Source organism: Marmota marmota, unplaced genomic scaffold (assembly GCF_001458135.2).
Source record: "Marmota marmota marmota unplaced genomic scaffold, marMar, whole genome shotgun sequence".
NCBI lineage: Eukaryota > Metazoa > Chordata > Mammalia > Rodentia > Sciuridae > Marmota > Marmota marmota.
Genome location: NW_025999880.1, coordinates 16,962,818 through 17,032,306, shown reverse-complemented (window position 1 = coordinate 17,032,306; position 69,489 = coordinate 16,962,818). Strand labels below are relative to the sequence as shown.

Genomic DNA, 69,489 nt, shown 5'->3' with positions numbered 1-69,489 from the left:
GATAAGAACACAAGGAAAAGAAGCAAGAAGGAAACCTCAGGAGTCGGACTATCACAGAAAGCCCATCTTCAGATGGGCTAACCTGGAGAAGGCAAAGCTGAGAAGTAGCCAAAGCAAGCCGAGTTGGTGGAGAGAGGCGCAGCCCACCCTGCTGAACGTCCTGTGGAATAGAAATGGAGAGGAATCATGGATGATCTCCAGCTTCCGAGGTCTCTGAAAGAAGCACCATTGTTCTGAGGTGTCCAGAGCAGAGCATCATCCCCATGATCCAGACAGATTTGTTTGCGGCAGACAACGTGTCCACACTGTCTGTGCCCAGGCAATGCAAGGTCAAAAAGGAGCAACACCATGTATTCCTGAATGAGCCAGGAGTATGGAGAGGAGAAAGAAGAAAGGACTGAAATAGTCAGACCCACACTGGCTCTGGGTCATGGCCAACCGGCAGCCACACCAAAGCTGCAGGGAGAAACAGGTGACCCCAGTTGCCTGCCCCTCTGACTTGGAGATGCTTCCTTTCCCTGTTGGCTGCCCTGCAGAAGGTGAAATGGCACAAGAATTCTGGATGGAAGCCGCAGACAGACCAGCTGGTGAGTAAACACAAGGCTGCTGTCTGTCTCTTGTCAATCTCACATCTTTCTTGCAGAATTTGCAAAATATAGAAAGGCTTGAGTGAATTTGCTTCTTGAATTAGTAGGGGAAATGGGACTCGCCTGGGTTGTAAGGTCTCCAAAAATTCACACAGCTTAAGAGTGGACTTTATGTACTTTCTTGATTTCCAAATTGGAATATTTGCAAATTTTACTCATCCCAAGAAAAACTGAGCTGTCAATGGATAGTCAAACCCACATTTCTTTATCTAGCTCAGTTTAATTCAAAATACATTTATTAGATATCTTCTGTATGCTGGACACAGAACTAAACCAAAACAGAAGAATCCTATTTCTGGTAAAGGATTATCTGTTTATGAACAATTCGGGCGAATGTGAGTTCCAAAAATAAATGAGAAATGGGAAGAAGGTAAGAGGATGAGTTATTTGAAAGATGTGAAATGGACATTTGGAAATATGTTTTATCTAACATAATTAGAAAATGGCACATATGATATTAAGGGCAGCATTGTGTTTGATACAATCCCAGGGACAGGAAATGGTATGAGTGGGGTACGCCTCCCAGGAGCTCTGACCTGTTGAGCAGGTGGATATACATAATAGGGCCCTTTACCCCCTAAAGTTTCTTTCCTCTATTCTCTGCACCCTACTTCTCACCCCTGCTCCTGCCCCAAGCTCCAGTCAGGCCACTTCAATCCTGTCCATGATTATCTTCCATAGGGTGAAGAGAGGAAGCCACTTCACATTATTTACCAGTTTCTCAAAAGAGATTTATTTGTGCTTCACTGACTAGGTGATTCATAGGTAGGGCTCAAAGAACTGCTTTCATTAGAATCCTAATCCCTTGAAGAATCTTGTCTTCACTCAGTCCTAGGAATTGGTTATTTTGATGTTTGGTTCTTGTTGCCTTGGAGACCACAGGCTGGGCAGGGGTGATGGCCTCACATCAGCCCTGTGGCTGTCCCATAGGTAATCTTTTAAGAAGGGACCGAAGCTTTTGGCAGGGACAAGTGAGAAACCATTCCAGGGGGGTGGTGCGGGGCAGAGAAAGCAGTGACCATCTAAGTCAAGCACATGCGAAACAGGAAGTGGAAAAGGGAATAAGACAGGTGGAGGCAAACGGAAGCAGCACCCGGATCTGCTGGTGTGACTGGCAGGAGGCTGCAGAGGTGTCCAAGATCCAGGAGGAAGGGAGGGAAAGGGAGGCAGGGGTGATCTGGGTGCAATAACCAGCATAAAGGGGAAGTCTCAGCTGAGGGAAGGCCAGAAGTGGCCAAAGGCCAGAAGCTGAGCCTGCAATGTGGAGTTTGGGTGGAGAGGGCATTGGAGGATGAGAGAAGCCCTGGGAGATTATCCTCAGGGAGATCCCAGACCCTGGAATGCCTCGCCCTGTGCAGTCTATCCCAGTGTGTGAGAGTGGATGGATGTGGCATTTGATCCAGATGTCCCTTTGCCAAAGACCTTAACAGCTGGGTACAGGGAATGAGCAATGGACCAGGATGAGACATACCTGATGCTGTCCCTTCACTGGCTGTGAGGCCTTGGAGAGGTCATTTCACCTCCCTAAGCCTGAACTTCTCCCACTGCACAGTGGGTATTGTGATGTCTGGACTGCCTCTGGTAAGATTTTCCGGCGCTTATTGGATAACACACGTGCTTTGTAAATGTGGAAACAATGAACATCTATCTGTAAGGGATTCAGACTATTTCTCTTCTCTTCCTCATAAGTGAAGTGGTTTGGGGAAGGGTAGAGAGTAGGTTAAGCTTCTTTGCTGATTCTAGGCCATTAAATTTGTCAGGGATCTCAAGTTTCAAGTTAGAGATACTACAGAACTTCCCCTCCTTGGGTCACCCTTCATAGTACAAGTTCTCAGAAATAGTTCCTGTAACAGAAGCATTCTTATTTCCTTCAAGGAAATGAGCCAAAACAATGGCATAATTATGGCTCTGTCACCCTGCTGACAGAATCTGAGACTTGGCATCTGTAAAGCACCATAGCCAAGGGCAGGCTTCCTGGATCTGAATGAAGTCTCCACCACCTAGTAGCTATGTGACCTTAGTGTGTTACTTAACCTCTCTGAGACTTGACCCCTCATCTGAAAACTGGGGAAAGAATGGCACTGACTTCATGGGATTGCTATGAGTTTTTAGACCCATTTATAATTTAGATCAGTAGATGGTTCATGGTAAGAGCTCAAAAGATGCATGCTTTGGTGATGGTGAGGATGATGATGACAACAAGGATGATGCTAATGGTCCTAGTGTTGGTTGGTGATGGTAATAAAGGGCAGGCAGTGTGATCTCCAGGGAAGCTCTTCACAGACACACGCCCCAAGCATAATAATCCCCTTTGCCCTGCATTTTTTCCCAAGAGCCCAAACCACTTCACACACACACACACACACACACACACACACACAAAATCTCATCTCACCTAATCTTCCCATTATAAGTGTCAGCTAGAGCATTAGGCATGAACTGAAGCAGCCCAGGTCAACCACCCTGGGGCCTCACTGACTCACTTCATACCACCAGAAGACTCCCTCAACCACTGCATGACTCACCTTCTCCCTCTCTCCCTTAAATGGGAAGAACGATGCTTGCCTACTCTGTCACGGTGCAAAAATAAGTAGGTTTATTTTGTTGGACAGCTTTGAACTTGTTGGATAAAAGGAACTATTTAAGTACAAAGGAGGAGGAGGGGATGGTGGTTGGGCAAGGTGCTAAATTAAGACTAAACATGATTGATTGCTCGTTCTTATTGAGACCCACTCTTAGGTAAGGGCCTCAGGGGTGTGTCACCTGGACCCAAACACTCCACCACTCAGGACAAAGAGCAGAGTCACAGCTGAGAGGAGGAGTGGGTGCGACAGCCTCTGACCCTACCCAAGATTCCTAGGACAGAGGTCCTGATGCCTCCCAAGCAAATCAGTCCTGGCTCTATGGACAGTGGCCCACAGGTGGGGTTCTGGGGATGAGAGACATTGGAGGCAGAGTGACTAGATTCTCACTTAAGCTTCCTCCACCCCCCGGGGCTTGAGACTGTGATCACTCTTGCACCAGAGCTCAGCACCGGGATGGGCTGAGCTAAGCAGTCATCCACTACACATGTGGATTTCTCAGCAAGCCACTGTGATTCAGAGAGTTCCCAGAGCAGAGGGAAGACACGAACCCGCTCCTACAGTGGGTTTGGTGGCTCCACTTGAACACTCGAGGTTTCACTGATAAATAATAAGGCCTAGAATGTGGGGAGTCACAGACCGTGGCGGCTGGAAGGCCTCGGCTCCCATCACATCCCACCCCATCCAATGCCTGAGTGGCCTCCTCGACATCCCCACCAGCTAGTTACAAAGCCTCTACTTGAACGTCTCCCATGATAGGGAACTGGCTGCTTCTCATCTTTGGTCAGCTGTGATTTTGAATTCTGGAGATGTGCTGGGTCTCAGCCATAACTGCCTAAATAGAGTTTCTGGTGTGTATCTATTGCCTGCAAATTCCAAGCCAGGTGGTTGCCAGAAAGACTCCCCAGTGGACTTTGGTGAGGAGCTTGGTGGATCAGCCTATCTGAGCCTTTCTCTACGGATAGCCTGGCAAGCTCAGCAATTATTATCACTGAATGTTCTCAAAGTTTCCAAATGTGCAGAAGAGAGGCACAGTCTTGACACAGGAGGGACTCCTGACCCATGGGACACCTCACAAGAGCAAGACCAGTCCTTTCTGGCCACACAGGAACTTACTCCCCAGATATACCCCCTCACCCATTGGTACATCAGGACCATCTGGAAGACTTGATAGAACAGACGGCCAACTCAGGAAGCCTGGATGGGGCTCAAGGATGAACCAACGGCTCCTGGCATCATGTGCTGCTAGCTGGAGATCCACACTTTTGGAACTGGCGCCCTAAGTATTCTCCTCTGTCCTTTTTCCGCTTCAAAGCTTCTAAGGAATGGGCTTTGGACCTACTTCAAAGAGTCTAGGGTTGAAGTCCTGACTGAGCCACCAGCTGAGAAAAACAAAAGCCACTCCCTCTGTAGAGGGTTGTGTCACATTGTCTAGAGACTCCACACAGGGCCTTGTCACTGCAAGTAGGGCGTCCTGGGGCCCAGGGAAGCCCTCTGTCCTAAGCTTTTTTTTTTTTTTTTGCACGAGGACAAAGTGGCTTCCATCCATGTAAAAAAGGGTACTTTACTTAACATCTATAATTTGAAAGCTGTTTCTATGACTCTGACTCCAAATAGGCTTAGCCAGGTCCTCAGGGGCTGAGGACCTCTCATCAAGGCCCTTTTGCTGCAGTCCTATTTTTAACTCCCAGTCTCTGGTGTTAGCATCTCCCAGAACCACCCTCGTGAGCGAGCTTCATCCCCACTTCTATAGGAGCAGGGGCTGCAGAGGCCCAGGAAGACCATCAGCATGGGATTAAAAAAAAAAAAGACTGAGACCAATAGAGTCCAACTCATTATGCTGCAGAAGTGACGTTTATTTGCAAAATTAAAATGAGATTGTCTGCCACATCTCTGAGCAGTCAGGAGGCAATAAAAGAGAGGAAAATGGAGCACTCTAGATACCCTAGAGAGAGGAGCCCAGATCTAGGTACAGCACCTGAGCCGCTAGGCTCAAAAGCCTGTCCACAGGCTCTGGCCTCCCTTCAGCCTCCTGCCCAGCTGGTGGGGGAAGGGAGGCGTCTTTAGCAGGACTGTTCAGCAGAGCCAGAGAAGCTGAGGTGGCTCCCATTTCCAGCCTGGCCGGCTGAGGAGGCACGGAAAGTGGGAGAAGTGGAAGAGCAGAGGTGGGCAGGCAGGGGCTGGACCGCGGGCTGGAGGCTGGAGGCTGGAGTCACCCACTGGTTGCAGGGAAGTCTATGGAGAGGAAAAACATATGTATTTGAAACATTGGCATGAGACGTGAACAAAAGACAAAGGTAGGTAGACACTTTAGAATTTGAGAGCAAAAGAGAATTTTAGACCTGAGAGATGGCTCAAAACCTGGAAGGGGCATTGGCTTGCCTGGAGTCCCCAGGGGACCAGAAGCCAGAGCTCAGAGAATCTGAGAGCAGGGCCAGGGTTGCCTCTCAGGCAGAGAGAAGGCAAGAAGCAGGCCAGATGTCAGCCACTCTCTTAACTTAAATAAGCTCCTAATTGTACTCCTTGTTGTTTACAGAGTGAGTTATCCATTACCCTTCCCGCGGGGCCATTGAAGAATTAAAACAGAAAAACAGGTGCACAGCCCTTAGAAACAGTTTAAAATCCCTGTTACTTTAGTATTTCTTCCAGAGAGAATGTATCTAAACCTAAGTGCCCTGAGCTCTGCCCTCTGTGGGAGTGACCAGCAGTGGGAGCCTGACGCGGTCAGCTTGACAGCTCTGGCACACCTTCCTGAAGGGCCAGGCTGCTGGGAGCACGTCGGTTCCCAAAGATGGGATCAACAGTGCCACCCCAGCTGGCTTCCAGGGATGCCTTTAGGTGATTCCCAAGAAGAGGACTCTGTTACCACATCTGGTGTTGACACAGGCATCAGGGAGTGTACTTATAGTCCCCATCTCCAGAAGGTACCAATACTTGTTGATCTTGCCCTGAACCTGGGCCTGACGTCCAGCAGCACCTGGTACTCCTAGTTCTGCACTCCAGGCCAGCCCAGGGCTCAGCCGCTGCTCCTTCATAATGCTGGAGAGGCTTTGCTCAGGGGCCAGCTCAGGGCCACAGGGGCCTCAGCTTCACACAGGAATTTGACACATAGTCCTTCTGTGATACCAAAAAAAAAAAAAGGAAGGGAAGCAGGTTTAAAGCCATGAATCCTGCCTTCAATTTCTGCAATAAGAGCATATCCCCCCAAGACATTGACAGGACCAGAGAATAATCCAAGCCCTTCAGTTGTCTTTGGCTGTGAGAACTAACACAATGCCGTTGGTCTTCATCATAGAACTTTAAGGCAAGTTGGCAGAGCCTCCCTCGTCTGACTTAATATTTACTCATCTACTATCTACATCAATTAGAAAGTTCTCCCAAAGAGGATGAAGTCAAGGTACAAGCTGTGTCCCTGCTTGGGATTTCAGTGAGGCTTGTACTGAGTCCAGGGAACTGCTCAAGGGAAGTGGGAGCCGAGCCAAGTCTTTCCACACCACAAGGAACTCACCAGAATGTGCTGGGCCCCAAACTCCACCCCAGGGTGCTCAGCATGCGTCTCAGCTCCAAGACCAACAACTGCAGGACCGCAGGCTCTACCTTCAGACTGAAGCACAGTGGGTCAAACAACCAGTCGGCTCAGTGGCCCAGAGTAGAAGCCAGGGTCCCGCCCTGCTCTGCAGCGTGGTCCTCACCAAGGCTTAGAACCACAGCTTCGCCTCCTTGCAGCTGGTCTCCACCATGGCTTCCTACTGGCACCACATCTGCCCAGCAGGTGGTACCTTGTCAGGTCCACAGTGGGCTCAGTGTGCCATTCAACCTGGAGCTTGTCCTCCAACTGACACCTCACCTGTGGATGCAGGAGGTTGACCCACTCAGGGGCCCCACTGCCCTCTGCCCAAAGCCTCAGCTCCCACTCCCCGTCCACCCCAGCAATTGCTCTGTGCTCTCTGAGGAGGGGGCACTAACCACCCCAGTCCAGCAGCCTCCAGAATGCACCTTCATAGCTTCCATGGCTTACCCAGGAGGCCAGGCCCACTGAGCTCATATCCCAAGCAAAGGGAACCCTCATTGCTGCCCCCAACTCCTGTGGATTTCTCAACACATCACACAACAGTCTCACACCTGCCCCTGGTTCCTCTTGAGGCAAAGCAGCTCTTCCTCCAGGGACTCCAGTTGCTCCTCCAGGTCACACCGGCCAAGGGTGAGGTTGTCTAACTCCTTGCACAGCCCCAGATGGCAGCCTCCACTGGCTGGCACAGCGACTGCTCCATCTCATACTGTAAAAAGGCAGCTGCAGGGGTTAGAGTCAGAGAGTAGAAAGAGGCACCAGAATGCGGTACACAGCCATGATCCCTCCAGCCTTCCTTTTGCAATGTAATTGTGAGTTGGCTTTGCCCATGGAGTGTGCTCATAGCACAGAGAGCAACGGAATGTTCCTCACTCAACACTGAACACCTAAGTTGAACCAGGCAGAGTGGCCAGTACTGAGGATGGCATGATGGACACACAGCCAGCACCTACCCTCCAGCTCACAGCCCAAAAGGGAGGCAGCAAAGGAACCAGGCAATTGCAATACTATGTGGCCACCAGAGACCCTCTTCTTCAAAGTCCCCTGATGAAAAGAGATGCCATCCCCGCCCTCCCTGCTTCACATTCTTAGAACAGAATGGAGAAGATGGTGCATTCTAAAGCACACCATAGACTCCAAAATCAGACAATAAGAGGGTGGCTTGGGCCGGGGGGTGCTTAATGCCCTTTGTTCTCTCCTGCTGTTGTTGGGTCTGGGTTGATTTCATCCTGATGCCAACTGCACCCCAAGAGAGAAAAAGCCAAGGTAGGCACCTGGCTCCTCACCATCCCTGGCCTACCCCAACTCACTCAGTCCTGGAGTCATCTGCAGCCAACTTGGTATCATCTGTGGGCATGACCAGCCTTTGTTCTACGATTTGGGACACAGGATCTGGGGAAAGAAAGTAGACTCAGTGAGTAATTCCCTGTTCCTTGAGCCATCTATGGCCAAGGTTCAAACTCCAACATCCCCTTGGACCACACAAACTCATAGCCATGTAAGAGAGAAACATTTGTGGTTCAGGAGGGAGAATATGCAGGAGGGTTCTTGACAAAAGATGAAGAAATAGAGTCAAGGGAACCAGGAGATGGAAGGTAGCAGCAAACTAAGCACAACCAAGACTTGATTTTATTTTGCTAGATGCTTAACCTGATATAAACAAGAACACCTGGAATCTAAGCCCAGAATAATGCACTGGCTTTGGAAGTTTTAGATAAAGTGAATCCATTTTTTAAAATTTTTTATGCTAATTTGTAATATATAATAGCAGAATGCATTGCAATTCATATTACACATATAGAGCACAATTTTTCATATCTCATATACAAACTATATTCACATCATTCGTGTCTTCATACATGTTCTTAGATGGACCCATTTCTAAACAAGTTTCTTTCTTCCATTGCCCAACCTTCCTAAAGTTCTTCTCTGAATCTAGCCAGGTTTCTATGGCCCCTATTTTAGCATTCTTTGTCTTCCTGTCTCCAAAACTAAGATGTTGGCTCTCAGAAAGCACTGACTTGCTAATCAAAGGGAACAGCAGGTGTGCATGAGAGGCCTGTGCTCCTGAATGAATAAGATACCAGCTCAGAAGGACATTAGAAAGTATTCCTGAAGGCAGGTTGCTTTCATAAATTAGCACTGTCTTGTTAACTGTGGCTTAGGAATTGCACACCCTGAAACCAAGGCAAGTGTTTGGGCACCGGGCAGACAAACCCTGCATCCCATCCTTTGCACATTACCATTCGCCTTCACTCAAGAGGTGCTCTCAAGAGAGGCTCTTCCCACAATCCAAACACTTTCCAGCGGCAGCTACTTCTACTGCTGACCCAGGCCCTGAATACCCTGAACATCAAGTGCAAGGGACACAAAGATTTTTCTGTAAAAAATCATTGGATAAATATATTAGGCTTTGACCGAGACCCTTTGACAGTCTCTGTCACAGTGGCCCAACTCTACTGTCATAGCACAAAAGCAGCTATGAATGGTATATGCATGAATGACCATGGGTGTGTACCAATAAAACTCTACTTACAAAATCAGGTGGGAGGCTGGATTTGGCCCAGGTGGTCAGTCAGTCCAGTAGCTTGCTGATGCCGAATCTGCTACACAGCAAACCTCCCCTTCGACTGGAGCTCCTTCCGGTCTGGAGGCAGGAGTAGTCCAGCATTTGCTTGACTCTTGGATCTTGCTCTCCAGCTCCACATCCTCCCCTGTGTGCCTTCTCAGGGAGCTGGCCAGGCAGTCGTTCAGGGACAGCATGGCTTCACCCTTGACCATTCAGGTTGCCTTCACAATAGTCCCACAGATTCCAAGGGTGCCTTGAGTGTTACAGATCCCCTGACAAGGGACAAGCAGGGTGGCAACTGTAGGGGCAGACAGAGGTTAGGAGAGTCCAGAGGACTGGACCCCACATGGATTCAGTTAGTGTGTGCCAGAGTGGCCTGAATGGGAGAGGCAGCCTTGACCTCTGAATCCTGCCCACTGAGGAGGGAGCTGCGGCAGTCAGAAGTCATGGCGGTAAAGCCTGGACTCCTGCTTTGCCCATGATTGGGTTTGCTTGAAGATGAAGCCCTCTGTCTCCCATAGACCTTCAGTGGGTGTTAATGCAAAAATTAGCCTTTTTCCCATTAATATGCATGTCCATTATTATACAATCACTCTATTAGTAATTTCTGTCTCCTGTAGAGTTAATGATCTCACGAAAGAGATCTTAATCCAAACATGATGCTTCCTGTCACTGCAGGGTGCTAGAAAACAGAGGAAACAAGGTCTTCTCCCAGCTGCCTGTTTTCTGTGGTTAGGAATTCTTTCCCCTTCCATCAGCTTATGTCTCTAAAATTATCAAGAAGCAGAGACTCCGAGAATTTGCTAAGTCTCTCTCACGGCTGTGTTCTTTTTTTCTACCTCAGAATGTTCCCCATATGTGGAATCTGAAAAGTCTCCCTCATAGAAGTTGAGAGTAGAATAGTGGTTACCAGAGTCTGGGGGGACATGGGCCAGGGGTGGATGGGGAAAGGTTGATCAATGGGTACCAAGTGACAGAAATAAGAAGCTGGGGTCTGCTGTCGCACGGGGAGGTGACTATAGATCACAAATGATGAACTGTGTATTTTAAAGACCTAGAAGAAAGGACTGTGAATGTTTCACCATAAAGAAAGGAGAAATGTCTGAGGAGATAGATAAGTTTACCCTGACTGAAGCATGACGGAATGTCTACATGTCTCAAAATATCACATAGCACCCCACAGATATGTGTAATTTTTTATGTTTTAATGTATCCACTTAAAATAAATTTAATTTAGATTTTAAAAATATATATTCCCATCATGGCAAAGTCTAAAATATGAGTCGATCAGGAACCTTGAAGAAAAGGGCGAGAATCATAATTAGTTTTTTTCAGTAGATATTTATGGAATGCCCAGTATGAGACAGACACCAAGGCCACCGCTGCTTGGTGGGGAGCAAGAAGTTAGATTTCAATAAGATGGAAAAGAAAGGAAATTATCTTGATCATATAAAGGGAAGAAAAGAGGGTATATTTTTAAATGAGACTGAAGATTTCAATATGAAAGACAGCACATTGAGAGACTAGAAAAAAAAAATTCATGGAGTAGGAAATTTTTTTAATGATGTCTTCCCTGAGGGATCGGAGGAAAGGATATCTCTCACAGAAAACAAAATGAGCAGAACCAAACATGTTTAGGAAATGGAAAGAGTCCAGTGTGTTGGTGTTCGCAGTGAAGACATACATCCATGTGAGCACTGGAAAGTTGTGCTATAGCCCAGGATGTGGGAAGATTTGGCCAGGGCCACCCCATAGATAGTCTTCAGGTAAAGCACAGTCGGAAAAAGGGATCTGGCCCCAGAAGGAAAAAACAAAGCTAGGCAATGTAAAAGAAATAAAATTCCCATTGACTGTGGTGCTTGAAAATTAAAACACTTTCCAATAACTCATGAGTCAAAGATGAAATCTAGTGAGGAAAAAAAATATTTTTGACGGAATTAAAAATGAAAATACCAACTTCAGCCAATGGTAAAACAGAAAAGAATTTTGGAATTAGAGGGGAAAAAACTCGTTAATAAAACTAAAATAATTTGTGATTCCCAAGAAATACAATTCTGGTGCTGTGTATTGGTACCTATAAGCTAATTAAGGTGCCCTCTCTTCCCACTGACCTTGTCACCAGATTGGGGCCCTCCTCGCCTTGTTTACAGAAGACAACCTAGTTTTTGAAATGTTCTTGCCTTTTCTTTGAAGTACACCTTCCTGAATTGCCCATTTCTTCAAAGACTATAGAACTAATTTTTTATTTTCTTAATCTTCAGGTGCATTCAGAACCTCAGAAGCTTTATAGCCTCTATTTCTAAAATAAGCAGCCAATAGTCAGCTGTTCAATAAACCCTGGGAAAGGGCAGCTAGCTGGCTTCCAGTCTACACTAACAAAGATGCCACACTGACCCCATTCCTAGGCTGAATGAATTTATCAGAAGGGCCCTTGAGACATGTGGCCCTAAAACAGAATCTCCAAGCTGAAAAAGATCTCAATGTCCTCTCAAGTCTAGGACCTGTTGGGATTAAATCCCCTCTGATAACTGCCCTCCTGCTAATTGTCCACTCTGTCATTTTCCATGGTGGTCTATGCCCTCATTAGCCAACCCAGCCCCTGCGGTTCAGTTTCCCAGGCTTTGCACAAGACACTAAAATCCAGAGATAAACAACAGCCAGCTCTGCCTTAAGGGGCTCAGAACATAGGGCACTGTTAGAAAGTCCTTCACGCAGACACAAACCTACCTCCTTGTCACCTCTGTCTGCAAAAGTGATACAGTCAGTGAGGCCCATGTGGACACTTCCCGTAACTATTCTGTGTACAGATGCAGATGATATTTGCAAGGTGGGGTTTACCTTGTCCTGGTGATCTACTCCAAATGTCCTGTTTTCAAGAGCTGCTATGGCAAAACCCTTCTCAAGGCACAAGGATGGGAAGAGGGCACAGTGATGAATGAGGGTGAGTCTTGTCTTTCAAAAAGCTGAGATCAGGAGAGCTAGGCCACGTAACTCAGGGGAAGGAGAGTACACTGGTCCTTAGAGATGTAGGGGAGGCATCAAAGACACTAACTCGAAGATAGGGAAGAGTTAAATAGACAGAGACAGGGAGAGAGGTTTTTCTAGGGAAAAAAAATATGAGTACAAGCAAAAATTAAAAAGCAGAAAAGTGAGGTGCAGCCTCAGGAATGCAAGAATACAGCTGACTAGAGAGGACTCCCAAAGAAATGGGTTTGAATGACACAAAAAGGTAGGCTCAAAGAAGCCAAAGCCACATTTTTAACCCCTATAAAATTCAAATTTATGTTCATCTGTGCTAAAGACGTAGTAGTCTGCTTCCATTTTCATTAGTGTCTCCCCTGGCAACTCTCAAAGGGTAGCCTGCACTGAAATCACCTGGACGACTTGCAAAAATGCAGTCTACCAGGCCCTGTGCCGAGTTCCTGATGCAAAAGGGTCAGGCCCAAGAGCCTGCATTTCTAACAATCTCCCAGATCACGCTGATGCTTCAGGATTTGGGGTCACACCTGGAGGACAGAACCCCCGCTCCATAACAACAGATGAGCTCTACGGCAGCTGTCATCCTGTGCAAATGAACTCCAGGTGGCAACACAGATCCAACAAGGTCGAGAGCAGCCTAAAGTTGAATTGCCGCATTTAAGATCAGCGTGCATGGCCCTCGGGATGGCAAGAAATAAGCAAGTCCTGCTTGTTTTCCTAGTTCCCTTTTCATCACTCAGATTTGTTTTATAAGAATATCTAAGAGGGAAGAAGAAAGGAGGGACAAGAAGGAAAACCCACACACTGTGTTTGTCAAGCTTGTGGGGACAGGCCAGTCAGGATCAGGAGCAATGTTTGTTTGTGGAGGACAGATAAAGGCCAAGTGAAGTAATATGTGACATCCATTGTGTGGTGGCTTCAGGTTTGGCACTCAACACACAGTGTTTCATCTAATTTTCTCTCTCTCTCTCTCTCTCTCTCTCTCTCTCTCTCTCTCTCACACACACACACACACGCACACGCACACACACACATGAAACTATGTACTCAAAGTAGATATACACAACCATATCTATCTACCTTCTATTCATCAACTTTTGCACCATGTGGTTTACACACAATTGTGTGTTTTGATTGCTAACAACCTTACTTGCAGGTTTCCACAAAGTGGTTGCAAATGTCCCATTGTGAAATAAGACAAAGCTCAGAGCAGCTAAGCAACCTATCTGAGCTCACAAAGCTGGAAAGAAAGTACAGTCCTTGAAACCTTAGCCCAGATCTGCCTGACTCCCGGGCTTCGGTTCTTTTGGCTCTTCCAAGTGACCCCGAAGGGGACAGAGCATGGAGGTTGCTCTGAAAACCAAGCTAAGCTAGATACTAGCCATCCTGTGATATCCACTCAGTTCATTCAGCAAATCGACACTGAGTTCCTTCTCTGGGCCACATACTCATTAGAAGAGCCAAAATACAGCAGGGAACAACATTCCCTAGAGGTGTTTGGGAAGACAGGGAGGTCATCAAAGGAAAAGTTTAGGAAAATCACTCCAGCACGCACTCTGCACCCTGGGGTGGGAAGGCTGACGCCCCACTCTGCGGGCTCTCCAGCACACAACGGGGTGCCTTGGATTAATGTACTGGTGGGTGCGCAGGATGACCTTGGCACAGAACAGGAGAAAGCACCTTCAAGAATCCCAGAGGATGGGATGGAAACCAAAACCAGCCACCAGCAGTACTGCAAGAAAAAAGGGCAGGGAAGACAGGTGGTCCAAAAGAACTCCATGGGGCGAGGCAATTACTTGCATGGGGTTAGAAGAGAGAGAGAAACTAAAGGTGCCCTGAAGTCCCTTTGGGATCCTGGAACAACCATGTGCTTCAAGGGAGCTGGGAGGTCCAGGGAAAGATCTGCCGGGAGGGGAGATGCTGTGTTTGGAGGGTTGGAGATGAAGACCCGGGGCCAGGAGGGAGCAGCTGGGTTGCCTGGCCTCCAACTCCTGGAAGACAGGTCATGCTGGTTGGTTTGGCCCAAGGGCTCACACCTGAGCAGCAACAGTGATTCTCAATAGGACAGTCCGTGCCCCAGAGGGGAGGTAATGTTTGGCATCTCCAAAACAGGTGGCAGGAAAGATATTTTAGTTAGAGGGAGTGTCACTTGAAAACAAGCATAACCTATATTCTAAATGAGCTGTCTTTTAGTCATGATAGGACTTTGGCCTTTATATTTTTTAAAGTTAAAACAACATTAAGCAAAAGGGTGCAAAAGTCTCAGAAGGAAAATGAATGTCACCTGAAAACAACCTGGATGCAGTTGTGGCCAAAGCAAAAACAGATGGCACACCTAGGGCTTTGCAGATCCAGGTCATAAGGATAGGGTGGTGCTGGGAAGCCAGAGGGAGGAACATAATGTGCAGGTGGGAGAATCAGCCTGTGGGAAGAAAGAGACTTGGGACTGTTACCAGGAGGGACCCTGAGCCCTCATGGCCCCATCACTTGGTGGGATCTGGCCACTCCTTAAGACGTGACTCCTGCGGTTTATTTGTTAGAAGGAAACCCACAGGAGCACCCTGGACATTCCTGTCCTCTGACAACTCAAAGAATGCTTTTTTAGTTTCAGGTAGACCACCTGGAGTGAGAACAGCCCCAATAATAATATCCAATGGGCACCTTCTATATGCTGGGAATACTGTGTGCATTATCCCTCAACTATACTGAGAGAAAATGCAATTATTCTACTTTTAGAAGTGATAGAGGTCTCAAGAGAGTATAGTGACCTGGCCAACTTTACTCAAATGGTGTCACCAAGGCAGGATTTGAACCCAGTTCTGACTGAGTGTAGAGAACATTCTTTTCACCATGTACTTCTACCACAAAGAAGGACTCATTTTGCCTTGGCCTTGACACTGGGTGCATAGGTGAAGTGAGATCTGTGTTTCATTCCTCTGGACACACTCAGTGCTCCTGGACTAGCGCAGAGTAGACGGCAGAACCGGCTCCCAGAAGTTGTTCCTCCATCTGCTCTTCAGTCATATCCTGCTGGGAACCACCTTGGCGTGTTCCAGAGCCACATCCCAGAGGCAGGAAGGTGCTCTCATGGTGACCGTGATTTTCACCACCGTCCCTTGCCAGGCAGCAGTCACCGATAGTGTACACATTGGTGTTAGCATCTCTGTAAGAAAATGACATCCAGAAAGTGAGCTGGGACCAAGACAACTGTCCTCCAGGGCCCAAGCTGGGCCTCCATGCCTATGAGACTGGGCAGGAATTCCATGCTTCTGTGAAAAGAGCCAACCGGAGTGAGAGAAAACTTGGCAAGTTGGCCACGGCAGTTCTCAACATGACCTCCCTTTGACTAGATTGGAACTTTAAGTGGTGTGATTTTGCTCTTGGACAAAATACCAAGAGGCCTAAGATGCCAAAAGCATGGTAGGGACATGTTCGTTCTGAGCTGTTCCGAAAGAATGCAAGCTTGGCAATCAGCAGCACCTCCTTTCACCGGTCTGTAGAGATTCATGGGCAAAGTAAGTACACATCCAATGTCAGGGAAGGGCCAGAGGCTAAGACCCCTGCACCCAGAGAGTTCCTGGCAGTGACGTGTCAGGGCCAGCAAGGAGGACCCAAGAACTTGAGGACCAGGATTCTGTATCTCACCACACATGCGGCCAGCACCAGGATAGCACTTAGTACAGGAAGGTGGCTTGTTGGGCACTTAATACAGGGACCCAGTTACATTTTAGGAGACCTGAAACACTAGAGTAGAACCAAAGTCCCAGAAGAGACACTGGGAAAAGCAATAGCTTTTATATATGTGTATGAAGTTTAAGGCTATAAGGATAAAGCAGGAAGTTGCTACTTGGAAGTATCTGCTATTCTTTGATTTAGCAAAAATGTCTCCAGTAGGTCTGGTCTTTCTGGAAGAAAGACTAAGAAATGAGGGTGAGAGAACTCCTCCTTCACTGGAATTCAGACCTTCAGAATCAGCTCCCAGAGCTGGTTCCCCAGACCTGGGGAGGCCCATGCGTGGTAAGACACAACTTGGACAAAGGGCACAGGAGACAGATATAGAGCAGGGGTGATAGTGGAGTCCACATGGAAGAGATAAAAGGAAGAGTTAAACAAAGGAAATCAAAAGATGCTTCAGAGATGGACAGGGCAAAAGGACAAAGGGCAGGTCTCTCACCAACCAGGCCCAGAGACCAAAGGATTGAATCCCAACAGTTCTACTTTTCTTCTCACCTGTATCTTTCCACATCCAGGAGCCCCGGCTCAGGGACCTGGCTATCATTTATGTAACATTCTGTCAACACAGGAGAGGTGAATGAGTCACCATGTGAGGATGCACAGGGAAGCTTATTCCCCATGCCAAGATCTGCAAGCACTTCAGTTATCTCTGAGGAATCGCCTGATAGCCAAGTCTGTGGCTCAGCCACGAGTTGCCTAGATCACATATGTACAGTCCCCACTCTCGGGAAGGTTCTGGTACATGTGGATCTCACCCTGCATCCAGGTATTGACATCCAGCAGTCCCTGGTACTCCTGGTTCTGCCACTCCAGATCAGCCGTGTTCTCTGCAAACAGCTCCCCCACAGGATGAGGCTCTTCTTCTGGGCCAGCTCAAGGCTGCAGAGAGTTGGCATCACACAGTTCTGCACACTGTCCTTCTGTAACAAGAAATGATGAAGTAAGAGACCCAAGAGCATCAAAATTTAGCAGTGAAAATCATAGCCAAACTCACCAGGCATGGGGACATTGAAAGAGGTCTCCAGAAAGCACTGTCCATACATCTGTAACTTTTCAAAAAAAAAAAAAAAATCTGGGCTGGGGATGTGGCTCAAGTGGTAGCGCGTTCGCCTAGCATGTGTGAGGCACTGGGTTCGAATCTCAGCACCACATAAAAATAAAATAAAGACATTGTGTCCACCTTAAAAAAAAGCATAAAAAAAATCTAACTTAGGAAACCCATATCTGTAATATCTGGCAAAAAAGTGGCAGCTCATAACATCTCATTGAGTGAGTGCCTGAACTTCACACTTTGTTCTAGAGGAAATGGGAAGTTGACTTCCTAAGAACTGTTTCTGTGGGTCACACTGAAATCTCCACCAAGGAGAAAGAGAGCAGATCACTGAATTAATGTTGAAAGAACTCATGAATGAGACTTCTAATAGATGCTACCACCAGGCCTTGGTATGCTGAGGGTATGCCATGTGCTGAGGGTCATGGAGGACTCGTAGCAGACTATGTTGGGCTTGGTGCTCCACCTCCAGAGCATTCCACATGCCTCTCAGCTCCAGGATCTCCGACTGGCAACACCACAGTTCCTCAGAGCAGGACACGGCCCCGCAGGCTGTTGCCCTCAGACTAAAGCCTGGGGGATCAAACAACAGATCAGCTTGTTGCCCCAGAACAGAGCCGGGGGCCCTCCCTGCTCTGCATCACCACCCGATCTTGGAATCACTGCTCCACTTCCTGGCAGTTGGTCTCAACCCTAGCCTCATATTGGCACCACAGTATGCTGCTGTGGTCCACAGTGGTCCTCCAACACCCTGCTCAGGTCCACAGAGAACTTGGTATCTAGTTCTATCTGGAACTTATCCTCCAGGTGACACCTCAGAGTATAAGCTTCCTGTAGGGACAGAAGGGACAAACACCCGAAGTGAGAAAGGGCTTTCGCAGGGCAGAGAGCCCCCAGGTTCCTCTACCAAGCTGAAGGAGGGGGACCCACACACATGCCAATGTCTTGCTCAGGGTCCAATGGAAGCACCCACTGGAGACCTTCTAATCCACAAGGCAAGTTTGCCACATTGCAAAGAGGCCGTCTGGACGCTTGGAGCCACAACAACCCTTCTTTGTTTGTTTGCTTTTCTTGATGCCAACTGAGCCAGGCTCTAGTCTGAGAGCCACAGGACAGGGGATCTCCTTGCCTGCCCAGCTCCCTCCCCAGGCCATGGATGCACATTCACAGAGCGGCACCTGCTTGTGGTTGCTCTTGAGGCAGAACTGCTCCTCCTTCAGAGACTCCTGCTGGGCATCCTGCACATGCCCACCTCCCCCTGCTGGTACGGGGAGCTCTCATTCTCCTGCCTTCTGTCTGTCACAGGAGATACGGGGTCAATGAGAATGCCTATGGGATCCCCTCTCCATTGCCTCTACCTTCACCACCTTGGATCTTCATTTGTCAACTTGATCAACATTCACTCTATTTGACCCTGCCGTTCAAGAGTTCATGGCCAGGACCAATATCATTGTGGCCTTTGACTAGGAGGGAAAGTGAGGCTCAGAAAGAGTAAGTAGTTGTCCCAAATTATATGCCTGGACAATAGTAAATGCACAGACTCAACCTTAGTGTTCTGACTTTAAATGCAGTATTTATTCTGCCAGATGAGAGACATTCAGCCAGGAAAAAAAGTGACTCACAAGTCAGCTTCTGGACCTTCAAGTTGCTGCTTTGCCACTTGGAACATATCCCATTGATTTTTTTCCCCCTTTCTCATTCACTCATTTACACCAAGGAGCTCCTGTGAGTATTCTTCCCACTGATGGATTCGGCCAGAGATCAGTGATTTTGTCAACAACCTGTGTGCTGACAGTTTATTCTTTCTCTTTTTTTTTTATTTTTTATTGATTTTTTAATAAATGATAGCAGAATGCACTGAAATTAATATTACACATACAGAGCACAATTTTTGATGTCTCTGGTTGTATATAAAGTATATTCATACCAATTCATGTCTTCATACATGTACTTTGGATAATGATGTCCATCACATTCCAACATCATTGCTAACCCCCTGCCCCCTCCCTTCCCTTCTCACCCCTCTGCCCTATCTAGAATTCATCTATTCCTCCCATGCTCCCCCTCCCTACCCCACTATGAGTCAGCCTCCTTATATCAGAGAAAAAATTCTGCATTTGTTTTTTTGAGATTAGCTAACTTCACTTAGCATTATATTCTCCAACTCCATCCATTTACCTGCAAATGCCATGATTTTATTCTCTTTTATTGCTAAGTAATATTCTATTGTATATATAGGCCACATTTTTCTTATCCATTCATCTACTGAAGGGCATCTAAGTTGGTTCCACAATTCAGCTATTGTGAATTGTGCTGCTATAAACATTGAAATGGCTGTGTCCCTGTAGTATGCTATTTTTAAGTCCTTTGGGTATAGACCAAGAAGACGGATACCTGGGTCAAATGATGGTTCCATTCCCAGATTTCCAAGGAATCTCCATACTGCTTTCCATATTGACTGCACCAATTTGCAGTCTCACCAGCAATGTATGAGTGTGCTTTTTTCCCCACATCCTCGCCAAAATTTATTGTTGTTTGTCTTCATAATAGCTGCCATTCTGACAGGAGATGAAATCTTAAAGTAGTTTTGATTTGCATTTCTCTAATTGCTAGAGATGATGAACATTTTTTCATATATTTGTTGATTGATTGCATATCCTTTTCTGAGAAGTGTCTGTTCAGGTCCTTGGCTCATTTATTGATTGGGTTATTTGGGGGTTTTGGTGTTTAGCTTTTTGATTTCTTTATATACCCTATAGAGTAGTGCTCTATTTGATGTGTGAGGGGTAAAAATTTGCTCCCAAGATGTAGGCTCTCTGTTCACATCACAGATTGCCAAAACAGACTGGTAGACCAATGGTACAGAATAGAGGACACAGAGACTAACCCACAAAATTACAATTATATTATATTAGACAAAGGTGCCAAAAAAATACATTGAAGAAAAGATAGTCTCTTCAACAAATGGTGCTGGGAAAACTGGAAATCCATATGCAACAAAATTAAATTAAACCTCTATCTCTCACCATGCACAAAACTCAACTCAAAGTGGATCAAGGACCTAGGAATTAAACCAGAGATCTTGTGTCTAATAGAAGAAAAAGTAGGCCCTAATCTTCATCATGTCAGATTAGTTCCCACCTTCCTTAATAAGACGCCTATAGCTCAAGAATTAAAATCAAGAATCAATAAATGGGCAAGAGAGAGAAATGAATTATAGTAGATGGGGTAGAGAGAGAAGATGGAAGGGGAGGGGAGGAGAAGGGGGATAGTAGAGGATAGGAAAGGCAGAATACAACATACACTAGTATGGCAGTATGTAAAAATGTGGATGTGTAACCGATGTGATTCTGCAATCTGTATACGGGGTAAAAATGGGAGTACATAATCTACTTGAATCAAATGTATGAAATATGATATGTCAAGAGCTTTGTAATGTTTTGAACAACTAATAATAAAAAATGCACAAAAAAAGAATCAATAAATGGGATGGATTCTGACAGTTTATTCTTTCACTGATTTGATTTCACTTCTTGTTAGAAAACAAAACTGCTTTATCTTCTAGATACAGGGGAGGAGGGGGTGATACAGGATTTAACCAATCTAGACTACGGCCTCCTCCTTTTGTTTTAATGCTTTCTTCTCTTCCATGCTATATAATGATCATTTCTAGGAACACGCTAAATTAAGTTGGGAAAGTAAGGAAGTTGACACTTAAATATTGACTCATTCATTCATCTAGTCAAAAACTATTTTTGAACACCTAGTGTAGACCAAGTACTATGACAGGCACTTGGAAATAGAGTGGAAGAGAGGAGTCACTTTGGGCTCCCTTCTTACTTGATTCTAAAACCATTGACAGCACGTCATTGTTAGTTTGTATAATCATGCTGACTGACATCCTCTGCTTCACTGCATAGGATCTAAGGGAAACCAAGAAGACAGTTTACATATAACATATGCTCTGGGCTCCAGATCTACCTGCTACCTGCGATGTCTACACTCATATCTCAAAAGAATCCTAAGTTTGTTGGGCTTTAAATGGCTTTTGCCTGCCGTGCCCTTATATCTTCCTCAGACCCAGCACATCCCAGACTATTCCAAATCTCACCTTCAGCTGGATCTCTTCCTGGTCTGGAGGTAGGACTGGTACTCTAGGCACACACTAGACTCATGGCATTTGCTCAACTCTTGGATGTTGGTCCACACTCCGACTTCTTCCTCTCCAGCTGGTACACTTTCTCCAGGAACCTGACTAAATGGTCATTCAGGAACTGCATGGTCTCCTCCTCATGGCCACTCGGGATCTTTCACTGTAGGTCCTATAGATTCTGATACCACTGGGAATGTTGCAGGACTCTGGGAAGGTCCATTAGTGTGGCAGCTGTGTGGCAGATAAGGCTGAGTAGGTCCGTAGGGATCAGCCCCATAGGAACTCTGGTGACATGTGCCAGGGTGGCCAAGAGGCCCAGGGAAGCAGCCTCAGCATCTGCTCCAGGCTGGTCTCCCAACACCAGTGAAGGAGACAGTTCTTGCTCCAAGCATCATGGTGCTGCCCAAAGGAGAGGATGAGCTGATGCAGGAGGAAGTTATAGACTGGACTGAGTCCGCACCAGAGCATCAGATCAGCTGGGAAGGTCAAGCCACCAAGTCTGAAAACCTCCTCCTTTCCCAGCCCTCTTGTATCCCACACCAAGTGGGTGTTGGCTCAAACCTTTGACCTCACTACCCTGATTATCTACTTACTATTGCACCTACATCCTGTCATTCAGCTACTAAGTTCGCGGTCAATGTTCCTCAACTCATTAAAGGAATGTTGATGAATCTGAGGTGCCTCTTGGCTCTTTGAATATCAGGTTGGCTGTTGGTGGGGATGTCAGAAACTTTTTTATCACTTTCCAAGGGAGGAAAGCTCTTTTATCCATCAGATACTTTTTCCTTGACTGGGTGTTCACCTTGTTTGCTCTCTGTAGTTGTCTTTCAGACTCACATTGAGGAGAAATGCATCTTCGAAACCCATTCACTCAACACATATCTGGTAACATCCTACACACCAGGCTCTGTGCTAGGACTTGACCTATATAGTTGGCAAATCGTGACACAACTGATGCCACCAGGAAAGGGCATCACTTGGGTAGACACGGAGGGTTTCAAGAGTGTCTGAGATGCTCATCCGTGTGAGAGAGACTCTTTTCAGATGCCCATAGCTGGTCTGGACAAAGAAAGAGAAGCCCAAGAAGCCAGAAACAAACAAAATGAACAGTAGTCTTTTTGGAATCTCTAGAAGAATGAGGCCCTCAAAGTCAAGGGGCACCAAATTATCAGAATCACTGTGGGCCCTCTTTATCCCTTGCTTCCTTAGTTCTAAAGTCAGTTATTAAGCACCCACCATATGCATTCAGGAATTGATCCATATTATTTGGTTCTTACTATCAGCCTGTAAGGTAGGCATTCTGATCTTAATTTTACCAAAAAAAAAAAAAAAAAAGTAAGCCATTGAGGACAGAGACTGTTAAGGTCTGTAAACAAGTCAGGATGGCACCTGGCAAATGTTAGAGTCTGTAAACAAATCTGGATGGCGCCTGGCATTTTGCCAGAGGGAGTGGTTTGTGAGGTGGCGCCAGTGAGCCATTAAGTGTGGAGATTCCTTATTGGTTGACTGCTGTATCTAGTTTATGTTAATTAAGATAAGCTGTGTGGAATGTATAAATACCTCTGTTGTCCTACAATAAACGGCTCCCACTCTTGCTGTATCAATGTACACAAGTTGCTCGTCACCCCCCGGTTATTTTGCTGCAGCCAGACTGCGGCAAGAGACATGAGGTCATTTTCTAAAATCAACCCCATGATAAAGAGGCAATGCCTGTTCTCAGTATCAGCCTCTCTCAACTCCAAGACCTAGTCTTGTTCTCTTTACCTTTGGTCACCACACTTCCTGCCCCCAAGGAGAACAACCAGAAGAATGAGAAGTTATGCAGCCAGAGATGTGATTGTAAATTAGCTCTCCTGTAAAGGAAAAAAAATCCCCAACTTGTAGCATGTGCCAATTTCTGTGATGTAAATATCCCCACAATAGCCAAGTCACCAATATGATGTCTGTGGACCAGGAGTTGGGAAGAGGCGCATTAAATCAGTTCTCGTGAGTCAGTAGGAGCCAGCTCCCACATTCCACTTGATCCCACTTTCCAAATCCAAATTCATGACCCTGTGTTTCTTGCATGTTAATTTCTTTATCAAGTCTTCAGAAAAATCAAAGGTTGGTCACACTTCATGTCACATGCAATAGATGGATCCCTAGAAAAGAAGAAAAAAGTGTGGTCAGGGTGCGGTGCACCAAAGGGCACCATCTCACCGCTCACCCAGCTGCTCGGCTCCCCTTCCAGCCCCAAGGCCCCAGCTGGATCCCAGCTCTAAGGAAACTCAGGCAACCTCTGGACAGGGCCAAGCCTGCTGATTTGCTTGCACATCACTGGGATCAGCCCCTCTGTGCTAATGATGTGCCCTCCCCTCCATCACCTTCCATCCCTTCTCACTTACTGACATTGACCCTGAAAAGGAACAGACCCACATGAGACATTTAGCAAGACATTGGCACGGATAAGCCAGCCTGGGAGAGATGACTTTTGATAAGAAAAATGGTACTGGTTTGTGTTTCTTTTATACTGTGCTGGAATATTTCCCTACACTAGCTTTGTCAGCCTCTAGGGCAACAGTTCTCAAAGTTGGGTTCTCTGGCCAGCAATAGCAACATCTGGGAACTTGTTAGAAATACACATTCTCAGATTCCCACCCCCAAACCTACTGAATCAGAAACTCGGAGGTTGAAGCCCAGCGAATCATGTTTGAAAAAGCTGTCCAGGAGATTCTGATGAATATGTTCAAATTTGGCAATCACTGCTCCACGAACAGGGAATGGTCCCAAACACATTGATTAGAAATATCTAGAGAAAACAGCATCCCCTCTTCTTCCCTCCCTGAAGAACTCACTGAGAAGAGCTTCTAACATTGGAATCCCCTGAGGAACTTCTAGAACTCTGATGCCCAGGCTATTCCCAGACCAACGACATCAGAAGCCCTGTAGGTGGGTGAGACCCAGATATCAGTCTTTTCAAAGCTCTCTGGGTGGCTCCACGTGCAGCTGAGGTTGAGGAGCAGTGACTTAGAAGGGAAGAAAAGAGAGGATGGAAAGGGCCGTCCCTCCCTAATGCTTGCTTACCAGTGAGAAGCAGCACTTCATGAGCAGATTCTGGCTCAGTGGGTTTTATTTAAAGCATGGAGCTTTTATTTTTCTCTTGTGGCAAATGAAGATTATAAAATCTGCCCTGAGAGTTAGTTATTTGGAAAGAGTCCCATCCCAGAAAGCCATCATCAGTTGCTAATTAAACTCCTTTTAAGAAAACAGTAGAAGGCCACACAAGGTCTTATCTGCAGTTCTCAAATCCAAAATATTCTGAAAACCAAGTTTTCTCATTATTTGTTTGTCTTCAGATAATATTTATTTATCCCACTTAGTATACATAGCAATTCTTCAAGGTGGAATTAGTAACATGTTTGTTTGCAAGGTCTTCCCCACACCCATCTGAGGTCTGGATGGGAGCCCAGACATTGGGGCTCAGCAGGGAATCAGCCCTCTCACTACTGTTTGAGTGTGTTTTGCATGAATGCCAGGATCAGACTGTTGATTCTGGTGGGTGGTTGAGGTCTGTGAGGGGAGAGTCACACCCCTGTGGTATGTGAGGGCCCATCTAATATGTCAATCACTAGCAGAGGATGGGCATTCTCAGAGAGGAAAGAAACAGGTCAAGAGCTCAACTCCTTGTTGGTGTAGACATCCAGGAGTCTAGCGTCTGGTTTGGGGCTCTTGGGAGCACAGAGGCTGGATGTGGTGCCCAGCATGCAGAGGGAAGCAGGAGCTAGGAGGAGAGGTTCTCAGACAAGGTCATTTTCCTCCCAGAACCATGAGTTAGGACAGGTCTGTGAGTCCCACAAGTCAAATCATCTAGACCCATGAGCTATACACCCCCTTTATCAGTTCTCAACCTGGAGTTGAGTTGCCTCCAAAGCACTACCCTCCATCTAGTGACAGGGAACCTGGGGTCCTTTGTCACCCTTGACCACTGGTGAGTGAGAGAAGACTCCCCAGCCCTGGCCATGGAACTTAATGACAGCCCCCAAGCCCAGGAGACCAGGCAGTAAGTCTGAATAATTTTGTCCCTTCTCCCCACCAGGAGTTATCTCCTTTCAGGGCTGACAAGGTATGACTAGGGCTTTGTTTTCATTAAAGCAGGCATTGCTATAAATGCTCTGCTCTGAGCACTACCATCACTAGCTGCATGTCCCAAAACAAGTAAGCTTGCTCTCTGTGCCCTAGCTCCCTATCTGAAGATGCAAGTTCTGGAACATGCACTTGAACATGATGACACAACCCAAGTAAGAATTACACTGTATATTGCAACCCAGGGTATGCGTCTTTCCAGGGCAAAACCCAACTTCCACATAAAAATGCTTCTCCATTTTCCATTCTGTTTTGATACCCTCTCCCTGTCCCTCTCTTCCTCTCTTCAAAAGTCCGCTACAACGATTTCACAGACCAATACTGAGTCACAGCCATAATTTAAAGTGAGATGGACCAGATTCTCACTGCGACACAATGAAATGACCTGACGTCAGTAGACTCACACTCAAAATGCAACTTCATTTCATTTCTTGTCCAGGAACCAGAAGAAACGTGCAGTTTCCTAAGCACCAAAGGAAAGTGGCCCCACTGAGAAAATCCTTTGAAGATCCAAAAGTGAGAGTAGAAGTTGTGAGAAGCTGCGTCCTACATGAGTGACGAGCCATTTGTAAGGCGAGCTCCAGCTGCAGGTAAGTCTCCCACTCACCTGTGGTTGGTGATAGGACAGGTCTCCTGGCCATGTGCTCAGGATCTGCTGCTCCAGCCTCTGGGGGGTTTACAGAGCGGGCTCAAGGAAGAGCTGCTGCTTGGGGCGAGGGGTGCAGGCTACACAAGCACCGATGTTGGGGGCCAGGGAATGGCACAAGGTTGCAGGGCATGGCCTTGTGCAACACAGAAAGAGGCAGAGGCTGTCCAGCTGCTACCCTATGAGGTGGAAGCCCAGTTGCTGCGAGGAAGTAGACCTGGCCTCAATCTCAGTCCCCCAAGCCTCTTCCACAGCTGTCTGGCCAGAGGCAAATTTAAGTTCTCTGAGTCCCATATCTTCATCTGCAGTAATGGAGATGGTAATGTCAACCTCACAGATTGTCCAAGGGCTTAGGGGAAATAATACATGTGGGGCAGGTAACTTTTTGCAACAAGTGCTTGTTGGCACTGTCATTCTCTCTGTGCCTCAGTTTCCTCACCTATACAATGGGACTGCTGGGGCAACATTGGTCTGGACTCACACATATCCTTTCGGGTAGGACACGACACAAAACTGACTGGGACTGGTTGGAGCGCAGCGGAACCAAGTCAGAATTGTTGTTTTGTTTAACTTAAAACAATTCTAAAAATTTTAAAGTTAAAGAAAAGCGAAATTGCTCTCTATCATGTAGCAAGGATACAACGTGGGAATACCAAGTGCCCGGCACACCATCCATGTTCCAGTCACCCATATGCCTGCTTCCCCTCGCCCTGTTCCTGGTGCACCTCACTGGCTAAAGGAAAAGAACTAAAATTAAGGGTCAGGCATAGGGAGAACAGTGAGGCGCTGGGAGGGAGCCACCTCTCTGCTGCTACAGCTGGGCATCCCATGGCAGAGAGAGAAGGAGGAGCTCAGTCCTGGGCAGAGCTTGGTGGATGCCTGTCAGGACACGTGCAGGAATCTTCTTCCTGAGACCCTGCTAACTGGGGAAATTGGTTAGAGACCCCTGTGCAGCCTTTGCTAGGAGCAGGGACAAGGTCAACTGAGGGAGAAAAGGTTCTGCCTGGTGAGGAAAAGCACCCAAGCAAAAGCCCAAGAAGATCTGCCCTCTTCTTGGTCAACCCAACCTCCTTAAAGTGGCTTCTGCCATTGCCTGCTCAGTGTTCTTTTCCAAACACAGCAGCTCTTCCTTTAGGGACACGACTGAGCCTACCGCTCTTCCTGGTACAGAATTGCATCCTCCGGGACCTGGGTAGGCTGCCTCTATTAACGTCCACCAGCCAGCAGCACAGCCCCGGCTCACAATAGAACTGCCAAAGCAGATGAGCAGCCAGCAGCTCTTGCTCTTCCCTGATCTGGGACACCTAGACATCAGCTTTGACTGGGGGTTGCACAGGCTTGGGGACAGGGCTGCTCTATTGGCTCCTGTCTTTCAATTGGGTCCTAGTGCCAGGGCCAAAGGCTGGTAGCCACTGGGTGCAGAATTCCTGTTTGCCCCAGGCTGCCTGGAGTGAGAAGCCCTCAAACAGATCTTCACAGAGGAGGAATTTTACAAGACCTAGAGCCTTGATCCTAGAAAGGTGGTTTGCAGATTTGATTCCAAGAGCCAAACACCCAGGTGTGAGAGTATTTCCACGCCCAGAGCTGTTACTCACCTGCTGCCATAGCAGGTACAGTACACAAGCTCCCCCCGTGAATCCTCACTTCTGCTGTCATAAAAACAACCCACTGGCAGTTATTCAGTTCCCCAAAGTAGTTCCCTGCCTCATAAAAGAGAGGGGTAAGTATCCTTAGACCCCCTGTTACTGGCCTCCATTGCTATAAGAAATGTCCCACCTTCTGTCCTTAACTATCTCTCATCAGGGAGCTCAGCTCTCTCCCTGAGACACCACCTGGCATCTCTCTAGTGGAATTGACTTTAAGGGAAAGGAGGCCCCTCTGCTGGCCCTCCGTCAGAGGTAGAGTTCCCTGAGCACAATGGCCTCTGGTCTTAGGTCAGGAATCCCTAGAGTCAGAACAATAAATAGGGGGAGGGTAGGTTATCAGAACTCAAGGACACTTAAAGAACCCACTCAGCCCCTCTGTGCTTCACAGACCAGAGAAGGGCTATGAATTTCTCAGGGGCACAGAGCATGTTAGTACAGAGCCAGGCCTGGAATCTGGGCTCCTAACTCTAGCACATTCTGTTGTGCCAGATAGTAACATTTTCAGCTTTGTAGGCCATGTGGCTTCTCTGTACTAGAGCAACTCAATTCCGCCATCATGGCACTGAGCTGACAAAGACAATTTAGAAACAAGGGGATGTGGATATATTCCAATAAAACTTGATTTATCAGAACAGGGAGCAGCTGGATTTGAACAGTGAGCTGTCATTTGATGTCCCCTGTGCTACACAGCACAATAAATGATAGCTAAAAATAGGATCCCTCACAGCACATGGGAGATGGTCAGCCTGCTCCAGAGCTGGAGGACAGGGCCAGAGGGAGGGTACCAGGAATCATCCAGGAGGCCTCCAGAATAGACACCAGGCCTCAGACACAGGGCCTACACTCTTCTAGGACATTTAGACCAAGACTGGAAGTCCCTCAGATGCCCTGAAGCAAAGCCAAGCTCCCCATGTGCCATTCCTGCTGCTATCGTTTCTGGAACTTGAGCTTCAGGGTGGCTACGAAAAGTGGTTCAGTTGCCACTGTCACTGAGAGAAATGAGAAGGGGGGGGTGTCTGTCACCAAAGCGGATTTTCTTTAATCAACATTTATTGAGCATTTACAATAAACAGGGATCATATCCTAACCACTCGATGGAGCAGGTAGGATTCTCCCCATTTCTGCAGGGGAGAAAGCCAAGATACACAGAGACTCAGAGATCTGCCAAAACTCACACAGTGTGTGTGAGCAGCACAACCGGAATTCTAGCCAACGGTTTCTGAAGCCAAAGCCACTGATCTTTTCCATTGTGCCAAAGACGCTCATTCATGTGTTTGCTTACTTGTTATGGCCAAGGGAGACCACTATATAGAGAGAAAAACCTCAACCGATTGTTCACGAAGATAGACATCTAATGATGCCGGGAACTTTCTATTTAGACAAATTGAGATCATTGCACTTAAATGTTAAAATTGATAGAACCCAAAAGGACAATTGTTTTATTATTAATAATCTTTCCAGTTATAGCCTGGAAGAGGCCTACTTTTTTAATCACACTGCAAACGTTTTTCTTAATATATAGTGGAGGAAAAACTTCATTTCATTCAATCCAGGGTCCATGAAACCACCCCGTCTTCCAGCCACTGTGCACAACTCCTGGGTCTTTCTCTCAGGAAGCATCACCCTCCTGCCAGGCTTCCCTGATGGGTGATTCTGATCATAGCCCCTCACTGCCACCCCCAGAAAAGGGGACTTGCCCTAGGGTAGTGAGTGGCAGGGGCCAGGCCCAGACTCTTTAATGACCTTAAGGAAAGTTGTGTTTTTTAAGAGCACATCCTATCTTTCCCAGTCCCACAGGAAGATCCCTGATCCCTGTGGGAGTTTCTCCCAAACATCAAATATGCCAGAGTTTTCATTACCATGGCCCTGCCTACATTTCCCTATAAACCAGCCTTCATTAAATCCAAATGCTTTCATATGAGGACAGAGTTCCTCTGAGAATCCCCATTGGAACACTCCAGGAGGTCCTGGTAATAGTGGGGTATAAATATTTCCCAAAGTCTACACTCATAAGTTCTTTTCTCATTGGTAAGAGACAGCCTAGGCAGGAAGATGGCTCACTTGGAAGTGCCACCCAGGCATGGAGGGTGCTGGCCAGCCGCTTCCAGCAGGGGGCACACTCCTGGCCTGGGGCTGTGGGGCTTAGTTTCACATAAAAAAGCTTAACAGGCATTTTAGGGGTGAGACAGGTCTTGGCAAGTTGTAGTAACACACAGGGGTGGAAACAGAAGCCAGTAGGATTGGACAATATATGCTAGGGAAAAAGGAACCTGAACAGGTCCCCCAAAGGGTCCAGGGCCCGGACTCTTGGCCTATAACTCCTGTGCAGTTGTTCCTACTTAGCTCTTGGCCACAGCCTAAGGTCTGTGCTTCCACTGAGCCAAATGTACAAAGGATGCAGAGATTCTGAGTTTGGTGGTTGCTAGTTATTTTTTAAAGAGGACTACATTTCCAGGAATGAGTTTCAGCATCTAAAAATGTCTCCATTCTTAGGGAAATGAAGAAGGAAAAAGGGGAAATAATTATTAACCTGAAATCACAAATAACTATGGATACTTGGAGAAAGTATAAAGAGCCTAGAGAGACCTGCTAGGCCTGGCTTCCAAACACTTGGCTTCCATTTGCACCTGTTGGTTGTATATCTGTGAGCACATCTTTCCTTCCCTCTGGGTCTCACACTCATTGTCTGTAAAATAGGAGAGGGTAGGCCAAATCATCTGGACGGCTCCTTCTGGTCTGACAGTCTAGACCAGCTCTATCCAACAGAACTTTCTGTGATGCCAGCAATATTCTATGCCCACATTGTCTTTCTTCCTTCCTCTTAGAACAATGCAGATTAGCCATGTGAGGCTAGTACAACTGAGGGACTGATCTTTTCCATTTTATTCAATTAAAATCAAATAGCTAAGTGTAGTTAGTGGCTACCATATTAGACGAACAGATGTAGGATTCTAGAATCCAACATTTAGCCTGTTCTATCTAATACACTTATCAAGCTAAGCACATTGTGGAAAAGGACTGTCGGTTTGCACCCAGTGATGAGGAGCCCCTCTTCCTTGGCATTGCATTGCATTGAAATTTTACCCACCCACCAGGAGCCACAGTTTGCTGAGCATTATATTAGTGTCTCCGCTGTGGGGTTAATGGCCTTGTCTGCCAGGCAGGCATGCGGGATCATGTCCAGAGGACCCCCAGGCAACTTGGGGATCCTACCCACTTTTCATCATTTCTTGGCAAGGCCAGAGGGCAGTTACTTAATATAAACATCATCTCAGCTCATTAGGAAGAGCTGTGTGTTTGGAAAGAAAGGTTCAGAAAGGTACTCATAGCTCTCCTTTCTCTGCCACCGCCAGTCCATTGCCAAGGCAGGTCCTTCACCACATCTCTCAAATTGAGCCCTTAATTTTCCACGGCCACCACCACTGCCTTAGCTGAGGGCCTGTTGGCTTCTCCTGTCGACCATCCATCAGCTCCCTGCCTGCCTCTCAGCCAGCCTGTCTCCACTCCATGCAAGACTTTCAAAGATCCTTCTCTGATCATGTCACCCCTGGGCTCAACCTCCCACTGCCTCCTGGAGGGTCAGGCTCTTCATGGGGTTCCTGAGCCCCACCCGCCAAAGTCCAATGCCTTCCTCTATTGGAGCTTTATCCCCATCAGTCTCTCACGCAGGAACCTGCTGCTGCAGCCCCTAGGCCACTCCAGGGCCCCAGAGATGAAGGCCGCTCCCCTGCAGACCCCTCAAGCACCCCCTTGTCTTGTGTGCGTAGATCCCCTTCCCCCTCCACAGCCCATCTCAAACACTACCAGCTACAAGAAGCCCTTTGGGATCCCCACAGCCAATACTTTCTCCTAAACTTCGTTCGTGTTTCTTCTTTCTGGATAGGAATTTGGCACGTAGCTCAGTAATTTAAAAAAAAAAAAAAAAAAGTACTACTGTGCAATTAGGCTGGGGTTTAAATCTTTGTCCCTGCATGTAGTCCTGTATATTATTATTCTCTTGGCCTCATTTCCCACCTCTAAAATAGATACGATGCTGACTTTACACGGCAGTCATGAAAATTACACAGTAATTTTTGTAGGATGCTCAACATGGTATTTGGAGACTTTTCTTAAGAGCTCAATAAGTGGTAGTGATCATTGTACCGGTTGTTGTTACTATTACTATGTGGCCCTTATTGAGGAATGCACTGGTCTTGGCGCCCCTTCTAATTATAAGTTGTCTGGATGGTAGGGATCATTTCATATTTGGGGATCCCTTGTACCCAGCTGTAGTTTGCAAATAGTGAGGACTCTGAATATGAATTGATTGAGCATCTCTGGAGCCTGCAGCTTTCAATTTGAGTCCTAGTTCTACCACTTAGTGTGACTTGGGGCAAGTCTCTTAACCTGTCTGGGTCTCTGGTTCCACATTTATAAAGTGGAGGAAATAATGGTACTTTATTCATAGATTGTTACCATGATTAAAAGGACACTATTAACTAGGTATCTGGGGACCCATCACCTGGGTTAGCCAGCCTCTAATGCAGAATCTTCACCGAGTAGGCACTCATTGAAGATCCCGCAAATGAGTGAATGACCCCATTGTACCAGCTATAATGAGATTTAGGGGTGGGTTTATTACAATATTATTCTCAATTACAGTAGTTTGGCCTAGGTTCCTGGCATAATTTCTCCCTCTTCTCTTTATTCTTTTATTATTTGGCTCCGGACCGATTGCTTGATTTTAACAGATTCATGGCATGTGAGCCCTTTTAGCCAACACCTCTCAAGCCTCTATGGAAACAGTGAGGGCACAAAAATAAATACAGAATTTGGGCACATTCCTCTTGAGCCCAATTGAGCAGAAGTGGCTGTGAGTGACAAAGAGAAAAAGATGCACTTGCAGAGCCACTAAATGAGGCTTTATTTGCCAGTTAACTAAGATCGCATGCTCTTTGCAGCGACTTAGACAACCAGAAGCATCACCAAACAGTACAGCTTGCCCCCAGAAATGGAGGAGGCAGTTTTGAAGCGTCGAGGGCAAGGGCGCCCCCTGTGGTATCAGGACACGTTGCGGATGGTCCGCTTTCAGGTCCTGCTCTGGGTCGTCCTCGCCTGCGGAGGCTGGCCCTGCTCCTCTGATGGCCACGAAATGGTGGTCCGGCTCAGCCTGAGAGGCACCAGGCCCCCCAGCTCCGGTCCTTCCAGGATCCACCGCGCTGAGAAACTTTAGTAGCGGCCTGGGGAGCAGGGTGAGCAGGGCACGCAGAAGGTGCGGGGCACCCCGACCGGGCGGGGCACACAGGGCGAGGGCGTGCAAGACTGGCTGGAGGGAGTGGAGCACGGGTTACAGGGCAGCCTGCGGGAGAAAGCCACAGGAGATCAGGCTTAGAGGAGGGGCCAGCTCAGGAGCGAATCTTGTCGAATCTAGGCTACAGATGCTTCTCAAATGGGTCCACTGTACACCTTCTCCACCCAGCTTCCCTTGTCCCACCTCTGTCAACTTTTTCTCTGTTACCTCAGTAACCCCCTAATTGATCCCCTCCACCCACTCTTGTTTCTGCTGACTGCTGTCAACTTAGTGGCCAGACGATCTCCTACAGACACCCACCTAATAATGCCCCTCCCCTGCCTAAGACCTTCAGTAGCTCCCAATTGTGCTTGGGGTGAATTCAGCTCTTTAATAGGACCTACCTGGTCCTGCTTCTGCCTCTCTCCCCAGCCTCACCTCATGACCCCCGTGCTCTCTAATCTGCAATGCTCTTACCTTCTGCCAGTTTCTTTGTGGTCCAGGCTGCTCAGGCCACAGGACTTTTGTGTCTTGTTGGCTCTTTCTGAAACACTCCTCCCTCTTCTCTCATCTAATCAACTTCTTCTGTTTCTTAAGAGCTCAACTCAACTGCCACGTCCTCGAAGCCTTCCCGCATCTCTCTGTGTCAAATCCCCCAGGGGTACCCATACCTCCTTCCACGGTGATCAGTAACTATTCCATTATGGACTCCCCCACACACAAACCCCACACTAGGCAGTGAGGTCAGAAGCTGTGTACGTGTGCCCACCCTGCATACCTGGCATAGAGTCGGCACTTAATGTGGTTGAATAAGAAGAAATAATAAGTGAGTCTGGGATGAATACATGGCAAAAGGAAAGAGAATGATCTCAGAGACTGACAGGCTGGGGCTCAAAACCAAAAACAACACCCTGGATGTTGGGCAGAGACCAAACAGCTCAGAGGCCCAACAGGCAGCCTGAGGGCCACAGACAGCCTGAAGTTTTATAATTTGACTGGCATTCTACTTTTTCAATTTGTTGAAAAAATTTTAAATGTGGATATAACTTAGCATTTTAAAACACCCAAATTGTCAGCTTCCCTTGATGAATCAGAAAATCCATCAATACTAGGTTTGTTGAATTGACCCTGAGGGGACAGCACTGTTTTCCTTCGATGAGACAGGAGCTCCCTGGTTCCCACAATCCCAAATGACCTACATCACACATGTATGTAAATGGTCTCATCCTTGAAAATATCTGACTGTGCAACACTTGCCCAAAAGGAGAAGATTCTAGATGACAGGGCTGGAGGTATAGCTCAGTGACAGTGTTACCTAGCAGGCACTAAGTCCTGGATTTGATCACCCATACCACAAAAGAGGAGGAGGAGGAACAGATTCTGAATGACAGAGAGCAAGGCTAAATGTAAAGGAAAATGCTGCAATAGGAATCAGCCCACCAGGTGTTCAGAGCCCAGCTGACTCCTGCATCCAGACAGCCACCAAGTCCTGCTGATCCTGATTGTGCAGCATCTGGAATTAATGCCTCCACTGCCCTGATCAGGCCCTCTCCATTGCTTACCTAGGCCACGGCCAGTGTCCCTGCCTGGTTCCTCATCAGTTCCTCCACAGCTCTCAGGGTGACTTTCCTGAAGAGCAGCTTTGAGCTCTCGTTGACTTGGCCAAGAAACATTTATTGAGCATCTACCATGAGCCAAGTTCAGGAAATGAAAATGCATCTTATTGTCTCTGCATTCTAGATGTTTGCCTTCTACTGGGGGAGATGAGCAGGTAAGCAAATTCCATATTAGGAAGGAAAGAAGGAAGGAAGGGAGAGAGGGAGAGAGAGAGACTGGCCTCCTGCTGAGCTATAAAATAACATCCCACACATACCAGCGTGGTCTTGTGGTTGTCCATGAATGGGCCCCAACTGCCATTAATCAATCAATTTCTGTCTGATTCCAGTCCTGATTCCCACTATAGCTCAATCATGTTAAGGGGATCTGTTGTCCCCTAACATCCTAAAATCTTCTCCCCACTGAGCTCTCCAGGGACTGTCTGCCTGTCCCTTTATCAGATGCAAACAATTTGAGAACAGATGCCTTGTCATCTATACAGCATCCTTCCTAGTACCTGGCACCTGGAAGTAGTTCGTCAACTTGGCATAGAGCAGAATGGTCCCATGAGCCGGTTTCAAGACGGCAGCAGGAACACCATTGCCTGGCTCTCTTGGGAGCATGCCAGCTTCCCAATGTCTTCTTACACCTGATAGGGTTCTAAGCTGATGGTCTCTTAAGGATGGGTCTGGTTGCTTCCTATAACCTCTGCTGACCCTCACCCACATCCCTGTGGAGCCTCTCCAGGGCCTACGTACTTGCTGTCCTCGCTTTCCAGCAGGCCCCGGTAGGTGTTGATCTCACACTCCAGCCGAGCCTTGACATCCAACAGCACCTTGTACTCCTGGTTCTGCCGCTCCAGGTCACAGCGGATGTCAGCCAGCTGGGACTCCACATTGGTGATCATACACTGCATCTGGCCCAGCTGCGAACTGTAGCGGGCCTCCGTCTCGGCCAGCGTATTTTCCAGAGAACCCCTCTAAGGCAAAAGAAAAGATGTCATCATGAGGGGTGAGCTATTTTACGTGGCCTGGTTCAGAAAGAACCAAGAAGAACCAGGTTTCCCTTGGGTGTTGGTAATGATACCCCCCCCTCCAGGGAAGCCACTGCCAAAACTGAAGCCCAGAAAGGTCAAGTGAGGTTAGATGACTGGTAAGTGATGGAACCCAAGTCATAAATCTGATTCTAAATCCCTTTTCCATCTAAAACTCCAGGCTGGCTTCAGGCTTTAGATTGGAGGTTCACCAAGTACCTCTCCTCTGCCATCAGTTAGGACAGTAGTTTTCAACCCTGGCTGCACTTAGAGTCACACGGGAGCCCTTTAGAAATATCTATGTGCAGGCTCTGTCTCCATCAATTCTCATGTTGGTCCAGAGAAGAACTAGATATGAGGACTATTGAAATCCCTGTGGTGATATTGAGAACCAGGGGTTTAAAAGAACATACTAAGCGGGAACAGGCCTTCCTAAGGAACAGTGTCAGACAGGGTCCGCCTAACCCAGATCTGATCTGGGACATGCCCCTTCTGTCTCTGAGCTGGATCTTGGAAGAAACCTTGGAAGTCAGCTGGGGAAGTGTCCATGGTGGCTGAAATCTGGGTCTCCCCTTCCTCCTTCCTGCAAATCTGTACCTGTCTTTCTCAGCACTGCCCCCATCCAGGGCTGGCAGAGAAGCCCCCAGCAGCAGCACTCACCAGGCTGTGCTGGGCCTGCAGCTCAATCTCCAGCGTGTTCACTGTTCGTCTCAGATCAATGATGTCCGACTGGTAGTTCTGAAGCTGCTCTGAGTTCGTGGCCACCTGCTGGTTAAGCTCCTCCATCTGCAGGGGAGAGAGGAGCAAGCTAGGAGGAGCTTCCCGACACTGAGGAGCCCGGACGCCTGGGAGAGGTGCACCCACCTGCAGGTTGAACCACTCCTCCACGTCCCTGTGGTTGCTCTCCACCATGGTCTCGTACTGGCACCTCATCTCCTCCAGCATCCTGGTCAGGTCCACAGGGGGTGCAGCATCCACCTCGATGTTAAGACGGTCTCCAAGCTGGCATCGGAGGGTATTGACTTCCTGAAAAGGCACAAGACCCGGGGCAAGTGTGAAAAATCTCACAACCCAGGGAGACACGAACAGATCCAACAAAAGATGCTGAAGATCTCAGAGTTAGAGGGGCCCTCAGAGGACTGCGGTCCACCCTGCAGTATCTCAATGATCTTCCAGCTCCAGCTGTGCCCTTCCATGACACTTTCTGTCACTTTGGCAGAAGCCAAAAGCAGCAAAAGGGTTCATTTGATCCATTTTCCTAAAATGGGGAACCCAACCCATCCCTCTCCCATCACCCTCCCAGCCCTGTTCAGTTGGGATGGAGGGCAGCAGGAGCCAGGCTCCACTTGGTTTAAGGCCCAAGTTAGGATGGGTACCTCCCCAGGCTTGGTTACCAATGAGAGAAAGTTGTCACTGAGGCTGCTGGAGTGAGTGATATTGCCTCATTAGTGGCTTCTTGGTGTGGTTCCCAGCTGTCTGATTTAAGTGGAATGAGTCAGGCACCCAAGGGTGCTCAGTGAGTACGTGGTGAGGGATTGTTACTTTACACTTAAGCCAAAGGAAACCCAGCCAGGACCCAGAGACACTCATTCATTCAAATCCCAAGTCAAGAGGTTGCGAGTCAACCCAGGGAAGGAGGCATAAAGCACCCCAGCTCAGGTGGGCTTCGCAACACACAGGTGCCCAGGGCACACAGGTGCTTGCCCTCCGAGGGCCACCAAAGAGGAAGAAAGAGATTGTAGAGGGTTTTCGTATGGCTTGGGCTTAAGTATATTATATGAAAACAGAAGAGAAAAGAGGGAACAGGGTGGGGACAGGGAAAATAAGAAAACCATTGTAGTTCGACTCTCTCTCAGAAGAAATAGGGGCATCCCCAGGGGTCTAGCCTGGCAGAGAAAGAAAAGCCATTGATGTGAGTTCCAGAATATAACCTGACCCTGGCCAAACTACATCACTCTCCCTCTGGGATGTGGCTCTAAGGACATTCAGTAGTCACACCGTCCCAAGAATTGCAGCAAAATCGAGCTACGTTTCTGAGCAGCTACCAAGAGGCTGGTCTTTCATGTCCATGACCTGGGTCATATCTATGATCCATGTCATATCCATTAACTCCTCACAAAAACCTTGTATGATCGTGTTAGCCCCGTTTTACACATGAGGGAGCTCAGAAAGATGACATCATCTGTTAAAGTCACAGAAACAATGTGTGTCAGGCCTGGCAATTTCAACTCACATCTACCCAACCCAAACACCACGTTCTTCCCACTCTGCCTCCCCGCCTCAGCTCGACTCTGGCCTCACCTCCTCGTGGTTCTTCTTGAGGCAGAGCAGCTCCTCCTTCAGGGACTCCACCTGGGCCTCCAGGTCAGCCTTGCACAGGGTCAGCTCGTCCAGGATTCTGCGCAGGCCGTTGATGTCAGCCTCCACCAGCTGCCGCAGGGACAGCTCCGTCTCGTACCTGCACACAGTTGGGGGGTCAGCAGCTGAAGGGTGGAACTGCATACAGAACTCGGGCCAGGCCTCGAACAGCTAGCACTTTCCAGCCTTCTGTGAAGCTAATAGAAAGCCACCCCGAGAGGGCTCAGGAAGAGGGGCAGCACTCCCCGGGCCAAACTCACTTGGTCCTGAAGTCATCAGCAGCCAGCTTGGCATTGTCGATGTGCACAACCATCCTGGCATTCTCCGCCTTGGTGCACAGAACCTGTGGGCCATACAGAGGGGTTAGTGCAGGGTGAGAAGAAAGAAAAAGAACCCAAAGAGCAGAAGCAGAGACAAGACTCAGCAGCCCTTGGCCATCCCCGAGGAAGTCCCTCTACTCTGGAACTCTGGGGAAAATTTAGTGAGTTTCTTGTCCTTGAGATTTACTTTTTAAATAAATCATCTGGATCTTTATTAACCCAAATGCCCCATTTCAGATGGGAAATATGGAAGGAAAGAATCTCATTCTGTAGGAACTCATTCTCCTGAGAGTTAGAAGGATCCTTGATATTTACTGAAAGACCAATCTGTGCCAGGGACTATTGCAAGCATTTGACCTGCATTGTCTCATTGAATCCTCTTCACAACCGCATTAGATAAGGAGCACTGTTATCCCCATCTTACAGATGAGGAAACTGAGTCCTGGAGAAAGGAAGAGACCTCTCAAAGTCATGCAATGAGTCAATGGTAAAGCTAAGACTAGATTCCAGTCTCTTCCCACATTAAGGGCTCTGTCTGAGTGCATAAATGATGAGATAATCTTATGCCCTAGGGAAGTCTCTTTTCCCCAAACATAGCTTACTAAATTAATGCGATTGAAATCTGGAGTGCCGGCTATTCAGGACGCCTCCCCAGCGAGTCTGTTCGCCACTTGACCTCACCTTCTGCTGGAGTTCCTCGATGATCTTGAAATAAGACTGATAGTCAGGACACAGGGTGAGCACCTGGGACTGGCAGGCCTCTTGGATCTTGCTCTCGAGGCTGGCGTTCTCCCTCTCCAGCTGACGCACCTTCTCCAGGTAGCTGGCCAGGCGGTCATTCAGGGCCTGCATGATCTCCTTCTCATTGCTGTTGAAGGAGCCCTCATAGTACCAGCCATAGGTACCCATGGAGCTGGAGATGCCACTGGCCGGCCAGCAGCTGCTGGGCCTGCAGGAGCTGGGCAGGAAGGTCTTGGAGAGGCAGCTGGCTGGCCGGTAGTTGGGAGGCATGCAGATGGAAGGCAGGCTCTGCATGGGCTGGCACACATACCCCAGGCACAGCTCGGGCCTGCAGCTCATGCTGTTGGAGCAGACGGAGGAAGGCCGAGGGCAGCCCTTGACAGAAGCTGGCGAGGTATTGGTGACACAGCAGTTGGATGTCATGTTGGGGAGGCCCTTCCTCCTCGGCTGCAGCTGCCCTGATGTCTACAGGAGAACCTCCTACTCGAACCTCTTTTATACCCTTGGAGTGAGGGGGCTCACGCTAGAAAGTCGTCCTGGGGGATGTTGATGTTACACTCGGCCCCAGAGGAAGCTGCTAATTAATTTGTAATCTGGTTTCCAATAAGGACTTCCTGTCCTCATAAAAGACACCAAACTTGTCATTTGGCTAAAGCAGGACTCTGGGCTCCTATCATTGATAACCAGGGGAAAGCTTCAGGACACAATCTTCAAAGAATCCGCTCCAGGCCTGGGCCCTCATTAACAGGGTGTGGCAGCCAGGGACGGCCAGAGCCAGGCCCTGTGTCACCATTGGCCTTGCCCGGTGCGCCCCCACCTGTACCTGCCCTGAGGAAGTCTGCAGGGCTGTGGAGAGGCAGCTGCCCCTTCTAATGAGAGCATTCCCTGTGGGAAGAGGCCTGGCCCCTTAATGAGGAAATGTGTGGGTGACAGAAGTTGCACCGATACCGGCAGAGGCATAAGTCCAGGGACACAGGAAAGTGTGTGACCCTCTGAGGCTTTCAAACATGTATCAGCTCCCACTAAGGGGAAGAAAACACTATCAAGGAAGGAGAGAATGAACTTCAGACTCATTAAGAAAGGCTAAGAATCCAGGACATCTTTTCACTGGAGACAGGGAGGGGTGGGGAAAAGCAGGTCAATATTATGACCAGGAGGCAGATGCTCTCCCCTGACCATGTCCCTCTACTCAGTGATCACGGTGCCCTGCACAGAGTTACCAAGCATTTGAATCTGGACTGTTGAACAGACTGAGGTCAAACAGGTTGGAACCAGCTCTGCTTTTACTTTCTGCGAGGGCTCCCTTCAGGACCCCAGAGAACAGAAGCAGTGGGAATCAGCCCCTTTGAGAAGGGACCCTCTGCAGCCCTGAGATGAGCCAAGCCAGAAGACCAGGAGCAGGTGTCCCAGTTAACAGGGACCTTGGGCATCCCTGTAAGGCAACTTGCTGTACCAGCAGTTTTCCATCTTCTGTAGACCCCAGGAGCTCACAGAACACATGTTTAATATGTGTGTGTTGTAGAGCTGCAGCTTTTATCCACTCTCTTCCCGATATCGTGTTGGGGTATGAGTATTCTTTTTCATATATTCCAGACATGTTGGTCAAAGGGCCAGACAGCCCTTTCATTGCTGAAGAAAAGTCAAAATAGAGAAGCCGCCTTCTAGCTTGTTCTGTGGCCTTGAGAAAGTCAATGTGCCTCCCTGGGCCTCAGTTTCTTCATGCAAATGGAGACGGTTTGATTGAATAATCTCAGCTTGATTTCCTATAACAAGCATAACCCCACTACGCTTGTCTGAATGAACTGTTTAGAGAAGCCAGTGGTGTCAGACAGAAGGAGGTGGGATGACAATGTCAAGTACATGGGATGAGACCTCAGGCCACGCTTCCAAATCATAACCAGTGATATTGAATGTATACCACTGCCAGGCTCTGTGCTGGGTTCTTGACATTCATGTGCCCTCAAAAAAAATAATATAAATATTCCTATAATAAAGTGTAACAGTAGTTCTCAAAGTAAAGTCCTCAGGTTAGCAGTATCTACATCACTCAGGAACATACTAGAAATGCAATTTTTCAAGATCACTCTAGACCTCTTGAATCAGAAACTTGAAGAATAAGATCCAGCAACCTCTACCCAACAAGACCTCTATGTAGTTTTGGTAATCACTGAGGTAGTGAAGCATATGTATCTTAACAGCAGCCACCAGAATTCCTCTTGCAGAAGAAAAGAGTCTTTACTTTAAAAAATACCTTTATGTTGATAATTTCTTGGGGTAGGTGGAACCCCCACATGCCATGATTTGGCAGCAAGATATCAGATGGAGAAAGGAGAGAAGAATTTGAAGTTCCTGGGGGCAATCATGGAAGGGAAGGATGAGGAGAAGAGAAAAACAGGAGTTAGGTGTAGAGAGAGCCATCAGGGAGGGAGAGAGAAAATGTCACCGTTTGACCTCACAGTCCCCAGGAAATCTTCAGCAAACTCCACTCCGTTCAAATGCTTGGCATTATGAAGGATGGACCAAAAAAAACAAAAAAGCAAACAATTGAAACAGTAAAAGAGAGAAATGAGACAGAAACAACACAGAATCCAAAACTATATTTTTAAAAATAATTATCTCAGAGATGGGTGTAACAGTTATATACAGGAAACCAGAACTGGATGCTATAAAAGAAGAATAGAGAACAAAAAGTTTCTTTGGAAATAAAAATATGATAACTTAAACTTATAATTCATTTTAAATATTTGTTATTAGAGGAAAAAAATAATTGAGGAATACCCCCAAACTGTCTTAGAGATCAGAACTGATAGTGCTAAGGTCTAGGTCAAGCCTATACTCCAAGTTGAATTGCTAAAACCCCTTCCTCCTGAAGGAGCTCTGTACATTATCATCACCTGGAGAACCTTCAAAAATTCCAATACTGGGCCGTATGATAGAACAACTAAGTCAAAATTTCTGGGGAACAGAGCAGGTATGGGTTTTGTTTTGTTTTGTCAGGCTTTCTAGGTCATCCCAGTGTGCAGACAAGGCTGAGAACATCTGGATAAATAGAAACAGTATTATAATTAAAAAGCACAAGCAAATAAAGTAAGTAATAATTAGAGGCAGGATTACATGTAATCTGGTTAACGCCATCTGGAAGGGAACTATTATAAGCTTGGAAGGGACCTGTGCCATGAAGAGTGATATAAAGAGGAGGAATGGAACATACAAAACAGAATTCACTAGAGCCATGTGCTCAAGAGAGCATCTGATACTGCTGACCATGACTTCCCCACGACTGGTCAGAGTTGGAATTAAATAATAAATTATACAACCATATATTCACTTTAGCTAGCCTGCTTTGTCCTGGGCATCACTGCCTTGAAGGAAACCTAAGAAATGAAATCCCAGATAGGGGAAAGTATATGTCACTCTCAGAGAAATCCAGGCATCCAACAGTCAATGTTAACTAGTTTCCAGGTGCCCATCACATGCTCAGCAAAGTATTAGGGACTTTACAACACAGTAAGTGTCACCTTTGCACTTTTCCCAAGAGGAAACTGGTACTCAGAAAAGGGACTGTGACCTGCTAGCATTCCTTTATGCAGTTAGTGATAGGGCTGAGATTTGAACCCACATCAACCTGACTCCATGTTCTTGGCCCAGATTTTCTTTATGCTTATTTCACGGCCTCCTCCTACCACTGAGGTGGAAAGGAAAGAAGTAGTAAGCAGGTGTCCTTCTTGTCCCATCTCAACCTCTCTCCCACATAGACCAATCCTGCCCCTGGTCCTAACCAATGCCTGGCACACATTAGTGGTCTGTAAGGGTTTGTTGGCTGAAGTGAATGATTCTGAGACCACCACTCGCCATGGGCACCTGACCCTCAGCAAAATCTGCTGAAGTGTTCCAAGGTGACTGGAACTTGAGTGGAGGTTCAGGTTGCCATGAGCTACGTGGTGGAGACCAAAGGCCCAGGCCCTCCTATACACAGGGATAGGAAGGGACAGAATCTACGGTGAAATCAGGTTGAAATATACAGACATCCTGACCTGGCAGGCCTGGGCCTGCATGGGTCAGGCAGCATTTACCAACTTGTCAGAGCCCTCTTAACATCACTGAAGTCCCCCAGCAAGAGCCTTTGGCATCTTGGAGAGCAGAGGGCTGACTCAGGACAACCTTCCCTCCTTTCTAGCTTAGAAAGTGCTGCCTTGACCCTGTCCCTTTCCCACTGGGACTGCTAGAACTCAGTACTTGGTTGATCTGTTTGGGGAGGACATTCTGAACACAGTAAGAGCACTCCATCTTAGATGCCTGGTGTTAGCACAAAGAGACCAGGCCCAACACAAATTTCACAAATCAGCTGAAAGTCTTTATTCAGGAATGGAGTCATGGTTCTGATGGACCCACTCCCCTGGTGGAAAATGAGCCACTGAACAAAGAAGGGGACTGGGCTTAATATAGGTTATACTGAGAGGTGACTTAATTAATGACAGAACGTGTCTAACGGAGGGTCCAGGGTCAGCAGTCAGTGGGCCAGATGAAGAGTCTGTCATCAGCAGTCAGTGGACCAGATAGAGGGTCTGGGGTCAGTGGTCAGTACTTATCTCTTTCCCTCTGGGGTCTCATTGCACTGTCATTGAGAAAGGATTTGCTCTGGGAAGCGTCAATACTTTGGCTCCTTCCTAGAGACTGCCAGTCTAGGCTTGGATGGTTATTTCCTTCCCAGGGCTTGTCTTGTCACTGGGAAAGAGTGCATTGGGAAAGGATCAATGCTATCAAGGTATGGCTGTCTTTTTCACTCCCTTTTCTGAGGCCTTAATATTTGAGGGTTTGACATTTTCCATATCTAATACCTGGAGCTCTTTTGCCCATGCACCTGGTCACAGGACTTGTCAGATGCTGAGATCCCACAAGAGGAAGCATGAGTCTCCCAAGGGCAAGAACTTCTGAGCTGTAGCAGGCTCTGAGCCACTGGCAGGCCCACTCTCTGTCTTCTGAACATGATGGGAAGTAGAATATTAAGGAGGTTTACCCATCTAGAAAGGCTTTATGAAAGGCTGCAAGGAAAGAAGGTGTTTGTACCCTTTAAAGTACCACGAGCGTGTGGTACTATATCATTGCTTTTATGAGGAGCCACAGACATGAGGCTAATTAAGTGGCCGGAAATGCTTTCTATCTCACTGATCTCTTAGCTTACAGGGTGGCCACGGATGCTAAGAGGCATAGCAGGCGAGGTCTGGTAAACCTGTCACCGCACTGGAATCTTGGGAAAAGGTCTTCATCAGAGAAGTCAAGCGGAACATCTCACCGTGGCCTCTACCCTTCCTGATCAGGGGCCCAAGGACCCTGTCATCCCCAGGGTCACTCTTGGTCAAGCATTCTGGTATTCATCTACCCAGTGGTTATCCCTGGATTCAGCAGGAACACAAACGAACACAGAAATGATATGAATCGGGAAACCACAGCCAGAGCAAACGAGCTTTATTGTTCCACCAATAGAAACCTTGTATTGCATTTCAGAACCTACTGGAACACACCAGAAAGAAAGTCTCTGTTCCCTGAGAACAGAGATGCTGGCGCCCATTGAAATGATGAGGAGTTACGGCCTTGGGGGCAACCAGCCTTACTGGCAGGCTCTGAGAAACTCGAAGGCATGTGTTTGCAGTGAGCCCTCTCAGGGCCTGGACCTGGGCTCTATGTGCAGAGAGGGGATTGGGCTGTAAGAGTTAGGATTGAATAAGGGCCATGTCCAAGTGACAATGACCTTGGCCTTCTGGGTCAGAAGTTCTCAGAACCGACCCCCTGGGCAGGGCACGCAAACAGGGCGGGGGCTGCAGGTCGTGCGGGCTATGCCTGGACCACAGGAGGCTGCAGGAAGGCAGGGGAAGCTTGACTTGGAGGATGAGCAGTCAGAGGCACACGGGTTGCAGGGGAGCCTAGGAGACAGAAAGAGTCAGGTAACTTGGATCTTCCAGTTGCTGTTTTCAGGGTCTCCTAGCTAATCCCAGAATATGCAAACTGGAAGGCATCTTAAAAACCACCTAATCCTGTCCTCTCATCTTACCAAAGGGGAAATGGAGACCCAGAGAGGAAAGGGGCCCAGCTACAATCATATGGTGACATTGTACCGTGACCAGAGGTAAAACCCAGGACTCCCGACTCTTGAGTGTTGTGCTCCTCCCAGGCACCATGTTATCTCCCCAAAACTTTGGAGACGGCATTCAGAAGACAAGAGAACACACGGTGGCACTCACTTGCTGTCCTCGCTCTCCAGCAGGCCCCGGTACGTGTTGATCTCGCACTCCAGCCGGGCCCGGACGTCCAGCAGCACCTGGTACTCCTGGTTCTGACGCTCCAGGTCAGCCCGGATCTCGGCCAGCTGGGACTCCACGTTGCTGATCATGCACTGCATCTGGGACAGCTGGGAGCTGTAGCGGGCCTCTGTCTCTGCCAAGGTGGAGTCCAAAGCATCTCTCTGGGAGGTCAAGGGTTATGGAAGGAGGAACAAATTTAGAGGCCAGAGAAAGTACAAGTGAGACCTCAAAATCCAAGAGTGGAAGCTGAGAGAATTATTTGAGCCAGGATGAACCACCATCAGACATCTCATTTGAGATGAGCCAACCAGTCCCCGTAGCCTGCAGATCCAGATTATCTCCTGATTAATAGCATCTCTGAGTAACTGATAATATGTCAAGATGGATGTGATTACACAAATAGAGGAGCTACTGCCTGGACCTATGGCTTGCTCCAGGCCTCTTGTCCCATACCACTGGGGCATTTATGATTGGGGCCTGGCCCTCATTCTTCTCCTCTGCAAGAGAAGCCTGTTGCTCAAGAACTTGAACCCCTGGAGCCTGCCAATGTGATCAGAGCATGGAGCAGCAGAGCTATGGGCTTCCAGGCCTCATCCAGAAGCCCTCCCCCACCTGCAGGCTCACCATGCTCTGCTGGGCCTGCAGTTCGATCTCCAAGGAGTTGACCGTGCGTCTCAGCTCAATGATCTCTGCCTGACAGGACTGCAGCTGCTCTGAGCTGGACACCACCTGCTGGTTCAGCTCCTCTGTCTGAAACATACATACACACAGGACCTGGTTAGGAGCCTTTTGGGGACTCAGCTTCAAAGGTCTCCAGAGGCCACATAGAATCATCAGTCAAGAAGGACCTTCCAAATCACCCAGTCCGACACATTCCTTTTATCCATGCTATTTAGAGGATAGACGCATGCCCAAGGTCGCACAGTGAGGTTAGAACAGAACTGAGACACCCACATTCAGGTTTCTTGACTCCCAACCTCACAGCCACTTCTGTGTGCCGCTGTTGCACTGATTGTTTCCAGGTACCTACCTGGGTGTCAAACCAGTCTTCAGCATCCCGGCGGTTATTCTCCACCAGAGTCTCATACTGGCACCTCATCTCATCCAGAATACGGTTTAGGTCCACAGGTGGAGCAGCATCCACCTCGACATTGAGCCGGTCACCAAGCTGGCAGCGCAGTGAGTTCACTTCCTGTGGCACAGACAAGGGTTAGCACTAACTTTCCCAGTTGGCTGCCTCCCCCATGCTCACCTCCTTCCCCATGCTCACCTCCTCCCCCACACCCACATGTCCCCCCATGCTCACCTCCTCCCCATGCTCACCTCCTCCCCATGCTCACCTCCTCCCCCATGCTTGCCTCTTCCCCATGCTCACCTCCTCGTGGTTCTTCTTGAGGCAGAGCAGTTCCTCTTTCAGGGACTCCACCTGTGCCTCCAGGTCAGCCTTGCACAAGGTCAGATCATCCAAGATCCTGCGCAGGCCATTGATGTCAGCCTCCACCAGCTGCCGCAGGGACACTTCTGTCTCATACCTGCAGGCATAGAACAGGGCATCTGTAGCTCCAATTTTTTTTTTTTATTATTTCAAAGTCAGGCGCCACCATACACTGCCCTGGTGCTATGAGTCCTGCTTTTGTGTCTTGGTGACTGAATGCAGCCAAAACCCTGAGTCTAAGCATACCCAGGTCCAAGTCTAACAGCCCCTCTCAAGGGTGGGCAGGTCCACTTACTTGGTCCTGAAGTCGTCGGCAGCCAGCTTGGCGTTGTCAATCTGCACCACCAGCCGGGCGTTCTCTGCCTTGCTGCAAAGAGTCTGGGGATAGAAAGGAGCAACTTCAGTACAAGAAAGGACCTTCTGCTAGTGGGACCCCCCAAGGCAGGCAGAGGGGTGGGGAGGGGTCCTCTGGACAGAAACAGTTGTCCATCCTGGACTCCTAGCAGCAGAGCTCCTTGAGGGTTCATGGAAGGCAATAGGGACTGGACTGTGGACCTCCCAATGCAGTGGGTCTGTGGTATGTAGCCCAGGGCTAGAGAGAAGGGCAGGGGCATGCTTCAGGAAAGGCTCGGCATGGTAGAACGAGGCTCCTCCCTGCCTTCCTGTCTTCCTGTCTCCCAGGCCTGCTGGGGACCCAAAGCAGGCCATTGCCCACAGTGTACCCGTGATTCTCTGGCCATAGATTGTCCCTCTCAGAATCCAGCTGTGACTCTCAAGGGATAAAGACAAGGCAAGAAGGAAACTTTTCTGACAGGTATTTTCTTCCCTGAGTTATTTATGGGAAACCTGATCTACACTCAATGCATCAGGTTCAATCCCTTCATCTTAAAATGAATGAAGAAATTAAAAATCAGAGAAATGGACAATGGTGCCAAAGGTCACACATCAGTTAATTCATACACTCTATGTTCATCATGACCCAGAGAGCACTAATGGCCATCTGGGTCAATTAACCAGCCAAAGCCTGGTTAATTGACAGTGTTCTCCTCTGTATAATGGGCTAATGATACCTCCCTCTGTAATTACTGGAGAAACATGCTTCTTAACCTCCTAGGTGCCCTGGGGCCACCATCACACATGTTCTGGCTGCCAGTCTGAGTCTAATGCCACCAGGCTCCCGGGTAGCCACTGCCACACGGAACCTCTCACCTTCTTCTGGAGCTCCTCGATGGTCCGGAAGTAGGACTGGTAGTCGGGGCACATGTAGGGCACCTGCTGCTCACACCACTCCCGAATGCGGCTCTCCAGGCTGGCGTTCTCCTGCTCCAACTGGCGCACCTTCTCCAGGTAGCTGGCCAGCCGGTCGTTCAGGGACTGCATGGTCTCCTTCTCGTTGCCAGTGAGGATTCCCTCCCCAAACCAGCCCCCACCCATGCTGTAGCTGGCGGCAAAGCCTCCAGTGGGGAGGCAGAGAGCAGGGAGGCCACCAGAAGCCCTGGAGCTGCTTCTGCCCAGCCCGGCTGTGCACACAGAGAAACTTCGGGCCCCCCGGGAGAGACTCGGGAGTTTGCAAGAGCTGCTGGAATAGATCGTGGATACACGACTGGAGCCCCCTCCGGTCCCTCCTGGGCTCTTGAGGGATCCCGAGGAGAAGCTGGCCTTGAGGCATTTGGAAGCCATGGCCACAGGAGCCCGGATGCAAGTGGTAGATCCCTAAGACCAGACACCCCGATGTGAAGAAGCAGCTCCGAAGCCGGGATTTATACCTCCGCCCCAGTGGGTGTTGGTTGGCCCTTACAAAGTGTTTTCTCCTCATTAAAGTTAATACCACTTTCTATTGAAACCCCTCATTAACCTGTTATTTAGCCTTCCGTGAATGTTTCCCGGCCTTGTAAAATAGGAGTCCCGTTGAACTGGTGGCTACATGGAGACTCACCCCCACCATCCCATGTCCCTGGGAAGACCAAGGCTCCGTCAGTTCTTCAAAGGGACCTGTCATCAGAGCCCAGACCTCAGCCTCCTCGTTAAACAGGCGTGGGAGTCCAGCCACCGCCTTCACCTCTATAGCTTTGTCTCCTTTTATGGGCTGGCTCCGATGAAGAGCAGGCCTGCAAACTGCAGGAAGATAAGGGAGAAATAGAGGGCTCTTGGGCCCAGAATATCTGGCCAGGGTCACCAACTCCTGTTTCCCCAGGGCTCTTCTGGTTTTCATTTAATGTAAGGACAACTGGTCACCCTCCATTCAGTAGAACCTTGGTGGATGCAGCCCTACTCCCTCCCTGGCCAGGCTACGTAGCTCAGTTCCAGACTAGAATACAAGCCATCAGGCATCTGTCCATGACGCCACCCAGAGCCTTGGCTAGAAGGGCTTGTCTTCCTTGGTCCTAGGTAGAAAATGAAGGTTTTACTTCTGGTTGCCTGAATGGAGGGAAAAGGTAGCTCCTTGAATTCCAGACCCCCATAGCAAGCACCAAGAACCTGGCCTTGCCGTTTACTCTCTCTGCACGACTTGGCTGAGCCAATACCTAGAAAGCTTGACAAAGGATCTAGTAAGGCCAGCCTCCCGAGCCAGTGAGGCCCGAAAGAGAGGAGAGGGGCAGCAGATCTGGGGATGAGGCCTCATCAGATGACCCTGTGGGACTTGTCTTCTGAACTGCACTGAGGATTGGGGCCTGCTTACTCTTCTAGGGACACTGATCATGTTCCCACCAAGAAAACAACCATGGCTGAGCACCAGCGGTGAGCCAGGCACCAGCACTTCCCTGCACAGGGTCTCACGGAAGCCCCAGAATTGCTCTGCAAGCCCGAGCTTCTCATCCCCACCCTGAAGCTGAAGAAATCAAGACTCAGGGATGGTGAGAGCTTGCTTTGTGCCCCTGGATGCTCATTGGAACCCCATCCTGGGCTGGAGGTGATGGAGTCTGTGGAGAACAGGAAGGAGACAATTGGGGTGGGTTCCACATGGGGAAGCTGCTCACCCTGAGCTGTCCCAGAGCAGCAGCTCATGATGGTTACATCTGAATTTGTGGGTTCAACTAACTTCACTTCTTTGGATGTCCTTCTGTTTTCTCTTTTGGAAACTGGGGAGAGAATAACAGAACCTGCTCCCTAGCGTTGCCGGCAGGAGTAAATGAGTTTGAAGCATCTTCAAGAGCACCTGCCTGTGATCAGTGCTCATTAGTGGCAGCTGCTATGATGGCCGGTCCCCACCTAAATACAGTCTTGCACTGAGACCAGTGATGCCAAGCAGCTGTCACTAGGGAACATGGACAGGCTCTGAGCACACAGGCCACTCTCCTATGGCCTAGGTACCTAGGTTTGGGGCCCTCAGACATGGACTTCCCATGAGTCACCATGCCTTTCCCACACTCAGACACAATCCTGGGGTCCCATTGGCTGCCTCAGCCTGTCCCCACTGGAGGGCCATGCCTCGGGGCAAATGACAGAGCTGACCTGAGAGCCTGGCTGAGCCTCCTCAGATGTTGGGGTTCCCCAGCTAAGTGGGAATAGGACTTACCCACCCTGCTGAGCCACAGCCTCCTGCTCTGGGTGACAGGCTCTGAGCTGGCACTAGCCATCCTGGAGCCACAAAGCCCGGAGAAGTCACAGCACAGCCTCAGGGATCACATGGGTCCCCAGGCAGGGGTCCATAACTGTCCTCCCAGAGGGAGATCTCAAGTGCTCTTCAGCACAGCACTGTTAATGACAAAGCTGATAGGACCAGCCATGGTGTGCTGAGTGCTCAGAACCGACCAGGCCCTGTGCTCAGCTCTCTCCATACATTCTCTCTCTCAGTCCTCACAACGTCATGAGGTCAGCATAGCCCATGGCCCCATTTAATAGATGAGTAAACTGAGGCTTGGAATGTTTCCGGAACCTGCCCAAGCTCACACAGCTGATGAGCAACAGAGTCGGCAGAACCAGCATTTGTTGGAGGTGTGCTACCTCCTTGAAGCCCACACACATCTTTCAACACAGCTGTGGATAGAGGGACACCAACTTCCACAGGAGAACCCCATGGTCAGAACAGTGACTGGTTTACCCAAGGTCTACACAGGATTTCCAGGAAGACTAAAGCCCAGGCTTTCTGACTCCAGGCCTCAGACCTACCCCGCGCCTCTGGGGGCTCAGCCCCAGTCATCCCTTCTCCCTGGGGCCCGCTGCCTGCTCCAGCCTTGCAGCACCCCGCCACCCTCAATGCTGATCTCCCCTGGCAGTGGCTGGTGTAGTTCCCTTGGCTGTCCATTAACTGCCATCCTCTGTTTGTGTTTCAGCCCCAGCTGCCCAGGGACACTGGGAAGGGAAGGACCTGGGGACTGACCTTGTACTTTTTTTGAAGCCTCTGATATGTCAAGCCCAGAGCTAGACTCCTAGGTGTCTCAGAAAGAATGAGCAAACAAATGAATGATTTGCCCAGGGGGAATTGTGTCTGGAGAGGAAAGGAGTGGAGAAAGGAGGTGACAGAAGAGGGAAAGAGAAGATTCAAATAGGGAGCGGGTAGAAAAACACAGGTGGTCTTATTACTCCTACTCTCACACCCAGGAGGCTGAGACTCCAAGCCAGAGAGGGACCCGGCATCTGTGTCATCAGCAGATTGTGCAAAAATGACCAATTGTATGGCAGAGAGCAAAAGCCATCGGCCCCAGGGAGACAATTTAATGCTAAAGACTTGGCTAAAAATTCTTGATAAGATCTTTTTTTAGATAATTTTGTTAAAAACATGTAAGGAATATTTTTAAAGATATGACATATTCTGTATATTCTGGTCTACTTCCATTCTTTGTTAGCATTTCTTTTTCCCCCTCCTCTTTTTTATTTAGTTAAGTGCTGACATGTAAAAAGCTTTAAGTGAATTGAACATCCACTTTTGTATTATTGCTCATTACAAACCCTCAAACCCCAAAATAGTCATAGTTTTTAGAAATAGCAAAATCCATGAGAATTCTGGAGTTGACAATGTGACAGATGAAGCCATCACACAAGATGCTCACTGCCTCACAGGACCTGAGGTCCTGGGGACTTTTCTTGCCATTTGGGAGACAGTCAACATGAACAACAATACCAGCAACCATGGGCCATGTATTACAACTCATGGAATTGCCTCTTGTACTGTTTCCAGTGGTGTTCCAGAACTACTTCCTTTAAGAAGTAAATCCAGAAACAGAGAAGTCTGCAGCTATGCACCAAATGCATTCAGGTTTTCCTAAAGCTGTCCTCTACCACAGACGTACCCCCATGCACTTAAGAACTGTGCCCAGGGCTGGCAACTAGAGCAGGAGCCTCATCATGCTGCCCCAGGGGACCTGAGGGACACCTGATAAGTCACTTCTTCCTTTTGGGCCTGATCTTCTCATCCACACATAGATCATAACCTGCATAGGTTAAGGTTTACTTGTTCAACAAACATTTCTGAACCCTTACTATTTACCAGGCATATGTGACCCCAGTAGCCCCTGTGTTCTCAAGGTGAGAGCTGCCCTGTGATTATCAACCTTATGCTGCAAAACATTCACACGTTCAGGTCGTGCTGTCTAATATGGAAGATGCTGTGTTTCCAGCTTTCTGTTGAGTTCCCAGGTGAGTTATCCCAGGCAAGTTCCTTTCTTCCTTTATTCATTCAGCAAACATTCAGCCATAAACACTTTGCAGGCCCTGGATATACAAAGATCCGTGAGATAAATACCTGCTCCCTTAGATGTCACAGTGTAACTAGTTATGAAATAAACCATGTGGTGTGATCATCTCTGATGATAGAGATGTGAGAAATGTGTCCCAGGCTGAAACTACTGAGATTTGGACAATGAATTTTGTCCAGAGGGGAACAGACAAAATTGAAGAATGTATTGGAGACCATCAGATGGGCACAGTGAAGAAGGTGACTCCTGTCGTCCCAGGCTCAGGCAGGCACAGAGCCTCATGGGGGTTGAGGGGGCACAGGTTCAGTTCATAAATGGCCCACTCCACAGCTCTGTGCCTGTGAGGCAGAGCCTGGTGCCTGGAGGGCATGGCAGGGGAAAGCCACTCAGTTCTTGAACATCAAGGAAGAAGAGCGCCCTTGGCCTTCTTTTTGAAAGCACAAAATAATCATCTAGAACCTTTTATCAACAAGAACTAATGTTGTTTAGCAAGTATCCTAATACGTTTCCCTCCAGGATCTTTGCACTCTGCTTGAATGGGCTCATGCTGTCCCAGAACATGCTGTAGGGACATAGGAATAACTGTGTCCTAAAATACCCTTTAGGCCTCCTTCTTCCTTTTTCTACACATCCTTGAATCTAATTCAGCCTTCCCCAGGTACCCCATTCTCAGCGGTGTCTCCCTATCTGGAGAACTTGAAACCTGCCCCGCTCCAGCTCCTGCCATCCCTGGTGCTGATTCTGGGAGGGTAGGGTGGGGGTCCCCACATCGGCATGGAACCCCATGGGAAATGTGCCCGTCGTCCACTATTGGTCCAGCTGCTACCACCACCCACTTCTGCCTCGCTGAGCCCTGACATCCATCAGCACGGATGTCTGTGAGTGAGGCGCTCCATGTATTGCCTCCTAATCGATTCGCTGAAGCATGAGTGTGTGTGAACAAGGAAGATGACCAGACATTGTATCTAGAACATCCAAAAAAAAAAAAAAAATCAACCACCTGAAAATCAAGGTGAAATTTCATAAAATGTAATATGGATATTATCTCTCTCTTGATGTCCTGGAAAAGCTATGATAGAAGAGTCAAAAGACCTAAAAAGGACTGCCAATCACTATGTGACTTTGGATGGGTCAGTGCCTATTCAGCCACCGTGGTGAAATCTCGTCTGCACATTGGTAGTGACGTCAGTGAGAACTCAGTTAAAGGTGTGCGTGAAGTTGAGAGTAAGAGCAGTTCCTTAGTTGATGCAGGTGGCTCTGGAGAATTTAATAAAACTCTAGGCAATGGGGCATCAGTAAAGCTCCCACAAACTCACAGAGCCGTTTGTGTGTGTGTGATGAGCCTGTGAATATTCTCTATAAACTGTAGAGTGCTCATAAAAAGAAAAGCTTTGTATGGTACAAGATGTTTGCAGCATGATTGCCTGTCAGGTCATAACCCCATGTGGTCTGTCTGCTCCAACATGGTAGCAAAGCAGTGTGATCTGTTTTCTAAACAGAAGACTCAGTCCATCTCCTGAGACTCAGGCCAGAGCCTAGAATGCAGACCTCAAGCCCCAAAGCAAGGATGGAGCAGAGAGGGAGGCAAGACAGGAGTGAGAACCATGTGGATAGGTCGTCTGCCCAAAGCTGAGTGGGGCCTCTAAAGCAGAGGCCTTCAAGTTCACTGTCCAGCTCTGAGGATGCTACTGACAGCACCGCCCACCCCTGCATCCTGCCACATGCCCAGCAATAAGCTTGGCACACCCTGTTCCCCACTAAGCCCAGAACTCTTCATTTTTATTGACACCAACACGGGTAGCTACCACATTGGGGCACTGTACATACAATATCCCACCAGAGCCTCTCAACAGATCCATTTCACTCCGAGATCCTAGAGAAGTCACAGGATGTGACTGGGCACACGCTGCAGGGCAGTACAGCCAGGAGCAGTGCACGGGGCTTTCTGTACATCTCCCGACATTTTTGCCATACCTCTGGCTTGTCCAGCAAGAGGGTTTGTGTTTAGCACCAAAGACCTGGTGACACAGGCACAGCCAGTTCTTCTCATGGACATCTCAGCCCCAAGTAAGAGCTCAGAAGCAGAGTCAGTGTTGCTGGGTAATGACCAGGTCTCTGACAAACTGTGTGACCTGGAGCAGGTCACTGCCCTCTATAGGTCTGTATTCTCAATTGAAGAATGAGGCAGGGGACAAAGGGACAGCATGGGACCCTCAGACTTCTCACAGACCATGCTACTCCGATCCGCAGGATGTCCAGGGCCTGGCCTGCTCGGGCCCACACCAGACCCACACAGCTTAGCCTGTAGAATCCAGGCACTCTGTTCCATCTCAAGGTCTGCCTGTCCCCTCCCCACACTCCGTATCTGAGCACCTGCACCCCACTGTCCCCACCACCCTTCCCTCCCCATGCCACGTGTGCCCTCTGCCTTCACCTCCCAGCTCCTCCTCGTTCCCTTTCCTGGTGTGGTTGACTCAGCCTGGCCGCCTGGAGTTTGGTCCTTTCTGGTTGGTCCTAGCACTTCCCTCTCCTGAACTGTCCCCAGCGTGGGGCAGCAGGATGGTAGGATCTGGGCAAGGCGGGAGAACTGGAAAAGAAGTGAGGAAGTCTCACCCGATCCAGGCAGAGCTTCCAAGAGAACTGGTCTGGGAGCCTTTGCCTTTCCCCAGACTGCCCTCAAGGGCATGCCAATGGGCAGAGCCGAGCAGGGAGCTGTGGCCAGCACCTGTCCACATGGGATCAGTGCCTGTTCTCGTGGACCAGGCCTGAGGATCCCTGTTATCAAGTATTTTGAATCACTGTCACTTCCAACCCCTCAGAGCCAGAGTAGACAGATCTGAAACCAAACCCCACAACTTTCCTGCAATCCCTGCTCGAACACCCCTGCTATCCAACCACAGGAGAATCAACAGAAGCAGCCAGGGTCAAGTGTGCTGAGCAAGAGACCACACTTTATTAGGGATGCTTCCAGGGGAACCTGGTTACACATGATGCCAAAAGCACAGTTAAGACCAGACGCACGACACAAGAAGAATTTTGGTAGAAAAGCCTGCTAAGCGGAGTAGCCCCCCATCTAGGGGACTGAGGGGTCATTTAGCAGCCAGGAGCCAGAGGGGGCTTCCTGGGGGGCCGAGCCTGATCACAGCGGGCGGGGCAGCATATGCTCCCTGGAGGAGATGACTTTCCCATCCCTTATCTCCTCGGTGATGGTGCGGATCTGGGTGCTGATCTGAGGACCCGCCGGGGTGCAGGGTATGGTTGGGGCTCAGGGAACACAAGGAATTCTCATGGCAGGCTTGCAATCTGTGGCACAAGGGTGAGGAGGAAGCCTGTGGAAATAACGTCATGCAGGATTCACTTGATATTGGGGCATTGGGCTGAGAATGATGTGAAACAAATTTAGGGGATCAAGTGAGATGGGTGGGTAATAACAAAGATAGGTCTCAGACTATTTCAGTGCCTCTGAAATCCCTAAGCGTGGAAAGATAAAACTGCAGGAAAGACTAGAAATTCCCAAGCAAAAACAATGGTTCGAGAAGCAGGGTGAGTGCTGGGTTGGTGCATCCTCTGGGCATTACCAAAGCCCAGGGCGAGAAGGACCCTCCAGTGGATTTGGTTCCATCCCCTTCATCTTTGCAACAACCACTTCAGGGTCTACTGCCTCCCACTTGGCCCTTTCCCCACCCCAGCCCTTGGGACCCATGGGCCACTCACTTGCAGTCTTCTCCCTCCAGCAGGCCCTGGTAGGTGTTGATCTCACACTCCAGCCGAGCCTTGACATCCAGCAGCACCTTGTACTCCTGGTTCTGCCGCTCCAGGTCACAGCGGATGTCGGCCAGCTGGGACTCCACATTGGTGATCATACACTGCATCTGGCCCAGCTGCGAACTGTAGCGGGCCTCTGTCTCCGCCAGGGTGGATTCCAAGGAATTTCGCTGCATTGGGAAAGAGGAAGAGCTACCAAGGGGAAGGTATCCCACCCAGACACCCACAGCCCTGGGGTATCTGCACATGGTTTGTGATCAGGCCCCAGGATAGCCCACATGCTAAGGCTGGTGGGCCAGGGAGCCTGCCATGAACTGTGACATCACTCAGGCAGATGCCACCCACCATGCTATGCTGGGCCTGCAGCTCAATCTCCAGGGCGTTGACTGTGCGTCTCAGCTCAATGATCTCGGTCTGACAGGTCTGAAGCTGCTCTGAGCTGGACACCACCTGCTGGTTCAGCTCCTCAGTCTGCAACACACGAGAAGATGCAGGGCATGGTCAGACCAGGTGAAGCTAATTTAAAGAGGGCCCACACCCCAGGAGCTGCCCCAGGCGCACCTGGGTGTTGAACCAGGCCTCTACATCTCTGTGGTTATTCTCCACCAAAGCCTCATATTGGCATCTCATATCATCCAGTATCTTGTTGAGATCCACAGGTGGGGCAGCATCCACCTCCACATTCAGTCGATCCCCAAGTTGGCAACGGAGTGCATTGACTTCCTGCAGAGAGAAAGCAAGACGTCTCAGGCCGTAAGAAGGATGCTGGCTTAGTGATTCAACTGACCTCCCCTCTCTGCCAGCTGTGTAGCATTGGACAGGATGCTTAACTGGGTCTTCCTGTGGACATATACACCTACTTCCTCCTGGGGATTTGGGAGATTTAGGTGAGATGGTATAAACGCCAGGCAAATAGAATTGTCATCAGGCACCATAACCTAATTGGAGATTAGTGTCATGGGCAGAGTAAGGACTTTGTGACTTAACCTCTTTGTGCCTCAGTCTTCTCATCTGTAAAGTGGAGCTTGTATAGCTGAGTCACTCTTGGGATTACTATGAGGATGATGTGTTAGTGTTTCATCTAGTTTCTGACACACAATAAGCTCAAGGGCTGGCAGAGATTCCCTCAGCTGGATGGGACACTTTGGGGATCAGGTGGCACCAGCCTCACCTCCTCGTGGTTCTTCTTGAGGCAGAGCAGCTCTTCCTTCAGGGACTCCACCTGAATCTCCAGGTCAGCCTTGCACAGGGTCAGCTCGTCCAGGAGCCTGCGCAGGCCGTTGATGTCAGCTTCCACCAGCTGCCGCAGGGACAGTTCCGTCTCATACCTGTAGACATAACCCTGCTGAGCGTGCTGCAAGGGAAGTCACACTTAGGCAGGGGACCATGCCCTGCTGCCCAGCTGCAGTGACTGATTTGGGGTCAGTAGCATGGTGGTCCTTTGCCTCAGGAGATATTAGTGCCACCTTTTCCCATTTTCTACTCCAGCTGGTGTTATTCCACCCTACAAGTTCCCAAAAGCAGGGGACAGAGATGAGGCGGCAGCAGCAGAGCAAACCTCCCCTGGTCAAGCCACTCACTTGGTCCGAAAGTCATCAGCAGCCAGCTTGGCATTGTCGATCTGCATGACTAGCTGGGCATTCTCTGCCTTGGTCAGCAGGATCTGGGGAACAGAAGGCTTCCCATGAACTGGGGAAGGCCCAGCAGTGGGGAGGCAGGTAACCTGGCTCACAGAGGCCATGCCTCTAAGTATGGGCAGCACCTCATGCTTCCTGAGCCCAGACCCCAGGCATGAAGGAACCATTGGCCCCAGGAGGGGCATTATAAGGACATCAGTCCTGGCATCTATAGCCTCTTGGTGGCACAGTGTGATATACCAGGGTGAGGCAGACTTGAGTTCAAGTTCTGTATCCAACATGCTCAGGCTGTATGATGCTGGGCAAGTTACTAAACCCTTCAAAATTCAACCTCCTTATCTATTCAATGAGTCAAGTAATACTTATCTCTCCAAGATCAGGAATAAATAAATCAGCGGATATGAAATTGTCAGGCACAGTTCTATACCCAGTAGGGGCTCAGTACCTGTTCCTTCTCTCCCTGTAACTGAGCCACTGAGGAATGGCTGGCAACAGGGTACAAACCAGAGACCTGTGGAGAATCCTGGGTCCTCCAGGAAACCAGGGTCCTAGAGAGAAAAGCTTGTCTGTCTTTCCAGGAAAATTCCCTGTTTATTCCCTAAGCGAAAGTCCCACCTGGGAAGGTCTTGGAATGAGACAGGACCCTCCCAGCAGCAGGGCTGCTCAGCTGGAGGGAGATCAGGTCCCCAGTACCTTCTGCTGGAGATCCTCAATGGTCTTGAAGTAGGACTGGTAGTCCGGGCAGATGTACGGGATCTGACACTCGTACCACTCACGGATGCGGCTCTCCAGCTCCGCGTTCTCCCTCTCCAGCTGGCGCACCTTCTCCAGGTAGTTGGCCAGGCGGTCGTTCAGGAACTGCATGGTCTCCTTCTCGCTGCCGTTGAAGGAGCCCTCACAGAACCAGCCCCCGGTCCCAGCAAAGCCAGAGGACAGGTAGGAGCCAGGCAAACAGCTCCCCAGGCCAGGGAGGCCCATTCTGAAGGAAGAGATGGATCCCGAAGCACCAGCAAGACCGGGGACCCGGCAGGACCCCAGGGAGCGGATGGAGGACACCCGAGAAAGGCCGCCTGCTGTGCCACAGAGGCCCTTCACAGACCCAGAGGAAAAGGTCGGGGTGCAGATCTGGGCGGCCATTGGTGCCAGCAGAGAAAGGTTGCAGTTTAGCGCTGAGCTCGGGTTCTGGACTCCCGAGGCCTGTCTGGCTGTTTATATACACTCTCTATGGGGTGTTGGCATGTTACACTTCTTTTGCTCTTGGGAAAGCCTTTTCCTAACCCAGAAAGCTAATTGCATTAGAATGTGATTTTCACGACCCATCCAGAATTCCTTGCCTTGTAAAAAAAAAAAAAAAAAAAAAAAATTGTTCATTTGGGTTGCTAAGTCAGGACTCTCCTCCGTTGTCATTTCCTAGCCGACTGAATTTTATTGCCTCTTCAAAGAGTCGTTGCACCAGATCCCACAAACTGGGAGTGGCCTCAGACATGACATTGGAGACCTGACTTCCCTATCTGCCTTCCCCTGAGGAGCCCCATATGTCACCACTCATGCTCCCACCCTGCTCATCTGGGTCTGGGCCACCAGGAATGAAAAGGGAGGGAAGGGACTAAAATCCATGGCACCCCCCGTCATATGCAAGCTCAGAGCTCCTTCTTTATACCTCATCACAATCCTGGGGGGCGGCTGATGTTTTCTTCATTTTACCAGTGTGGAAACCGAGGCTCACAAATGTTTAAAAAAGCTTGCTCAGGGGGAGTCGGGATGTGAGTGGCAGAGCTTGGATCTGAAACCAAGACTCCTGACACCCAATCCTGTGCCCCATCCCCTACTGCCCCACAACTCAGATCCAGTCTGGATACACAGAATTTAGAGACAGGAGACTGAGGTTCAAATCCTGGCTCCATTTGATTATTTGCCCTGTGACAGCGGGTATGCCACTTCTCTGGGATCCTTAATGTCCTCATAAGAATAATAGAGATCACTGTCCTGTCTGCCCACTTCACATAAATGCAAGGAGGATCAAACAACACAGAAGTAAAAGTATTTCAATGAGCATGAAGTTTCCTCAAAGACTAGGAATGGAACTTCCATGGGATCTGGCTATTCCTCTCCTCAGTACTTATCCCAAAGAATTAAAATCAGCATACTGCAGTCACATAGGCATACCCCTGTTTATAGTAGCCCAATTCACAATAGCCAAGATATTAAACCAGCCTAAATGTCCATCAACCTATGAAGGATAAAGGAAATGTGGTCTATATTTACAATGGAGTCTTTTTCTGCCATAAAGAATAATGAAATTATGTCATTTGCTGGGAAATGAATGGAACTTGAGAGCATTTTGTTAAACGAGATAAGACAAACTCGGAAAGTCAAGGGTCATCTGTTTTCTCTTATATGTGGAAACTGGAAAGAAAAAAAGATGGGAAAGGAGGAGGGGAGTTCATGAAAACCAAAGGGAGACCAATAGAGCAGAAGAAGGGGACCAGCCATAGGGAGGGGAAGAGGGAAAAGGAAATACGGGGGAACGAAACCGACCAAATTATATTGTCATATTGGGTGCAGAGACAAATATGTAACAACAAATCCCAATGTAAAAACAATTCGCCAACAAAAAATAACAAATGAATAAACAGGAGTAAAAGTTTTTAAAAAGCCATTGGTACTTCGGAAGCGTTGGTCCAGCTGGGACGGTCTTTGATGACACTCTATGGCATGGCAGCAAAGAGCCCAGGTACGAACACTCTGAGGGTCCTGCTAGGGGCTGCGGAGGTCTGCCTGCCTGCCAGGTAGCATTGTGGCTGTGAGGGAAGGGTGAACCCCACAATCAAGCCCTTCAACAGTCCATAAACTCATCATCATAGAGTCTCTGCATTGTGGGGTCCTCATGTTTGGATCCATGGGTGGGACTTGAACCACCAGAGGCCAGTTTCCTTTGTGGCCCTCAGTTCTCTGAACCCAGTCAACTCAGACCCTCCCGGCCTCTGAACAGGTTGTGGAGATGGTCAGGGTCAAGTTCTGTGAACAGAGAAGGAATAAAAAGAATAAAGACCAGATATTGCCAGAGTTCCAACATGCCAAAAGAGAAGACTCTGAGAATGAAGCACCAAAGATAAACCCCGTCCTTCCATCTGGAAAGGTGGACTTTCCCAGGGCGTAGGGAACCTGCTTGTTCTTCACAGACTCGGTTTGCAAGGCTGGCGTTTATGGAAGCATTTATGTGCTTCTGAAGTTGTAATTTGCCAACCTCTTAAAGTGCTTTATAAGCTTCTCTCTGAAATTACTCAAGGAGGATTGACTATGGTGAACATGCCTCGCCCGGTGAAGTGGACACTACCACAAGATGCCCAAGAGTAGCTGGTGGTGGTCGCCCCAGGGAGACCTGCAGCTCCTCCTGGGAGCGGGAGCAGAGACACCAGCCCCCCAGAGCCCCAGCTGCCTCAGCAACTGCTTCCTGGCAGCTGCCCCATCTCCCCAGCTCTCCCAGCAGGGCCTAGGATGACCCTGCCACATCCTCAACATTGTCAACTCTGTTCTCCGGATGACTCCATGTTGTATAGTGCTGTAAGCATCGTCAGCTGGATGGCAGTATTCCTGGCCCCCACCACCCAATACCAGCAGCAACTCTTTGCCCCACTTATGACAGCCAAAAATTTCTACAGACATTGCCAATATCCCCTGGGAAGTACAGGGTGGCAAAATGGCCCCCAGTTGAGAACCACTGGACTCTCAGAACAGAGTTTGGTCTGCCCCAAACTCCTCTAATCCCCCCGCCCCGGCTTTGTTTTCTAGAACAACTAGCACAGATTCTGCTGTCTCCTTGGGCCCACCCAGACTGCTCCTGAATACTCTGGAGCCCCAATCTGTCTCATTTGTGATACAGAGCACTTGTCCTGCAAAATGGACCTCGAGGGCAGCCCTTAATAAACACAGTTCTTACAGTTCTTCTCTCTTGGGGTCTCCGGCTGGTGGGCCTCTGAAAGTAACATTTCATTTTCTACTTTTTTCTAATCCGTGCACTATGATTCAGACTTCCTCTTAGGGCAACTGAATAAGCAGGTACTTCATGCCCCAATCTCTTGTCATTCTTACCTGTGTGTCGGGTGGGCCACCAGGGGCAAAAGAGATGTCCCCAGGGATGTGGGGAGAGCAAGCCACTCTCCCGGAACAGGTGTCAAGCAAATCAAAAGAAATAGTCTTTCAGCCACCCTCAGTCCCCCTGCCTTATCTCTATGATAAGCTGCCTTGTCACCTCTCGGAGGGAACGTGCAGGAGGAAGTCCTCTGCCCTCTCCCACCCCAGCAATCTGGACCTCCACGGGAGAGAGTGGGGCCCATAGGAACAAATGTCCCACCTACATTTGAGGAAAGAACCAGACACCACATCTCCTAGGACAGCTCTAGGGGACCACCCCTCTCCCTTGGTGACCCAGCCCTTAAGAACAGCCAGTGTCCAGGGTAGAGTAAGCCAGGGGTGCCCATTCACCAGGCTTTACCCAAAAAGAGGATCCTTCTCTGAGACCTTTCTTTCTAACATCCATCAAAAACTGCACTGGCTAAGGGTTAGGAGATGTGGTGTCCAGGCCCAGCTCTGCCCTGACTCCCTCTGTTCTGGGCATCAGAGCCCCAGTCTGAACAAGGAAGGGTCTGGGAAATGAGCTGAGTCCCATCCATCTCAGACCTAATAGGATTTGGTGCCCATGGAGAATCTGTCACCCTCCACCCACCCACCCCCAGCCCATCCCCTCTCTGTCACTGATCTAGGGGTTAAAGAGGGTTTAAGGAGTTTCCAGCACAGGACAGGACTGAGTTGGCTTTTGTTTGTTTTTTCCAAAACATCCATGGACCTCAAGGTCTCTCTTTGCCTCCAGCATCACATGCTATAGGGACAATGAAGCTCCCCCCGTGGTCTTCCTGGCCATGGGAAGAAGCAGCGTCTGTTCACCTCTCAGGGCAGCTCCTGAGAAGAGCCCCTTCAGAAGCGCAATGTCACTGAACACTGAACAGACATCCCAGCATGTCCAGGAGGTTGCAATGACATGTCTGGCCAAGCGAGCCAGAGACTTCACTTTGCAGAGGTAAGCACTCAAAACACAGGGCTGGACAGCAGGGGCAAGGCCTAGAACCTGGACTCAGCCACACCTGGGTCCTGTGATCCTCAGTCCTCCCAAGAGGCAGATGAAGCTCATGCCACAGTCACAGGATTGCGAGAACAGGACTGTGTTTGAAAAACTGGAAATCATTTCACAGATTAAAGGGAACTGTTCTGAGAACCCATGTAGTCTGAGCTGCAGTGGGATGCTATTTCTAAGACACAAAGCACTTGCTCTCGTTTAAAGAGACTGATTTTTTCAGCCTAATCCAAGAAAAGACAGCTCCTCAGAGAGGCAGTAACTAGGAGATGCAGCAGTCCAGAAATGCAGCAGTCCCCTTGGCCAGTGAGTGACATGGCCTGTAACCCTTCTTCTAGAAATTTCCAAAAGCCCCATTGCTCTCTGTCCACCACGAGCCCAGCGTTAGGAAGCAGAAGGAGGAGAGAATGCTGCCCTAGGAACAGAAAAGACCATGGCTTTTCCCAGGCCCATCTCAAAAGGCCAACAAGTCCAAGATTAACTACTAAGTCTGTGGCTGCTTCTTTGTTGAAAAGGGGTCTCCACTCTCAGGCAAGCTTCTTCCTGAAAGCCAAGGTTCTGCATGGATGAAGACCGAGCATGTCAAGCCTGAGTCCTCTTCTGCCCAGCTCTGAGCAGTCCCTTTGATGCAGAGGGCCCAAGGCATGGCCTGTTATAATCTGTCCAAGGAGGAAATGAGTGTTCTGAGCAGGGTCTGTCTTTCCATGCTTCCCTGGCCTTTGATCAGAATGTGTCGGCCTCCACCACCTCCACAGAACCCAAAAAACAGCACAAGAAGCAGTCCAGACAGTAGTCCTGGGGCAGCCAGGTCACCTACCAATGGACACCAAGGTCATTCCTGGGTTCATCTTTCCGACTTCCTCATATTCCTGTTACAACTTTGAAGGCCACACACAGGTCCTAGAGAATTTCCTACCACATGGAGCACCTAAGAAATGCTGATCCCAGGTCCTAACTTCTTCAGACCCTCCAGACCCACCCAGAACATTGGAGACTCCCAGCTGATTCCCCCCCGCACACACACACACACACACACACACACACGACTGCTTTTTCCTTATAACAAAGAATGGGTTCAAAGCACCTGGGATTCCGGGTCCCTCTCCTAAAAAAAGCCCTTTTACTGCATATTCTGTGTCAAATAGCTACCTCCATAGCCAAACCTGCTGCCAGCTCCTGTCAGGTCCTAGCTCAGACATGCCGCAACAGGTACACGAAGTTGAAGAAAGCATTATGGGAAGAACGAAGGCTTACAATTAAGACATTGCTAACTACCCACTTAAGTTTCCCAAAGAATCCAGGAAAGGTCTCACTCAGTTTTGACAGTGAAAGCTGCAGGGCCATTATAGTCCTTGTAAGGATATTGGTTGCCAGGTCCGGCCAATAAAAATACATGCGATATTTGAGGCACACTTAAACTAAGAAGTTATTTATTGTCTCTGCAATGCGCATCCGATGTCCTGTGTGGCAGCCCTGTTTCAGAGAGTGGGCCAAGCCAGATGCAGCTGCTTCTCCCCGCCCCCCACACTTCCCCCTTGAGTTCTGTCACCATGACAGGTTGAGATTGGGGACAGGTATATCAGGCTTCCCTTGGGAAATCCTGCCTTTGGGTTCCCTGATATCCTGGTCTCAGCAGCTGCCATTTTTGCCTTTCCGGGCCCAGTGAGCCGTACATACTCAGAGGTAAGGGGCTAAGAAGTTGTCCTCCCTCAGGGCCTGGCCACCTCAGTGACATTCCATCTTGATCCCAGCTGCCTTCTGCAGGGTGACTCAGACCTTCCTAGGCAGGATTTTACAAGTCTCTCTTGGCTTCTTTTCCCACTCCCCCCAGGTGCCCCCAACCCCCACCCACCCCATACTGTGGACCAGGCCTAACCAGGCTCAGGACAGTCCAAACACACAGGGAGTGACAAAGGAGGACTTCCCCTCACTGCCTCGCTGCCCCTCCACCAGGATCTCCAAGAGAGATGGTGGAGAATGGCCTGGGTCCAGAAAAGTGGATCCTCCCAAAACTCTGGAGCCCCACGAAGCTGGTGGGCATCCAACTCTGGGGGCTGCTGTCCTAGCACGGTCCCGAGTCCCCACTAGGTCCCTCACACCCTGATTAGGCCTAGAGGCTCCCACCGAGGGCCAAGAAATGCTCTAGAAATCTCATGTCCCCAAAAATATTTTCTCTCTCCCTGGAGAGAGATGTGCCTCCAGCTATTGCCCAGGGCTTCGAGATTCTGTTTCAAAGGGTTCTTGCCATGGTGGTGCCCAGAAAGCCACCCTGTCCCAGTCTGAAGCCATACCTCTCCAGTCCTCCTGCAACCACACTCTGCCTTTACATTCCAGGACCCACTGCCCTGGGGGCCAGCTCCTCCTGGACAGCCGCATTGGCTGACTGCTCCCATCCGGAAGAGTCCAGGGCCTCTCACGGAGATCCAGAGTTCCTAACTCCTGCACCCAGCTTTTATGGTCTGGAAAATTCCAGGGCTTCCCTTCTCTCCCTGATGTGCCTATAGAACCTGTGGTTTGTGGGAGATGGACAGCCAGGCCCATTGGTAACTGGTACCTCAATGTCCTGCGTCCCCTTAATTCAAGTATCACTTAGCTGAACCATAAAGAGAATTCCCCAAATGCCCTTTTTGATTGGATTCTGTAGTCTGCTTTTACAGGGCCTGGTGTGCAGTGGATCTAACGTCCTTCCTGCTAACAACAGCGTGTCTGAGGCGGGCCGTGGGCTCCAGGCTGTCATTAACCGCACTGTACGCTGGGGGTTTTACTTTCAAGCTTCTCTAAGATGCTTGGATGAAAAAAGCCACAGGTTTATTATGACTGCTCATAAAAATGGACCAGAGAATGAATGCCAAACCTTGCCAACTCCCCCAATGCCCACTCCCAACAGGTGCCTGGATGAGCCTCAGCAGCCTCCCTCACCCACCTGTCCCCTCTCAAATTTCATGGGTGAAGGGAATGTGTCCAGTTCCCCCAGATCCTCCCCAGAAGCTGCTCAAAGGGATGCACCCCACATGCCCTGCTCCACCCCAGCCACCAAGATTCCCAGGAACACCATGGAAAAGGGTATAGATCCCCAGGGAGCCCCTGAGACACAGGGACCCAGGCAGGGAGGAAGGAAGGGCCTAGCAGTGACATGGGGGACACTGGAACAGTACCTCCTTGCAAGCACACGAAAGAGAATACAAAAAGAAAAAGAAATGGAGACAGACTCAACAGATCAGCCAGGATTTATTAAACAATGGAGGAGGGGCACATTTTCAAGAGGGAAAATGGTGGTGGGCCACAACGAGGGTCTGGTCCTCATGAAAGGAGTTTTGGTGGTGGGCTTATTTAGAGCAGGGCAGGAGGGAAGGTAGGGGAACACTTGTGACCTTACTCCTTACCGGTCCTCTGGGCCTAATGTCCGTTTCCTTCACTCCTCACACCTCAGCAACTATAGCCCTGCGTGACATGGCCTCCTGGTCTTCCTGCAGGTTTCCCTTGGGTTCGGTGAGAGTCCATTCCCTTACCAGAAAGGCCCGGGCACTCACACAGTTTACGGAGTCTTTATAGACCCTCAAAGCTGTCAGCCAAAACAGAGGGGCAACAGGCACCAAAGGGGTCTCAGGCCTGGAACCCTGCCCTCAGCCACACCCTGCTCTCCAAGTGCCTAGCTGCCCTGCCCAACTCTGGGGACAGACACAGGGCCTCCTGTTGGAACCAGGCCTAGTGAGGACCAGGTCTAGGGCCCCGGATCCTCCACCCTGGGTCCCAGCTTTCTGGCCTGAGTCTGCCCTCTGCAGGGCCAGGGCAGAACAGACAACCCCATGGGAAGGACAGAAGTGCACTGGCCCATTAAACCACAGTGGGGCGGAGCCTCACGGACAGGGAGGCACTATTTGCTCAAGGTGGGGGAGGAGCCAGGAGCCCCAGAAGCAGCCCAGCGTTTAACCACAGGTGGTGGCACCACCTTGGTACCACACCTGCTGTGTGTCCAACTCTTCCCTCCTAAACATGACCTAGCACTTAGATGCTTGGACACCAGGGGAACATCCCCTGGCTGATCAGACTCCTGGAACTGAACACGTGACCCTAGACAATGGGCCAAGCACCGTCTCACATTGGAACCTTGGATCCCAACTCGTGCACCAGGTAGGTCCATGAACCAGTCTGGGCCTCAGTCTTTCTGTGTGTGAAATGGACACGATGGTGCCAAACTCGTGGGATCCTCTTAAAGATGCGAAATCAATCCTGAGGAGCTCTGTGGGGCGAACAGTCTAGGGGCATGTCGCTCCCCTTTGCCCCGATCCTCTCCATCCTGGCATCTCATGCATTGTTGTGCCCTCATCCACGCTCGCTGACACAGACGTGAGTCAGCAGCCCATGGGACAAGGCTGTTCACTCATACCTGCACCACTGGGAGGCAGTGCTGTGAACCTGGGGTGGCCTTTGTACCTAGGACAACCCCTGGGGAGTGGCAGTATTGACCCAGCAAGTATGACCCATCTGTCCTTCCTCAAATGGCTGCCCCATGAGGGTGACTAAGGGGAGAGATTAAGTCCTAGACAGACAGGCAGGATTTCCCGTGTCCTGCCTCTCCTGCCTCCTAGACCAGAGCTGGGCCAGCCGCCACCTTCGCCCAGGCCAGGATAACTCCTGAGATGGCTTTGACCTTTGGACCAAGGCCTGCTCTTAGCCTGCCTCACCCAGCTTCCCCAGGACCCTGATGGCCACAGAAGTCCTCAGATGGATCCAACCTCTCAGCATCCTCCCTCAGGCCTGTGAGAAAGGCCCCCAGGCCAGAGTCCCACCAGACCTAGCGTCCAGCTCATGCCATTTCTCCACATGAACAGCTACCCTCACACCCAGTGTGCTCCCCAATGCCAGCTCAGGAAGAGGGTGGGGCTACCCTAAGTAGTCTCAGCCTGGGTCCTTGGTCTGTTCCAGGACCAGCGAGGACTCGGAACAGAACCCCAGGCTGCCTTGGACATGCCACTGGTGGCTCAGCTTTGAGGACACAGACTCCTCTGTTTGGGGCAGGCGCTCCTTCTCTTGGTGCCCTCAGTAGATGCGCTTGCTCACCTCTTCTATTTCCTGTAGCCTCTGTTTGTTCATTCCCTAGTTCCTCCATACAATGCCTTTATTCAGCTCCTAAAACATGCTAGGAATGAGGATATAGATGACCCTTGAGATCGTCCCTGCCCTGCAGGAATTCACAGGTTAACAAAGAGAACCAGAAAGGAAACGACCAGAGGTATTGTTTATTGAGCACTTACTCTGTGCCAGGGACTGTTCTAAGTGCTTGCCCTTAATAACCTATTGGGGAAGTAGCACTTAGCAGGAAGATTCATACTTTGTCCAGGGTTACAAATGGAGCAAGCGGCAGAGCTGGGATGCAAACTAGGTCGGGTGGCTGCAGAACCTCAAACCTCTTCCCATCATTGATCCGATGGCCATCAGCACAGGGGGCCTTGCTGGGAGGTGTGGGAAAGGCCAGAAAAGACCTCCCACCCTCTGGCCTAAAACTCCATGATAAAATTCAAAGGACACCTGAGAAGTAGTTTCCCAGTTCCTTTGTACATCTCTTCCTTTAACAAGCACTGGCTGAGCCCCTGTCTCCAGCAGGCTGCTCGAATTCATGATGAGGAGACAACTCCGTCACCCACTGTGGACGTGGGGGCCAGTGGCTATGGGCATGTGAGCACCCAAGTGTGCCCCACGGCAGCTGGATGCCGTGGAGGAGGGTGTCCATCTCAGTCTGAATCTGAAATAAAAACCTAGCGGTCTCCAATAAAATAAAGACAGGATGTGGAGAGGAAGAGGAGGAAGGAGGAAGCTTAGATCAGACTGAGGACACTGGAACAAGGGTCCCCAACATCCAGCCTGTGGCTGCTTCAACAAGAGTAGTTTTTGGGGGGGCACAATTTGGGGTGTACTGGGGAGGTTGGTGCCAGAGCCAGGGCTGGAGGGAGGGAGGAGGGGGCCAGGGAAGCAAGCCAGGCCTTGGGGGCATCTTGGAGCAGGAAGAAGACTTTGAGTTTCAAACAGTCACCCTGACTGCAATATGGAGCCTGGAGAAAGGGGAAGGTCAAACCCGAGGCAGGGAAGCCAGAAAGGGGGTTGTGGCAACATGTCCAGTGCGCCGGGACCCGGAAGGGTGTCATAGCCAAAACATCCATGGGAGGGACTGTGGAGGGTGTGAGGGGGCCTGCTGGCTTCTGCTGGGGTTTGCAGGTCCCTGGAGTAGGAGCCAGAAAGGGACAGAGATGGGAGGGTGACAGGGGTATACTGGACATGTGGATTTTAGGGGGCAATGTCCCCCACACAATTGGGCAGATGAAGCTGAAGCTGAGCGGGGCCTCGGTGGAGATCCAGGCTTGGGGGTCATTAGAACATGTGGGTAATTGGACTCATCCAGGGTGGCCCAAGGGGAAAGTGAAAAGAGAAAAAAACATCTATGACAGAATCCAGGGGACAAGTCAGCATGCAAGGAGCCAGCACAGCCAGGGGAGGCTGTGACTCTGAGTCAGACACCCAGAGGGGCAGGACAGAGCAGAGCACAGAGAGAGTGGCAGGGGAGGTCAGCGCAGGC

At 49.2% G+C, this 69,489-nt stretch overlaps 3 protein-coding genes and 1 pseudogene across 5 annotated transcripts; all 4 read right to left on the bottom strand.

Annotated features, from left to right (window-relative positions):
- Positions 1–17,830: 17,830 nt before the first annotated feature.
- LOC107150697 lies at positions 17,831–22,151 on the bottom strand (annotated as a pseudogene).
- A 10,402-nt stretch (positions 22,152–32,553) lies between these two features.
- Krt32 (keratin 32) lies at positions 32,554–39,495 on the bottom strand. Its single transcript, XM_015495891.2, has 7 exons — positions 38,956–39,495; positions 38,215–38,297; positions 37,898–38,054; positions 36,461–36,622; positions 36,257–36,382; positions 35,322–35,542; positions 32,554–33,036 (listed from the first exon to the last, which is right to left on the bottom strand). The coding sequence occupies exons 1-7, from the start codon at positions 39,436–39,438 to the stop codon at positions 32,907–32,909; spliced, it is 1,362 nt and encodes a 453-aa protein (XP_015351377.1). The 5' UTR covers positions 39,439–39,495; the 3' UTR covers positions 32,554–32,906.
- A 4,968-nt stretch (positions 39,496–44,463) lies between these two features.
- On the bottom strand, positions 44,464–48,499 carry Krt35 (keratin 35). The gene is made up of 7 exons (XM_015495890.2): positions 47,959–48,499; positions 47,045–47,127; positions 46,690–46,846; positions 46,345–46,506; positions 45,939–46,064; positions 45,255–45,475; positions 44,464–44,936 (listed from the first exon to the last, which is right to left on the bottom strand). The coding sequence occupies exons 1-7, from the start codon at positions 48,427–48,429 to the stop codon at positions 44,789–44,791; spliced, it is 1,368 nt and encodes a 455-aa protein (XP_015351376.1). The 5' UTR covers positions 48,430–48,499; the 3' UTR covers positions 44,464–44,788.
- A 6,329-nt stretch (positions 48,500–54,828) lies between these two features.
- On the bottom strand, positions 54,829–68,578 carry LOC107150769 (keratin, type I cuticular Ha6). 3 transcript variants are annotated; one of them, XM_048791635.1, is made up of 11 exons: positions 68,549–68,578; positions 63,958–63,967; positions 60,288–60,294; positions 59,241–59,246; positions 58,481–58,681; positions 57,731–57,813; positions 57,322–57,478; positions 56,712–56,873; positions 56,496–56,621; positions 56,100–56,320; positions 54,829–55,714 (listed from the first exon to the last, which is right to left on the bottom strand). In XM_048791635.1, exons 5-11 carry the CDS (start codon positions 58,649–58,651, stop codon positions 55,651–55,653), a joined length of 984 nt encoding a protein of 327 aa, XP_048647592.1. In that variant the 5' UTR covers positions 58,652–58,681; positions 59,241–59,246; positions 60,288–60,294; positions 63,958–63,967; positions 68,549–68,578; the 3' UTR covers positions 54,829–55,650. The 3 variants fall into 3 exon arrangements, with proteins under 3 accessions (XP_048647592.1, XP_048647582.1, XP_015351375.2); XM_048791625.1 differs by lacking the exon at positions 59,241–59,246 and having other exon boundaries at positions 54,832–55,714; positions 58,481–58,691; positions 68,549–68,573; XM_015495889.2 differs by lacking the exons at positions 59,241–59,246; positions 60,288–60,294; positions 63,958–63,967; positions 68,549–68,578 and having other exon boundaries at positions 54,832–55,714; positions 58,481–59,208.
- Between the last annotated feature and the right edge of the window lie 911 nt (positions 68,579–69,489).

Excerpts from the sequence above, each read along its gene's own strand:
- LOC107150769 (XM_015495889.2), bottom strand. The coding sequence starts at position 58,924 with ATGGCCGCCCAGATCTGCACCCCGACCTTTTCCTCTGGGTCTGTGAAG. Across the intron at positions 56,622-56,711 it reads AGGCCTGGTTCAACACCCAG|ACTGAGGAGCTGAACCAGCA; the intron begins GTGCGCCTGGGG and ends CGTGTGTTGCAG. Across the intron at positions 55,715-56,099 it reads CTGGAGGGAGAAGACTGCAA|GCTTCCTCCTCACCCTTGTG; the intron begins GTGAGTGGCCCA and ends TTATTTCCACAG.
- Krt35 (XM_015495890.2), bottom strand. The coding sequence starts at position 48,429 with ATGGCTTCCAAATGCCTCAAGGCCAGCTTCTCCTCGGGATCCCTCAAG. Across the intron at positions 46,507-46,689 it reads TCAAGAAGAACCACGAGGAG|GAAGTGAACTCACTGCGCTG; the intron begins GTGAGCATGGGG and ends TCTGTGCCACAG. Across the intron at positions 45,476-45,938 it reads TGCAGGCCCAGCAGAGCATG|AGAGATGCTTTGGACTCCAC; the intron begins GTGAGCCTGCAG and ends TTGACCTCCCAG.
- Krt32 (XM_015495891.2), bottom strand. The coding sequence starts at position 39,438 with ATGACATCCAACTGCTGTGTCACCAATACCTCGCCAGCTTCTGTCAAG. Across the intron at positions 36,623-37,897 it reads TCAAGAAGAACCACGAGGAG|GAAGTCAATACCCTCCGATG; the intron begins GTGAGGCCAGAG and ends GTGCCTTTTCAG. Across the intron at positions 35,543-36,256 it reads TGCAGGCCCAGCACAGCCTG|AGGGGTTCTCTGGAAAATAC; the intron begins GTGAGTGCTGCT and ends CTTTTGCCTTAG.